Source organism: Rhinichthys klamathensis, unplaced genomic scaffold (assembly GCF_029890125.1).
Source record: "Rhinichthys klamathensis goyatoka isolate OS25496 unplaced genomic scaffold, OSU_Roscu_1.1 h1tg000216l_1, whole genome shotgun sequence".
Classification (NCBI taxonomy): domain Eukaryota; kingdom Metazoa; phylum Chordata; class Actinopteri; order Cypriniformes; family Leuciscidae; genus Rhinichthys; species Rhinichthys klamathensis.
In genome coordinates this window covers 1,356,654-1,428,742 of record NW_026606741.1, presented here as the reverse complement: position 1 = coordinate 1,428,742, position 72,089 = coordinate 1,356,654, and the positions used below count along the sequence as shown (strand labels likewise).

Sequence of the window (72,089 nt, the reverse complement as noted above, 5' to 3'; positions counted from 1 at the left end):
AAAAGAGGGGGGGGGGGGTGTTTTGAAACATTTTAATTCATAAAAATAAATCATGAGAACATGAACTTCATCACTGCATTTGCAGGAATTGTAAAATCTTTTTTTCTTATTAACTCGTGAAGTAGCCTAACGCAATATTTTTACTCTAAAAATAAATAAATAGATAAATCAGCCGCAATGTCATCTATTGTCTCAGAAGACTAGCGATGACAATGGGTGGTCCATTTCGGATTTTGTTCACACTGAGAGTTCACATTACAGCGCTTTACTTAGTTTAATAGGCTAGGCTACTTCTACAGCCTATATCAGCCTTTGCTGAACCACGGATTGATTGCAAAGTTAAACCGTCACAGTAGTAGTTTTACTGCTGCTGTTAATCTCCTCAGATGACACAGATGTCACAGGTCGGGGGGGAATTCGGATGACCAGCCACCCCTAACTTAGTCACCACCGTGAGGAGCCGACACCACGGGCACGCAACAGAGGGACACAGAAACAGAGGTAGTTTCAAAGGAGTAACAATCTTTATTGAACAATATAGCAATGAGCGCCAACTGAATAGACTTCAATGTCCTCTAGATATCCTTCAGCTACGGACAGACGTGGATCGAGCGTCACAGTGCCTCTCGGACGGCAATTTCGGGACTCTGTTCACCAGCGATGGTGCATACTTCTAGGCTCAGACAGTAAGTAAGGAGGTAAGAATTCTTCTCAGTACAGAGTACGTTCGTCCGTGCACAATAATGAGACAATGGTTTAACCCTCTAGGCGCCACGGTCGAGTTTACTCGACAAGATGAGGCACTGAATAAAACGGCCGATTTTGTCAAATTGGGTGTCAAATTTCGTTCGACCTCCCCTCCACTGGATGGCAGACATGTCATACTTCATCCCCGAATCAAAAAACGTCATGTTTCTATACAAAATGTTCGAGTTAGAGCGCATTGAATCAGTGAGATCAAAAGCGGAGCTAGTGTGCGAGTGAGCCATGTTATCAGATCCTCTCCGCGATCGCGGCGACAGTATTGTGGTGGAGACTTTGTCTAATGCCACTGGGTATGTTAGACGAGGTCGAAGTATTCATAGGACAGTTAGGAGACAACGTGGAGGCAGGGTGGGGAGTCGCAATGACAATGACAGTAGTCCGAGCTGTGCACACTCGGCGCGCGCGCGCGAGGCAGATCTGGCCGCGCTGCTCGTATCATCTCACTCATGATCTGTGCGAGTGAGCGTTTGAACTAAACAGGTCTTGTCTACTTGTGTTTGTATGTCATATGAATAATATATATGTGCCCCATACATGGAATCAGAGTGTCTACTGTATTTAGTAAATGGAAAATCTCTACAGCAAAAGGCAACCACTACATGCATTCGGTTTGTTTCTACCATTTATTAGTAATAATTTACACAGTTTGTTTACTACTTACTATATACCTGAGCATTCAGTATTGTGCAATATAACATACAGAAGGTGATGGACATTTTGGGGGGAAAGAAGTGCTGCTTTTTATCATTAAAACATGTGACTTTTCATGAAAATTCTATAATCCAAGATTGCCGCCACCATATGACGTCATAATATGCAAATTAGATGGAAAAATGTAATCCCTACATAAACTTTGGGTCATCCTTAATATTTCTCTAATTTACAGAAAGTCTCTATCTTTTATCACTTTTAAGATATAGCCTTTTGAAATTGAGATGTCAAAATCAAACGTTTTAGGAAAAAACCTCTGGCGCCTAAAGGGTTAAAAGCTTACTTCACCAGCGATGCTGCATGCTTCCAGACTCAGACAGTAAGTGGAACAGGTAAGGATTCTTCACAGTACAAAGTACTTTCTTCGGTGCACAATAATGAGACAGTGGTTTAAAAGCTTCCTTCACCAGCGATGCTGCATACTTCCAGACTCGGACAGTAAGTGGAACAGGTAAGGATCTTCACAGTACAAAGTACTTTCTTCGGTTCACAATAGTGAGACAGTGGTTTAAAAGCTTACTTCACCAGCGATGCTGCATACTTCCAGACTCAGACAGTAAGGAGAACAGGTAAGGATCTTCACAGTACAAAGTACTCTCTTCGGTTCACAATAGTGAGACAGTGGTTTAAAAGCTTACTTCACCAGCTATGCTGCATACTTCCAGACTCAGACATTAAGTAGAACAGGTAAGGATCTTCACAGTACAAAGTACTCTCTTCGGTTCACAATAGTGAGACAGTGGTTTAAAAGCTTACTTCACCAGCGATGCTGCATACTTCCAGACTCAGACAGTAAGTAGAACAGGTAAGGATCTTCACAGTAGGCTGCTTTTCAGCTCAGCTGTAGCACTCTAGGCTTCTGATGGAGAGCAGATATAGTAACAACTTTCCACAAACGTGTAAGCATGGGTTGGGGCCACTTCTCAGCAAAAGCACACCACACTCGTGTTCACTTCAATTCCACAGCCATAAATCAATGTGTATCAATAAGGCAAAAGCACTGCAATTCACTCACACGATAAGGCTGTTCAGAGGCCTCAATCCGTTTGTTACACTCACGTGGGGGATATTAAATCTTCCGTTCCTGCTCAACACACTCTGAAACACATAGCTTCTCCAACAGTCAGATCCACACTCACTGCATCCTCTTCAAGCTGTTTGAATGTTCATAAGATGAAAGCAATTCACTTATCTTTCTCTCTCTCTTCACAGTGCAGGTTCAATCGATAACTCAGTCCAGTAGATTTCCCACAGACGATCACCCTGATCCAGCAAACTTCAATGGGCGGCTTCCACACCCAGACAACTTTCCCGAGGAAGCTTGTGTCCAACACTGCTCTGAGACCAACAGCTTCAACCCACTTCGACGACACTGAGACAACCCACTTCAACGACCCTCTTTGAACGCCCTCCAAACTCTCTGAATGGCCCTTTTATGTTTGGCTTGTGAAGCAGGAAGCCTGTGTGAGCGCCGCTCCTCTCTCTCTCGCACCTGCAGGGTATTAGCGCTAATCAGTTCGGACCATGTTTCTGTCACACCCGGAACCGGAGTGGGATGTGTCGCACCCAAATCGTTCCCACAGGAAACTCATAGTTCATCAAGAGGGTTCCGCTCACCAAGCGTTTTTGTCACCCGTGACACAGACGCCTGACAAACTTTGCTGTTGTGATTAACGTACACGCACTACTTTTCCCTCAACACTAAACGTGCTGCTTTAGTAAGTTTACGTGAAAAGGTTTCAGCTTTTATTTTCCTTTTACGCCCCGAAGAAGAAATCACGGGTTCATCAAGTTTGTTGAAACTTGTCAGCTTTCAACGAAACTCTCAACGATAGCTGGCGCATCTTTTCGAAGTGATATCTGACATGAATACTGCGCGCTGAGTCGCTAAAACGGACTTATCGTGTTGTGTTCACCAACAAGGGTGCTACTGCTTGTCGGTTTATGCTGTAAAACATGAACTTGTGATGCCTCGACAGTGGACAATACCGGCTTTTATGACAAAATGTGTTTAGGGTTCAGTCAATCTTGTCAGGCGTCTATTTCAGCTGAGGAGATTACCGTTATAAAAGACACACCGGCAGACAGTATGGTGAGTAAACAAAAATGCACGCTTCGGCAGAAGGATGAGAATGTGGAGTGTCAAAATAAAGGTACCTAATATCGATATTTTACGCGTGGCATCGATGCATCGTATCGTTAGATGTTATATTGATGCATCGATCCATAACGATGTATTGTTACACCCCTACAAAACAATTGACAAAACTTATTGCAGAGAGAAAATAAACCTCTCTGAGCTAACGGGACAATGAGTTCACACAGTATATTCAATAGACCTATTTGTAACATCAACTCTTATAACTGTCTGCAAACCATAGCTCTTTTGTGATACACTTCTCATGACAAACACCTGACTGGTCAAATAGTTTACCTGTGATTACGGAGTGCTTTTGTGTTTCTGATTTCACGTTCCCAGGCGCTATTTTGCAGTTCCAGAAAACAATTCCGCCACAGACCAGGAAAAACCTAGTCTAAAGTCAGTGTTATTCAGATGCTATTTTAAGGGCACATGCTTGGCCATAATGTAGCGTGTGCACAATGCGCATACACTTTGCTTCTGTCATCTACACAGACGCAGCAGTTCCCATTTTTGCAAACCATAAATAATTACAAGGAAAAATATTACCACACAAGGAAAATCATTATGGTGTCCATGAAGATGTGAAAAAAAGGCATAAATCTAGCTTACACATTTTTCCAAATTATTATACGCCTGTTTAACCGAAGCTAATTTGGATGGGTTTCTCTCATCCCCATACAATGACACTCCTCTGTCTTTTGAGGCCCTGACGAGAACTTCGGTCTCCTCGGCTGTGAACCGCTCCTGGCGTGCGCCTGGCAAATCCGCCATTGTAATAGCAATCCGCCATGGAACAAGCGCGCTTGCTTTTAAAGGGAATGTGAGATGGTGCTCTGATTGGTTTTTTGCACGTTACGCCCAAACCACACCTATGAGTAATGTAGCTTCTTCAGACCAACACATTTTAGATTTGCATCGGGCGCAAGTCATCCGTCCACAAAGTTACTTGCGTTTCGCGTTTGATACTTGCGTTTTAGATTGTTAAAATAGGGCCCTAAATGTTTTTGTTCTTTACATTTTTTGTTTACACATTGTTTCATATTTTCAACTAAAAGAAAACCTTATGATGTAACGTAAGCTTGTTGTGTATATTACATTTCCCCATTAGTCAACGGGGAATTCCATAAATAAACTGTACAGAATCCCACTATTCGCCTACGCAATGATTACATTCAGGCAAACTTTAGCATACAAAGGAAGGATAAGGATAAACTTTATTTTGGGGGAAATTTCTCTTGGGAAAAGTGCTACAGTATTGCCCAACACACAATAATATACAAAATGCAAGGTATGTAAAGTACTTAACACAGTAAAGTGCTACTGCTAGTGTGCTATAGGTACATTGTTCCGGGTCACATTTTATCGAGGCCGGAACAAATGAAAGCTTCAGTCTATTATTTTTTACAAACTGGCATTCTCAGTCTCTTTCCCAATGGCAACGGCTGGTATTCGCTAAAAAGAGGATGTTCAGAGTCAATACCAATACTCGTCACTCTTCTCATCATTACCTCTTTGTATAGAGACTGTATGGGTTCATATGGTTTTATTCCTATGATTTTCATGGCTGTTTTGTGGATATGGGCCAATTTGCTTTTTAATTGAACAGACAAATTTCCAAACCAGACTATAATTCTCTTGGAAAAAAACTTTGTAACGAGTCATATTAGAAGTATATCATTATCAATGAAATGGGCTTAAAAACACAGCGATTTTCAAGTTCCTGCACAAGATAAAGTGTTCAAATGAATTCCAAAGTTAACATTTTATATGTTTATTTATGATTATGAACTTTTACATAACTAAAGCTTCAATACATTCAATATGATCTTTATTGGCCCTGTAATTGATAATTATGAGTCGTTACAGTTGCATTTGCAAAGAGGTGAGCAGTCTAGACTTGGTTTGCTACATTTGCAGGTGGACCAGTCTCCCTTACTGCAACATTTGATAAGTTCTCTGCAGGCTGTAGGGATTTCTGGAAGTGTCATCCAAACTGGTTCCCAAGACCCTGATTCCTTGGTCCATCCATAGACCTTTGGAGAAGGAATACCTTGCTGTGAGAGTGTGCTGGTCGCCCAGATTCCAGAGTATATTCGGTGGGTGGCAGTTTCTCCATTGTCCTACTCCCATGGCAGAAGAGTTCTTTCCTCTTCTGGACAATGGAGCTTGAAGGACTGGACTTGTCATACAAGATGACAGTCAGTCTCTCAAGCTTTTGCAACTGCCATGAAGCAGCATATAATTTTTGGAATGGATTTTTGGCAAGGGAAGCAAATACTTCAGTGGCTTCATCATAGGCTTGCCAGGCCCGCCAAACTGACTTCTTACCCTTCCCAGTGAAAGCAGATCTTGTATCACACCCTGAATAGGCATGGAACATCAACAGTGCTTGAGACTTTTCCTTACCCAGACTTTTACATATGCTATTGATATGGTAAAAATTTGTAATTTTTGCCCATGCCAAAAGCCACCCAGATGTCAGTCAAAGGTTCAATCACAAGTAAATCATGGAATAAACCTGCAAGAATCACAATGACATCAGTGTCCACAGTACGCACATGGACAGTTTTTGCTCCTTGCTCCAGGGCATGCTGTATATGAACCACAATCCGGGTGTCTGCCTCTTCATGATGGCAACTGCTCATTGTGCTGCTGGAACCAAAGGAAGATACAGCTTGCCCTCATGTGATATACAGAGATTTGTCTGGGGGCCAGTTGAACTCTTCAGTCTTAGATGTCAGAAAGGCAAAAAGCTCTTTCTTATTCATTTGATCATGTAGGAAGTCCATCCAATTGCCGGGCAGCTTTGTTTGGCCAGACACTTTCCTGCGTACACCTTGACCTCTCTTTTGACGCGTGGACTCCTTCAAACGGTCCGAGATGTATGTATCCCATATAATATCCAACCTCTGAGTATTCTGTAGCTGCCTCTGCAGGTAAGTGATGAACACATTACTTGCATATTCATTAAATGTGTTCACTGTATTAGTAGACAGACTGTGGACAATGACCGCTCCAATTAAGATTTTGCAGTCAAAGCATGAGGGTGGCTGTGATTGCCCAGGGTGCTCAAGGCATTGAAGTAAGTCAGACTTTGTGCCTGGCAGATGAAGTTTTCCAAAGTCAGAGAGGGAAGAAGGGAAGGACTGTACTGATTTGTCCAGGATTAAGAAATTCATATAAAGAAAATTGACATATGTGGTTTCAACAACCAGATGCATTTACACTTGTCCAGTTTCGTCTGGAACAAAATTTTCCTCTTCAATCTCTGTTATTTCGTCTTCTCCCTGAGCAACACTTATTATCTTACTTTTGTGTTCTTTCTTTTGCTCCCTTTGCTCCCTCTTTAGGTCCTTTCTTTTCTTTCGCTTTGTTTTGTGGTGTTACGACCCCTTGGCTCAAGGAGTAGCAACATGAATGGAGAGGCCATACAACATAATCAAATTTGCACAAATGTGTATTTAATCAAGAAAACAAACAGAACTACATTAAAGTATAACATAAAATATAAAGATACAAAAACAACAACATCAAGCCTTGGACTGGAGAGAGTGAGAAAGTCAGCATGACAACCAAACAGCAAGACCAAGCTCCTAGCCCCCAACAGCTATTCTCCAGCTTCTTATGAGCAGCATGGTTAATCACCATCAATTCTCCACACCTGTTTCACAGCAATTAACCTGAGGACACAAATAGTGTTACCCAGAGACACCTACTGGACAGAATAAAATACTACACCCCGTGATCCATCACACCTCCCTCCTAAAGACAGAGGCCCTTATACAAAGGTACTCTGTAACATAATACAGAAAAACACATACACCGAACAGATATAGCACAGGACAAGATTTAACCAGATTTAGAAATCAAACAAAATTATTGGTTCCACTTACCCTCTCTCCTTCACCACCTACCCCTTATTACTCCATCTCCTAATGCTCTCAGGCGCCTTGAGAGCACGAAGATGAGGTGAAAGATAAAGAGAAGAACCAACAAAAATGTAATAGAGCACTAGTTCAATGGAGCTCGTGACAAGGTATCCGCCATAATATTATCTACCCCTCTAATATGACGAATATCCAAGCTGTAAGACTGCAAGAATAAAGCCCAGCAAATAAGTCGTTGATTTGGACTATGCAAGGACTGTAAGAAAGTAAGCGGGTTGTGGTCTGTAAATACTACCAGCGAGACAGAACCTCCCCCCACATACACATCGAAATGTTGTAAAGCCCAAATTAATGCCAACAACTCCTTTTCAATGGTTGAATAATTTCTCTGACACAAATTAAACTTCTTAGAAAAGAAGCCAATTGGTCGATCTATGCCGTTGTCATCCTTCTGCAATAATGCAGATCCAGCACCCAACCCACTCGCATCCACTTTTAAATGGAAAGAACGGTCCCAACGAGGTGCTGTTAACACGGGAGCAGAACTCAGCAAAAGTTTGGCATTATCAAAAGCGTTTTGACAATTTGAGGACCATTCATATTTCTGTTTGCCTTTTAACAAATCCGTTAAAGGAGCAACCACTGTTGAGAAATTTTCACAGAATTTCCTATAGTACCCAATCATTCCAAGAAATCTCATTAGCTCTTTCTTCGTAGAAGGAACTGGGAAATTATCAATGGCCTTGACTTTTGCCCGAACAGGACACACTTTACCTTGTCCTACCACATTTCCCAAATAGACCACAGTGGCACGTGCAAATTCACATTTCGCTAAATTTATCGTCAACTTTGCTCTCTCAAGACGAATAAATAAAGCGCGCAATTTGCAAAGATGTTCCTCCCATGTCTGGCTATACACCACCACATCATCCAGATATACAGCACATCCCTCAAGCCCAGAGATTACCAGATTCATCAGGCGCTGGAATGTAGCTGGAGCATTTCGAAGACCAAAACTCATACGTTTATAAGAATATAATCCAGAAGACGTTGTGAAAGCACAAACTTCTTGAGCACGAGAAGTTAGGGGTACCTGATAATATCCCTGAAGTAAATCAATCTTCGTAACAAACTCAGCTGACCCCACCGAATCAATGCAGTCTTCAATTCGTGGAAGTAGAAAAAAGAGTCGGATTTAGTAACAGCATTCAATCTTCTATAATCGGTACAAAACCTAAATGTTCCATCCGGTTTCGTAACTAGAAGACAAGGAGAAGCCCAACTTGAACTAGATCGTTCCGCAAGATACTTAACCTCCGATTCCAAAAGTTTTTGTTTTTCGGGAGACACACGATAAAATCGCTGTCGAATAGGTTGGGAGTCACCGACATCAATATCATGCTGAATCATGTCAGTGCACGAAGGAGTATCAGAAAAAAGCACTTGAAACTCTGTTATCAGATGTATTAATTCCTTACCATTATCTTGAGATAAATGCCCAAGCATAATCTCCAATCTCTTTAACTGCTCAGAATTACGGAGTCTAGGTTGAACTTAAATATTCGTCAAAAATATCCTTCTCAACTCCAACTAACAAAGAACCACTTTCACCCCCTACAGCAAACGCAACAGATTTAATTTCAGCACCTCCGACAGCGACATTTGATCCAGTTGCACGGAACAAATAAGGCTTCAATAGATTTACATGGCACAGCTGGGACTTCTTCTTCCTATCCGGAGTGGAAATCATATAATTTTGTTCAGAAAGTTGTTCAAGCACAGTATAGGGTCCAGAAAATTTTGCAGCAAAAGTGGAACTAGTCATTGGAAGCATCACCAAAACCTGATCTCCAGAATTGAATTCCCTGTTTTCTGCCTTTTGATCAAACCAGGATTTCATTTTAGATTGTGCCTTACCTAGATTTTCACGGGCTACTGTACCGGCCCAATACAACCTATATCGGAACCCGTTTACGTAATCCAAAAGATTTACAGGCGGTTCAGTTTCCAATAAATCATCACGCAAAAGCGCGAGCGGTCCCCTTACTTTATGTCCAAATACTAGATCATTGGGGCTGAAACCCAAACTTTCTTGAGTGACCTCACGAGCAGCGAGCATCAACCAAGGTAGTCCCTCCTCCCAGTCTTTCATCAACTCAGTACAGTACGTTCTCAACAACTGTTTTAGTGTTTGATGAAAGCGCTCGAGGGCACCCTGACTCTCAGGATGGTAAGCACTGCTTTTTTGATGATCTACACGCAGCTGTTTTAATATTTGGGCAAACATACGAGATGTGAAATTTGTTCCCCTGTCAGACTGAATAACTAGAGGAATTCCAAATATGGAAATAAATTGAGTCAAAGCTTTCACTACAGACTTTGTAGTAATATTTTGCAACGGATACGCAGCAGGGTATCGCGTAGTTTGGCACATCACGGTCAATATATAGATGGAACCAGTTTTAGAAGGAGGTAATGGCCCCACACAATCAATAGTTAGATGCTCAAAGGGATTTTTCACCACAGGTATAGGATACAACGGAGCAGGAGAGATCACTTCGTTCGGCTTTCCGACCAACTGACAGACATGACAAGTTTTTATAAAAGCAGCCACGTCTCTCTTTAATCGAGGCCAAAAGAAATAACGCATCACGCTGTGATAGGTTTTCTTCACTCCAAAATGACCAGCTATGTCACCGTAAGCAGTTCTCAAAATTAACTCCCGTAATCCCTTCGGTATCACTATTTGAAACACCGGTTCACCCAGAATCTTATCATAACACGGCGTCCATTTACGAAGTAATAACCCGTTCTGTGTGAAATATCCACTAGCCAAACTTTTCATCTCATATTCTGTTTTAACAGATTCAAACAGTGTTTTTAGCTGCGCATCATTTTTCTGCTCTACAATCAAATCCTGCCGGGAAATCGACGGAACAAGCAAAGACAAATTCTTAGAAAGATCATTAGAAGATTCCTCTAGGCCTTCATACTCATCCATATCATTGTTCTTACTCATCGCTCGTGTTATGGCACAGGAAGAGAAAACATCAGGCAGTTCTTGCACACATTTGTCTGATTCTACCGAGCAGACCGGAGTGGTTTTAACAACGGGAAACACTTCCGTACCCCATATTTTACTGCCAGCCAAATTATTTCCCAAAATCAAATCCACCCCCTCGATAGGTAAAACTGACCTCAATGCAATTTCTACCTCTCCTTTCACAACCTCAGAATCTAGCTGAACTCGATGCAGAGGAGCCGAAAATATGTCTAATCCTATACCTTGAATTAGAACGCTTTTACCCGTATTTGTTTTAGAAGAAAACGGCAGTTTCGAATCCAATAAGAAAGATTCAGAAGATCCCGTGTCACGTAATATCTTAACAGGTACCTTCATCAAATCTTTCAAAGACACAGTCCCCATAGTTATGAACGGTTCATATCCTGCTTGCAAAAGATCCTTATTCCTTCCGTAAGTCTTTACTTCTCCTGCATCTGATTTTAAACTCATTCCGGTAGTAGACACGAGACCAACGGCTTTTGGAACCACGGACTTGAACTTATTTCTTAATATAGGGCACTCTTTTTTCCAATGACCCTTTTCCAAACAATACCTGCAACTCGAATCTGGATCCACTTTTCTAGCATGCTCTGATTTGTTTGGACTCATCCTCACTGTACTTGCGCTGTTATTTGGCTTTTTATACAAATAATCACCGGCACTTTTATGAATTAGTACATATTCGTCCGCAAGAATGGCAGCCTCAGCAGCCGTTGTCACCTTATGTTCATTTACATACATCGCGACACGCTCTGGGATAATGTTTTTAAACTGCTCCAAAACTATTAGATTAGAAAGCTCTTCAAATGTACTAACACACAATGATGTACGCCAACGATTAAAAAGACTTGCCAATTCCCTTGCCACCTCAACGTGTGTTTTACGCTCGTCTTTTTTCCATCCCCTAAAACGTCGCCGATACGCTTCAGGGACAAGTTCATATGCTTTTAACACAGCCTCTTTTACTACCTTATAGTACTTTCGATGTTCAGAAGAAAGTGAGATGAAGGCTTCTTGAGCTTTACCTTCCAAAACACTTTGTAGTAAGAGTGTACGTTCAGCATCGTTCCAACCCCGATCCTCAGCCAAGCTTTCGAACAGAGAAAAAAACACATCCGGATCCCGGTCATTGAATTTAGGCAAGAGTTTAATCATCTGTACTAAACCTGTCATTCGATTTCCACTCGCCCCCGCAAGTTCTTGCTCATTTAAGGAATCAACATTACCACCAGAAAGCTTTCCTTGTCCGATCAATCGTAACCGTTCTGCATCCTGTTCTAATTTAGCTTCTTCCATTTTTTGTTGCATTCTAACTGTTGGGTTTTCAATTTCTGTAATTCAAATTGTCTATCCAATTCACGTTCTTTATTTTGTATACTAAGGATTTCCAACTGTTGCTCGAATGTTAACCCGACAGGCGCTAACAACGCACGAGGCGTCGAAATACCTGCAGGTGTCAATTCTTCTTCAGGCTGTGTCTCGGAAGTTAAAATTAGTATCTCTCTTAATTTCTCCTCTACAGCCTCTCGGAGAGGTTGTACCTTAGTACTTTTTGTTAAAGCTAATTCAAGATCAAAATGTTCAGCTACTTTAAATAATTGCTCTTTTGAAAGACACCCTAATTTTCCCATCTTAGGAGCAATTAAAAAATCCTGTAACAATTCCATTTTTTTGCCTTATTTTGTTGTTACTAAAAGAACATTTGAACAAACAAATAGATAACTCACCAGATCCAACAGATCACACTTCAACTGTAGGAAGAAAAGCCACCCTGTATCTAACTAATACATAAACAACTAATTATACTCAACCCTAGTCTTCAGTACGCCCACATGCAGCTCAACTGCTAACCAGTCTACCCGCGTCCGACGCACCAAACACAACAAACTAAAATAAAAAAAAGCGTTAAGCGCTCTTCAGCCTAACACAGGGTTATATGGCTTATTGCAGTCTAAACCGCAACATCTAAACAATTTAGTGTGACTGTCGGTTGGTTTTATCTCTCTCTCTCCAGTCCAAAAACCACTAATCAAAATAAATAAACAAAACCAATCCTTTTATATGACACTCCCCAACTTATTTTACCCAAATGATCCAATCCAAATTTCTCAAACCAATTATTCTACTTAAAGAACTACCCAAATCGCAATTCTAATGAAAGAATTACCCAAATCGCAATTCTAATTAAAGAATTACCCAAACCATAATTCTAATTAAAGAATTAACCAAATCATAATTCTAATTAAAGAATTAACCAAATCATAATTCTAATTAAAGAATTAACCAAATCATAATTCTAATTAAAGAATTAACCAAACCATAATTCTAATTAAAGAATTAACCAAATCATAATTCTAATTAAAGAATTACCCAAACCTTAAGCCAATTTAGTCTGAATCTCGGACGAGCCCCCATATGTTACGACCCCTTGGCTCAAGGAGTAGCAACATGAATGGAGAGGCCATACAACATAATCAAATTTGCACAAATGTGTATTTAATCAAGAAAACAAACAGAACTACATTAAAGTATAACATAAAATATAAAGATACAAAAACAACAACATCAAGCCTTGGACTGGAGAGGGTGAGAAAGTCAGCATGACAACCAAACAGCAAGACCAAGCTCCTAGCCCCCAACAGCTATTCTCCAGCTTCTTATGAGCAGCATGGTTAATCACCATCAATTCTCCACACCTGTTTCACAGCAATTAACCTGAGGACACAAATAGTGTTACCCAGAGACACCTACTGGACAGAATAAAATACTACACCCCGTGATCCATCACATGTGGTCTCGGACTTAGTGCTGCATGATTAATCATATCGCAATCGTAATCGCGATGTCAAGCCTATGCGAATATATGACGCAAAATTCTGCAATTTTATTTGAAATAAACAAATTAGGGCTGTTAACACAATTAACGCAGCATCTGTTATTTTTTGTCATCCTTTGGCTAGTGTTACATGATCCCGCTCTTATTCATCCCAATGCTTTAAACCATTCATGCGAGACGAGTCAAAAGAGAGCGCGCTGCCTGTGAATGTCCTGACTGTGACTGTGCAGAAAGACGCGCACCAGTATCATGCGCATGCACAGACCGCGCGCCAGAATACAGTTCTCTTTTGCGCTTGAACGAACAACACACACAATTATGCCAAAATGTCGTTTGTCGAGTATCTTCATAACATAAGAGCTGTCTTATGATTGACGTAAAGAGTTGTGAGAGAATGAGGCGCGTGTGTGAGATGCGCATCTCTGTCAGCAACGGCTGGTCTTAAAGGGCCAGTAGCCAATAATGCTCTGTCAGTAAAGTTAATCAAAGAACAAAGGGAACAGAGAAAATTACTCGCTGCTCTTGACTCAAGAACTGGTTTAGCTTTAATAAGGATTAGTCTATATATAATTTATGCAGCGCAGACTGTTTGATAACTTTATTCAATTTCTGTATATGTGCTACCTGTTAGACAGGAAGGGCACAAGTAAATATGACATTTATTGTTTATGTGAGGATTGTTTGAAGTTCACTTAAATTAAAAGCTGTTATGTTTGTTGAAGCTCATGTAAGGACTGGGCAAAAAGGGTGAATCTGAATAACTAAATACATCTTGCGGTAACACTTTAGAATACGGTTCCTTCGTTAACGAATAACTACACAGGAACAAATGAGTAACACAATATTAACAATCTAGTAACTACTATTAACTAACAAGGAATTCTGATTAACGAATTAGTAAGTAATAGCGCACAGATGAAAGTGGTAGTTCACTATTAACTAATTGATAACTACTATTTTTTTATGCTTCCCAGAGAACTACTGAAGAAGATTAATAGTTAATGCAAAACTAATCAATAACTATTCAGGACAAATGACTAGTACTACATTAACATTAATAACTGCTTCTGTAAACAAATACACAAGGTTTATCAATATGTAATAGCATAGCAGACTTATGATTTGGGAAATAATTAGCCTATGCTCTCTCCTAGAGACCTATTTATCAACTGAATAATTTTAAAGAAATGGCTTTTTAAATGCAGTTGTCGGGACCTTACTTGTCCTGTAGTGATTCAATGCCAGTCCAGAGGAATGCCAGAAAATTGGCCAGAGTCACGGTGACGGCTGGAACATATTGAGTAACATTATCGATTATCGATATTGAGAACATATCGGCCATCCAAATATCATATACAGTGATTTTATTATTTAACCTATACCTCGCAAAAAAAAAAAAAGAAGATTTTATTAATGTCTCCTACCTCATACGTGTGTGCAAATATCTTGTGAAGGATTAGACGATTCTACACTTTAGGATTGGCTTTTCATGTAATAATCATGATAACTAACTAGTAATGACTTAAGTGTTACTACATACTTCTAAAGGAATGACTAATTATTTGGATTCGTATTCTAAAGTGGAGATCATGGTAACTAACTAGTAATTACTCAAGTGTTACTACATAGTTCTAAAGGAATTACTAATTATTTGGATCTGTATTCTAAAGTGAAGATCATGGTAACTAACTAGTAATTACTCAAGTGTTACTACATACTTCTATGGGAATTACTATCTAAAACTTCACCAAAAACCTCAAAAGCTTAAAAGAATGAGTAATTCCTTTAGAAGTATGTAGTAACACTTGAGTAATTACTAGTTAGTTACCATGATCTTCACTTTAGAATACGGATCCAAATAATTAGTCATTCCTTTAGAAGTATGTAGTAACACTTGAGTCATTACTAGTTAGTTACCATGATTCTTACAGTAGTTCTCTGGGAAGAATAAAAAAAAAGTAGTTATTGATTAGTTAATAGTGAACTACCACTTTCATCTGTGCGCTGTTACTTATTAATTTGTTAATCAGAATTTCTTGTTAGTTAATAGTAGTTACTAGATTGTTAATATTGTGTTACTCATTTGTTCCTGTGTAGTTATTCATTAACGAAGGAACCGTATTCTAAAGTGTTACCCATCTTGCTAAAGACCCAAAAAGACTGAATGCAACACACACACACACACACACACACTCTCTGTCTCAGGAATGGCCAGAGTCATAAAATGCTTGAGACATTCCTTGCCCTTCCCCCATCTCTGCAAGAGAGATAACAGAACTCTGACACATTACACGCATAAAACGAGCCATTACCAATTGTATACGATATATTCCTGTATGTCTGTGTGTTTCCCAGTCCATGGTAGTTTAGAAATGATCTCCTAGCGTATCAGTGAAACTCTTGAGAGTGTGTATTATGTATTAAGATGTATCCTCATATTCCAATTATGTGTAAATGTTGTGTTTGGTACCGTTTTAACTATCTCGTTCCAACTGATTTGGTCAGATACAGAAGATTACAGTAAAATGTATGTTTTCTATGTTTTTATCATCTTGTGGAATGATTCTGACAAATTCTGACTGGTCATAAAAGAGGCGGACACGGCCATAGTTCAACTTTGACAAGACAAAGAGAATTTGGCCGCCAAAAGTTCTGTTGAATGTCATTGGCCAGTTCGCACCTCAGAGGTGTGGACTCCAGTTCCCCTAAAGAGGACTGAACCTCCCTCTGGACGCGCTCTTGCAGTCTGACCGTCTCAGAGAAACATGTGATGCAAGCGATCTCCTCATGGAGATCTGATCCCACCATGGATCTTTTCTTTTGTTCGTCTAAAGTTCGTCTCTTCTTTAACTTACTCCCGAGTTCGTCTCCCAGGAAAGGAAATGGACTTTGCCGAACTATTTCCTCGGGTAACGTCACCTCAAAGACTTTAAGCCTTTCAAACACTCGCGCCGAATGCCAACGAACGCCACGTGATCCCCCATGGAACAAAGGGGCCACGCGCAAGCGGCCAACCATGCACGCGCCGGGACGGGCCGTGCAAAAACGCTGCGGCTGCGCTCCACACGACGCGCGCAAGCAGGACAGGACCTTCGTCAACATGCGGGCCGACCGGACCGCGCAAGGAGCCCGCGACACACACAGAACTCATATTCCTTGCAAGTATCATTCCCGTTACAGCTTCTAAGAAGCCTTACAATGGTGTTTTCGTGTTGTTTCAGAAGGGTTGATGTCGAGGTGAAATTGCACCAGCTCTGTCTCTCTCCCTCGCTCTCTCTCACCAACTCTCTCACCAACTTTCTCCCTTTCTCTCTCTCTCTCCAACTCATGTTTACATGGGTACCAATTGTCTAAACGCCCTGCGTCGTCTTAGTTTGTGTTTAATGTTTGTAAATACATGTATCATTGTAGTAAATGCTTAAGTAGTTCAGCTTCATTAAATACATTATATCCTTTTGATTGACTCATTGCCTGTTGCTCATAACCCAAGTCACTGATATGCTTCGATAACGTTACGTGCTCTTTACAGAAATACCTCAGACGGGTATGTGTAAACTTTATAGAGCAAGAAAGCTAATTCTTGTGGCCACAGAATTTGTTTTCACAACTCTATAAATTAATTGAGCTAATTAATTTTACCTGTCTTGTAAAACGTGGTCTGTATAATTAGTTACAATTCATTTGTGATTAATTGTGGGGATACACCTGTGCAGGTAAAATGACAAAGCCTCCCTTAATGGGAGATTTATTAACATGTAAGACTGGGCTGATCCAAATCTGTATGAATAATTATTAGTTATTAATTATTAATTATGACATGCAAATTCCCCACTGATCAGACCCAAGCAGATTCCTTACACTCAATAAAATAAAAAAAAGTTAAAAAAAATGGATAGCTTTCAATTGTAATGATGGAATCACTGTAATGTTGGATGACTATAATTAATGTTTAAAATGGGTGGGGGGGGGGGGGAAATAAGCCTATAATTCGGCTTATTGCTCATTATAGGTGTTATCAATCATTTAGTTGTTGTTGCTAGTTTGAGTTGAGAAAAACACATTTCAGAATTATCACTAATCTGTGTGTGCATTTTACTTTAGAACCAAGCAAATTGACTCATGAAACCATTGTTTATTATATCGCAATCGCAATATTGACCTCAGTAATCGCAATATGACATTTTCCCCAAATCGTGCAGCCCTACTCGGCCTATTTCTTCACTGATTTATGTTCCCGCGGAGGCTCCACGCTAGCCTGGCTCCGCCCCCCTACGTACTTCCGCTGAATTTTCATTTTCCTTCAGTTACTCCGTCTGCATGTCGGACGGGACGCATAAAAAAATATTGCATAATTATCGCGAGACTTTCGATAATGATATCAGGCAACGTGATATCGCGATAACGATATTGATTTGATATATATCGTGCACCCCTACTGAGCTCCTAGGCTGAAATCATTCAGGAGGTCCTAAAGAGGCTTCATGTAAAATTTGGTGCTTTTATCACCTCGGTAACGGTATTATTTAATATGTGCGCTACCCCACTATAAGTCAAACAGCCAGCGATCATCATGCATTTAAAATAATCTAAACAATTAGTAAAATCAGCCTTGTTTTAATTCTTTTTTTTTTGTTGAAAATAATGAGAATCAAGTTGTCAACTTTTTTTGACTTATAAAGTTAAATATATAGCAGATTTTAACTAGCAACACAAATTAACCACATCTGCAGTTTATTGACAGATGACACACAATAAACACACACCTTCAGATTTACTGTCTTTCAGCTTAAGGATGTATGAGAAAAGACACATTAATTACCATCCTCCCTAACAATAATTGCAATGCATCTAATACATGGATATAAATATACATTTTAACATCAAAATGAAAGCTACACACATTTACTAGACTAAACGACATTTCCACACACTCAATCCAAAAAAAAACATATGTGGAGAATTTTATTAACAGGGAAAACCGTGCGGATGCTGCAAAACAAACGCTTGCGTTAATAAAACTAAAAAAATAAATCGAACTGTTGGCAGAAAAGCACATACATAAACTTGTTCTGGTTTTTGTACACTTCCATAATTAACATAAACCTTTAAACTTAACATAATACAGCCTATTTTCACTCTTTAACTCAGAGACCTACCTGACTGACTCTCTCCAGTCACGGGCTGTTCTGTCTGAGCGCGCGCGCGCCCGGTCCATTACAAATGACGTCACTCACAGAACGAACTCAAAATATTATTCATAAACAAAAATATATATTTTCCTTCTGTCGTGGACAACAAAATAAAGATGATATACAAATTATTATTTTGCAAAAAAAAAAAACCTAAACATTTAAAGGCATACTATGCAGGAATTCTGTTTTTGTCAAACAGCGACCCCTAGAGTCGCTGTGGAGTACCTGTATGTAACGTTACTGTCGTAAATAGCACTCACACAGAGATGTCTCTGCACTCACGGCCTGATCCCCTCCCCCTGTATAACGGTACCTGTTCAGTAGGATGGAAGCTGTAACCAGAGGAAATAAGGTGTGGCCCCTTTAAGAGCTGCGCGCTCTGTTTAACTGTCGGCAGTCTGTATTATGTGCGCCTCGAACACCACATGTATACGGGTTATCATTCTTATCCTATTTTTGTTTATCAAGTAACGCTGTGGACAGTAGAATGTGTGACAGATAGTTACACGAGTTCGATTGGGGAATAAAGTGCAAGTTGTGAGATGCCAATTGCCTCCGTGATTAACTTCATAACTTCATCTGTGAGCTATCCCTATTTTTCCTCCTGACACAACGCGTTACAAAGCTTCGGACATCAAACAGGCACAGATAGCCTCCGAAGATGTGTACTAGTCCATCAACAAGAACGCCAGGTCAAGCATCACTGTTGCATCCATTGCTGCTTGTTAGCTCTCGTCAGTGAGTGAAAGCCTGACCGAGTGAGACTTTTGTCCGGTTCCGCACGCGGCCAGTTTCTCGTTTTCTTTTCCTTGACTCTTCCGACCTCGTTTTCTTCGCCGACCCTGCCATGATTCACTTTTGAAATGCGTGCTAGTGTCTTCCATAGAGGCTGCTTTATAGATTGTTGATGTGTGTGACGTCGTGCTTTACTACCAGGATGATTCGCCCTACTATGAGTTTGTTTACCACCGAAATTACTTTGAAGCTGTTATATTAAGGTACAATTATTACATAGTGTGCCTTTAATTAATTGTTTCAGAATCGGAACAGTAAAAAAAAAAAAAACTCAACACTAAAAATACATTATTTGCACACACTTGCAACTTACTACAGCAGTTTAATGGCATTTCATGCCTTCTTAAAACAACCAACTCTATTTTTCAGTATGTTTATTTTACAGCTTTTATTATTTTCTAACGACAGCAAATTACTTTTGTACAATCAGAGAATAATATAGTTAACATTGGTTAAGTATAAATTACATGAATATTGTCTTATTCAAGCAGATTTTGCAAAGCAGTTATCCAGTGAGAAAAAAATAAAATAATTATTGACACTAAATAAGGTCAGTCAAGTCACATTCATATATATAGTGCTTTTAAAAAATAGATTGTTTCAAAGCAGCTTTACAGTGATAATAGAAAATTACAGTAACAGATTGTATTGGCTTTACAGCAGCTCTAGAATAAAGTTATTGTCCAGCTATAGTTTTCTCAGTGGTTCTAAAGTCTTGAGTTTTGAGAACCAAATAAATGTATTTCACAAATATGGTAACATACACATAAATAATAAGAATGAATAAACAGTATAAATGTAAGGCTTTTAAAAAACATACCAAACTACACTGTAAAAAAAAAGGGAAGAAATTTCAGTCTTAAATTTAAGTACAATCAACAAGTCATTTCAACTTAAATTACATTAAACTGACTTAAATAAGTTGCGTGTTGTATAACTTAAAAAATAAAGTAACTTATTTTGATGAGTTGAAGTCATGTAAAAACATGTTGTCGACTTACAGATCATGTAGTTTTTTGTTAATACAAAAAAAGTTAGTAGAGCCACCAAAAATAAAATTTACACAATAACCCAAAGTGAAATAATGTGAAGTGGCATTTTGGGGAAACGGAAGCAACAGTAAATACACAATACTAACATGAACTAATGAAACATATGGAGTCTGACAGAAGTCTCAATAGCTTTCATGCTAGTCTTTCAAAATAAAAGCCTCGCATCATAAAATCATAGAATTATGTTTGTTGTTGTTTCTTTGAATGCAAACTCCACGACCCACTCTTTTCGAAGCAACTCCATATTTTGTTCATCTCACACTATTTACTTGAATGTATTTGACATGAAAATGAAATGTTTCTCATTGTGACGACTTCGACATATCTTAATGTGAGTTAGAAGGCTTTTTTTATATATAAAACTCACACTGAGTGCAGTCGTACGGCTTTTTTAAAAATATTTTTTTTTTTTTTTTGTGGCATTTCAAAGCAACACTAGTTTATTAGTTAATTAACTAACAACACATTTACTTTATGTGAATCTAACAAAACATTTGCTCACTGTGACACAGAACAATGCTTTTTAATATGAGTCACTAGATTACTTGATTGGGTGAAACTCTTCCCACACTGAGTACAGTAGTACGGCTTCTCTCCAGTATGAACTCGCTCGTGTATTTTCAGGTTTCCAGACCGAGTGAAACTCTTGTCACAATATGAGCACTTGTACGGTTTTTCTCCAGTATGAATTTGTTGATGCAGTTTCAGATCACCAGATGCAGTAAAGCTCTTCCCACAGTCAAAGCACATATAATCTCTCACTTCATTATGTGTTTTCTGGTGCCATTTAAAACAGTTTGGTCGTGAAAAACTCTTTCCACAGAGAGAACACACATAAGGCTTCTCACCTGAATGAACTTTCAGATGTTGATTTAGTTGTGATGATGAAATAAAATCTTTACCACACTGATCACAGTTAAATGGTTTTTCTCCAGAGTGAATGCGCAGATGAACACTGAGAGTTGATGAATGAGAAAAACTCTTCTCACACTGAGTACAGTCGTACGGCTTCTCTCCAGTATGAACTCGCTCGTGTGATTTCAGGTGTGTAGACTGAGTGAAACTCTTGTCACAATATGAGCACGTGTAAAGTTTTTCTCCAGTATGAATTCTTTGGTGCTGTTTCAGATATTCAGATGTAGTAAAGCTTTTCCCACAGTCAAAGCACACATGATCTCTCACTTCATTGTGTGTTTTCTGGTGCAGTTTAAAACTGTCCAGCCATGAAAAACTCTTTCCACAGAGAGAACACACATAAGGCTTCTCATCTGAATGAACATTTAGGTGAACTTTTAGTTGTGATGATGAAATAAAATCTTTACCACACTGATCACAGTTAAATGGTTTTTCTCCAGAGTGAATGCGCAGATGAACACTGAGAGTTGATGCTTGAGTAAAACTCTCTCCACACTGAGTGCATGTATACGGTTTCTCTCCAGTGTGAATTCTCATGTGTTTGTTAAGGTTTCCTTTATGTGTGAAACTCTTTCCACACTGAGTGCATGTGTACGGTTTCTCTCCAGTGTGAATTCTCATGTGTGTGTTAAGGTTTCCTTTATGTGTGAAACTCTTTCCACACTGAGTGCAGGTGTGCGTCTTTTTTGCTTTTCTTCTTTGAATTGTAAAGTTACGATGTTCCTCCTTCACTTCATTCAGTTCTTGTCTTTGCTCTTTCACTCTCACCTGGTCTAAAATACACAGAAATACAGTTTGAATCAGTTCAAGTGAACCCTTATTTAATAGCAGAAAGCAACAGAGATCAGGTCTTTCACTTTTTGTTCAGTCATTCACTTGTTAATATAGTAAAAATATGTTTGACAAATGCTATATACAAGGTTATGATCGTTTGGATATATTACTCTAATTTATCATCCATATACTGCTTAATAATTCACATCTACCAAAGCATCAACAATGAAGAATCAAGAATGGACACCAACCTATTTGTTCCTCAGTATCTTCATGTTTTATTCTGGATGGTTCTGGATCACTCATGTCTTCAATCTCCTCTTTAATAAACTCCATCTTTAACAGTCACACAGATTTCAGCTGCTACTCCTGAAGTTTGTCCTTCTCTTGTAGGATGATGGGAATATTCCCAGTATTTATTGGTGAATTGTTGTGGGAGGGGCTTCACTGCAGGTGTGAACTGTGATCACTGTGTTTTTATCCAATCTGCATTTAAAAAGTACAGGGCCATCATGTTAAACTGAGCAGCTGAAAAACCTCTTTGTCTCCAAAAGTTCCCTGTTTTCAGCTCATTCATTATGGTGATGTCTGAGATCTTCAGTAAATTGGCACATTAAATCGTTTTATTGGTGTCAACAGGCTGAAACAAACTACAGCATCATCACCTTTAACTTCAGTTCTTGTCTTTGCTCTTTCACCTCCATCGAGTCTGAAATATGAAACATTAAGTTGTTAGAATGAGTTCAAGGAGGATAAATGTGAATTCAAGCAAACCCTGATTTAATAACAGAAAACAAGTGAGATCTGCTTATCAATGTACCAAAGGTTAGTTTTGTCATCCTCTTGTTAATAGTCAATATGTGAACGACAACTGCTGTACAAGATTATGATATAAGTGCATTTCTATTCCTAGATTATTTGCTTATTTACCAGCAAAAATTCATAAAATCAGCCATGATTTTTTTTAACGTTGAAAATGATGTTTTGTGTATAGAAGGTAACTATAGAATTAAACAAGAGAATCTGGATATTCAGATAATAGGCTAAATGTTTTGTCTATAAACTTTCATACAAATCAAAATTACACACAGTGAATTTAGTCAAAAAAAGGTCTTGTAAATATATAGCAGATTTCACCCAGCAACACACATGAACCACATCTGCAGTTTATTGACAGAAGACAGACAATACACACACACACTTTCTGATTCACTGTCTTTCAGCTGAAGGATTCATGAGAAAATACATGAATTACCGTCCTCCCAAACAATAACTGCAATCTAATACACAGGTCACATATATGGCTAAAAACATACATTAACATCAAAATAAAAACTAAACCCATTTAAACGACATTTCCACAGACTCAATCCACCAAAATGATATGTGGAGATTTTTTTTTTTTACGCGCGTTAATTAAAGTCCAAAAATACATCAAATTGTTGGCAGAAAAACACAAACATAATCTTATTCCGGTTTTATGTCACTTCCATAATATAAACTCAAAACTTCACTTGTAACGAGGCTTCAGCAAAGGGAGGATCCATTTGCAGCTTTATTGTAATTTTCGATCGTACAATCAGGGTCATTATCCAGCAAACACAACATAGAGACAAAGAAACTCGTAATCTGAAAACAGGCATAAAGTCAGGCAGCAAACTTACATAAATCAGTCCACAGTAGAAAACAGTCCAGGACAGACAGCAAACAATCACGAAGAGAATAAACAGTCCAAGAGTAATCCACGGGAAGACAAAACCACAGGAAGAAACGCTCAGAGATGTTCACCAGAGCAACACAAAACTTCTTCTTCTTCTTCTATTCCTTTCCGGCAGACTAGGCACTGTTAGTGCATTGCTGCCTCCCACTGGTGATAGAGACAGATTACATTAATGCTCCCCTAGTCTTTATTTTCCAATATATGCCTGCTGTCTTCAGAAAATGAAATAATTCCAGTGCTCTCTCTGTTTGATTAGGACCATCTCCCATCAGAGATTTAACAGAGATTATATCAACTCCCAGAACGTTTAGTCCAATGAACAACAGTCTCCTTTCCTCAGCATATCTCGGGCAGAACATGATGACATGTTTGACAGATTCTTGAACTCCACAGACTTGACACTTGCCGTCCTTGTGTTTTCCCACCAGAAAAAGCCCACTTGCCAATCCACAATGACCCAGTCTTAATCTGGCCAATTTAATCTGATCCATCCGAGGAAGGGAAATTATATTCCCAGGGTTGACTAATGGTTTTACATCATATAACTTCCTCCCGCTAGCGTTTTTACTCCACTCATACTGCCATTGCTGTGACAGTCTTTCATTAATGATGCTATGGCACTCCAGTCTGCCAAATGGCACCTCCACCTCCACATTTTCCTTAACTAAACTTGCCCTAGCAGCCTCATCAGCAGCCTCATTCCCCACAACCCCCACGTGTGCTGGAACCCACAAGAAACCCACACTACATCTAGTGATGGCCAAATGAAGCGTTTCGAAGCATTATTGCTTTCTGATACAATTGTGTCGAAAATGGTTCATTACTCGAAGCTTCATTCAGATAGAAATTGCAGCACCATCTCCTGGTGAAGTAAATGTAATGCAACAAAGCTGACAACCATAAAATACCAGTAGGCTTATGTTAACGCCCCGTTTATGACGTGTTTACCGAGGCGATCAAAGCTGAAACAGTGTAGTGCTGTGAAACTCATGTAGGTGAAGTTTACAGATACTGATGAATTTCATGTGTTCACCTTGATAATAAAACATTAAGCATAATGTGTGTGTGTAATTATTTCTTTAGACAAAGACAGAAGATCAGACCAGCTTAAAAAAAGTTGGAAACCATCACAGAAATTCTAATGGTTTCTATTAAAATGATAATAGAATAAAATATAAAAGAATAAATAAAAGTATAAAATAAAAGAATGTCTTTTTTGTAGTGTGTTTGGGACATATTCCATTAGGATTTAATGCCCCTACCAATATAACCCAACACATATCAGTAGAGACCCACAGAGACCACTATAATTCCCATTACAACCAATAAAATTCCTATGAAAACCAATAAAATTCCATAATGTAAACCATTAAATCCAATAGAATTTCTGTAATGTTTTCTATAGTTTTTTTTAGCAGGGCAGCAACATGTGTGAAAGCTTTATCTTGTTTAGCTGTAGGAAGCAGAACTCTATAACTTAACTGGTGGGACTGATATTTTTGTATGTTGAAAAGGAGGTGCTTGTGTAACTGGTTGTACTTGTGTAATGTAGCAGAGGGGTTTTGAAGTTTCTGTCTTTGATGCATGTTTTTATGTAACAATGTTCATATGTTCTCTAATTAATAATACAAAATAAAATCCTATCTCCTCAACAATAACGCCAATCCAAACACGGACAACTACAACCCACGGTGTTGCCATGGTTTGGCTTCACTTTTATAAGAAATACAGCCGCCAGGTTTCAAATCTGTCAACACTGGATCGGGCTGTCAAAGCAGTCAGATGGTTCACTACAGGAGTGAACCAGTGTGTTTGCTTCAGACGTCATTTTCACGTGACTAGTGACGTAATGATACAAGCTCCGAAGCAGTGGTTCATTGCAAGGACCGATCGAGTTTGAAGCAAGCTTCGGAGCGTCGGTGTCAGACCTAACATCACTAACTACATCCCCGCCTCTCTAATCTATGAACCCTTATTAAAATCTCCCCGACTAAATCCAACCTAGCCCCTCTTCTCTCACCCCCTATCCCCATCAAGCCAGATAGTGAATCAGAGCAAATTATGGCTTTCTCCACCCCACCTTCTTCCACCCACCACAAAGCCGCTATGATTGCTACCAGTTCAGCTGTGAAGATTGACAGACCATCAGGCAATCTATAACTCTGTCTAACATTAAAATGAGGAACATAAAAACCAAAACCCACTTTCTTACTCTCAGGGTCTCTAGATCCATCTGTATAAATATCTATGTAGCTATTCCATACTTTCCTAAGATGTTCTTGTACATAATGATCAACATTTCCTACACTTCCTTCCTTTATTACATTTTTAATAGATATGTCTACATCAGCCTCAGGCAGTAACCAAGGAGGGATAGGTGGCCAGTAGACAGAAGGCACCATTTCCTTTTCATTAAGCTTAAGCTCCTCTGCGTATGTCTTAACAGAATATAGAACACTATACCTATTTAGTCTACTCTCACCCTTACTAAACTCCCAACACTCTGCTAACAAAGAAACTGAAGGAAGAGTTGATCCAAAGCTTTTAATTTTTACGAGATAATTCAATGCCGCAACACAAAACTTCCCACTGAGGAACTTCTTCTTCTTCTTCTTCTTTTCGTTTTATGACCGTTCACTCCTTTGGAGTATTACCGCCACCTACTGTTTACCTTGCGCACTTGAGTAATGGATCTGATAAAAAAAAAAAAAAAAAAAAAAAAACTTTACCATTCCAGAGTTTCAGAGCCCGAGCTTCAGCTGACGCTGCGTGTTCAGCTCCTCCAGCTTCCACACGAGCTCCTCAACCTCCAGGATGACCAGAGTTGCTCTTCCTCCTCAGGCTCTAGATCCTGTGATCTAGCCCTGTAAGCTCTAAAAAAGTTATCACGTCCTTAAACCTCTGTCTATCACTCAAACCCTTACCTAATAGATCCATGATACTCACTGGCCTGTTCTTTATATTACTAAAAAGACCCCTACGCTGTTCTTCATATTTACTACACTTAAAAAACACATGTTCTACTGTTTCAATAACACCACATTCATCACACATACCATTTCCATGCTTTCCCATTAATGCCAGTGTTGATTTTAACCCTGTATGACCCAGCCTTAGTCTAGAAATCATTACCTCTTCCTTTCTATGTCTTCCATAGCACGATTCTTTGTACTGATTTTACAATACTATAATACCACCTACCTGTACTGCTACTTTCCCATCTTTGTTGCCATATTCTTATTATTTCTCTATTAATTATTGATCGAACTTCATTTCTTCCTAAAGGTATCTTAATATCTACCAAGTTTTTCCTTAACGCTTCTTTTGCTAATTTATCTGCTGTTTCATTTCCTAATATCCCAATATGTGCCGGCACCCAACAAAAGTATACAATTATACCCTCTATGTTCAGCCTATATAATAATGTATACATTTCTACTATCAGGTCTTCTCTATCAGTTTTGGTTGACCTTATACTTTTAAGTGCTGATGCAGAATCTGAGCAAATTACAGTCGCCATCCTATTCGGCTTAGTCTGCTCTAACCACTGCAATCCTACTATTATAGCTGTTAGTTCTGCTGAATATACAGACATTTTGTCACTCAACCTTAAACTTATTTTCGTCTCAAATTTTGGAATATATACTCCTACTCCCACTTTTTGTTCGACTGGGTCTTTAGATCCATCTTTATAGATCTGTATACAAGAATAAAAATGTTCTCTCATAAAACCATTGATTTCATAGCTATTAGTATATCTTCCTTCTGCTTTCTCCCGATCCTCCAGCAGTCTCATTTCAACATTAGGTTCAGGAATATTCCACACTGATACCCCTTTTAATGGCATATTGGGACAAATAACTACATTTTCCAGCCCACATTCCTGTTTATACTTCCATCCAAAACTATTCCCATTATTCTTCTTATATTCCCAACAATCATTTAAAATTGCTCGTGTGCAATGACTCTTATTACAACCCTGCAAATTAACCCAGTACATCATTGTAAGCTTTTCCCTTCTTAAATCTAGTGGCAGCTCCCCCATTTCAACCCTGATGGCATCTAGAGGGGTTGATCTTATTGCTCCACAACAGATTCTAAGTGCCCTAGCCTATATGTTGTCCAACTTCTTTAGCTCTGATTTTGCTGCAGCACCATACACTGCACACCCATAATCTATACTTGACCGTATTAAGGCTTGATATACATGTAGTAGTGCGCTTTTCCTTGCTCCCCACTCATATTTGGCTATTGAAGTCATGCAATTTATTACTCTTTTGCACTTGTTCTCAATTTTCTTAATATGTCTATTCCATGTTAATTTTCCATCAAATATTAGTCCAAGGTATTTAAATTCTGTCACTCTTTCTAATAATTGACCATATAATTTCAAAGTCAATTGTTCCATTTTCCTTTTCTTAGTAAAAACCATATATTGGGTCTTTAATGTTGAAAACTTTAGTCCCCATTCCACTGGTCACCTTTCAACTTCGTTTATTGATTCTTGTATTCCTTTGACTACATTCCCTAAGTTCCTACCTCTTTTCCACACTGCACCATCATCTGCATATAGTGCCTTCCCAATACTAGGTTTAACTCTTTCATAAATATCATTAATCATTATGTTAAATAAAATTGGACTGATTACACTTCCTTGAGGAGTCCCATTCAGAATATCATGCATTGTTGAAATTTCTTCCCCTATTCTAACCTGAAATGTACGCTTAAACAAGAAATCCAATATCCAGTTGTACATTCTCCCCCCTACTCCGATTTTATCTAGCTTAATTAATAGTCCCTCCCTCCATAAAGTGTCATATGCCTTTTCAATATCAAAGAAAACAGCAACAAGAAATTCTTTCATTCTTAAAGCTTTTTTAACCTCACTTTCAAATAATAACAAAGCATCCATTGTAGATCCATCTTTTCCTCCTAAACCCACTTTGAGCTGATGATAAAATCTCATTTTTCTTCAAAAAATAATTTAATCTTCTTACTATCATTTTTTCCATCACCTTACATAATGTAGATGTAAGAGCAATTGGCCTATAACTACTTGATTTTGTTGCGTCTTTACCTGGTTTTGCTACTGGTATCACTATTGCATTTTTCCACTCTTTGGGTAAGGTGCCTTCATTCCATATCTGGTTATATACATCCAGTATTACTTTAATGGCTACGTCCGGTGAGTTTTTTAACATACTATAGCTTATCATGTCTCTCCCTGGTGTTGTATCCTTTGAATTACTAATAGCAATTTTTAGCTCAAAGAGATTAAAATCATCATCCATGTTACTATCAACTTCTTGTTTTTTCCTACAAATATTCTCATACTTTTTATTTAACTCTTGTCTTCTTTTTAAAAACCCTGAGGAACTTCTTCTTCATCTGTGTTTTTTATTGGCAGTTTGCAAACAAAGTGCATTACCGCCATCTTCTGGATTGAGGTACAACTCACTGGGTTGTCATTTATGTTACTAAACAATAAATAAATACAATTAAAATTAAATAAAATTAAATTAAATAATAAAACCTAAATCCTATCTGCAAGCTGAGTTTCTTTCATAAAGATCACAACATCCTTAATTATAGATTGCGTGACAGGCAAACTCAATAGGTTTTTAAACTCAATCCATTTTCCGTTGCCTTCTCTAGTTCTTTCCTTTTTTTCAGAGTACTTTCTACTCATCAAGAGTATATGTTTTACATTTCCCACTTCTCCACAATAAATGCATAATCCAGTCCGGTGTTTTCCTATTAACTTTCGGCAGCTGTTTAATCTTGTTCTATTCTCAACCTTGTAAGCATAGTTTCCTCCTGTCGTCTTATAGCTGTTCTTTTTAACCATCACTTCTTTCTGGATGCTTTATAAATGTCTTCCTTTCTCTTTGATCCCATGTATCCTGACACTTTTTATTTATAGTATCTTTAATAATAACTTTAATTTCTAATTTGCTAAGTGGAACTTGTATAATTATATTCTCTGCTTTCAGGGCTTCTTTTGCTAATGTATCCACCTTTTCATTTCCCTCAATACCCACATGCGCTGGAATCTAGTAAACTGTACATACATTTTTTGTTGAGTTAATCTAAAAATGAATGCTTACATACAGATTTTCCACTCTGAATACTTGATAGCGAGGACATGGAATCTGATCAGATTACTATCATATGCGGTTTAACTTCCTCTGACCCATTGCAGTGCTAAAATAATGGCCATTATTTTAACTGAGAAGACTGAGAGGTGACCTGAAGTTATTTTTTGGATGTTAATGTTGTATTTTGCGATGAATAAAGTTGCACCCGTCTTGCCAGTTATTGGATCTGGATCCATCTGTGTATATCTGTATTGAGTCACGACATCATACCTGGTTTCTACTGTTGGATATTTTGATATATGCCTCTAGATTTTACAATGTCTTTTGTTTCATATTTACTATAAGAAAACAGAAGAACCATGGGTGGATGGCAGTCTTACTTATTGTTTTGCATCATGCAATATTGTTTATTCCCATCTCTTTTGCCTCTTTTCCCCCATTCCATCCAAAGCTATGTTAGTACGGCCATACTCCCAACACTCTTCAAGTACCTTTGTTGTAGAGTGTGTCATTTCATGTCCCTGCAGATTTGTCCAGTTTGACATTGCCAATTTGAGCCCCTGATCTTTAATGGCATCTCTCCTACTTCTACTTGCAATGAGGCTACAGGTGATGTTCTGAAAGCTCCACAACACAAACGCCTTAGCCTGCACCCTATCCAAACCTGTCAGTGTGGTTTTGGCTGCAGAATTATATATTATGCATCCATAGTCAAAAAATTTGCGAATTAAGGCAATATACATTATTTTCATAGATGAACCTGATGCACCCGAACCTGATAAACACTTATTTTACCTCTCTTACATTTATCTACTATTTTTTTGAACATGGACTTTAAAACTAAGTTTAACCATATTCCTAAATATCTTATCACACTCTCTTGCTTGAGTGACTGTACACAGTTTTATATCTAGTCTAGGATTTACCTGTTTTTTTGTTTTTTTTTGTGAAACATATTTAGTTTTTTCCACAGATAAACAAAAGCCCCATTCATATGATCCACTTTCCGACCTGATCTATTGCTTTTTGCAATAGATCTATTTGTCCACATTCCTCACCGACGACGTTTTGTCGGGCCATCCGTCCCTTTGCAGATGTGCGTCGTCATTAAACCGTGGAGACGCAGCCTAAAGCCTCAGAGAATCCGATCTGCCTGTTTACATGACAGTCGCATTGGCACATATCTGATTTATATCTCATTTATTTCCACATATGAATGAGGCCTTAAACCAATCTCGAAATCTCCGAATGCAAGCGTTTTTTCCCTGTTTACACGGTCATAGAACACATCCAAACTGTGTCGCATATCACAGCATAAATCACAGCAAAATGAGCAAAAAATCGGAATTGGGTCACATTTCACTGACAGTGTAAACAACTGCACTTTTCATGTTAACACAAACAATGATAAAAGTGAGGAGATAAGAGTCTGACATTGCATTAGCTGTGTCCCAATGTGAAGGATGCATCCTCCGAAGGCCGTATTTGAAGGCCGGTTGCGTCACGACGAAGGCTACCCTGATTCAAAAGCAACGCCAAATGCACCCTTCGTTTTCCCTTGAAAGAAAGGATACTAGTGCTGCGTTTCAGTCCAAAATTGTCATGCCCTTCACTCGCTAACTTCCCTCCATCTCGTTCACTCAGATGTACATCATTGCTTACGTTGCACAAATGCCCACTACTGGCGGAAACTGCAATGGGCTGAACTGGAACGTCCTAAACCCTCGAGCCCTCGATGTTTTTTTTTTCCTTTAAAGGAACACTCCGACTTTTTGGGACTATAGCCTATTCACATTATCCCCCAGAGTTAGATAAGTCCATACATACCTTTTTCATCTCTGTGCGTGCTGTAACTCTATCTGACGCACCCACCGCTAGCCTAGCTTAGCACAAAGACTGGATGTAAATGGTTGCAGCTAGCATACGAATCCAAATAAGTGACAAAATAGCGCAAACATTTTCCTATTTACATGTTGTGATTTGTATAGTCACAGAGTGTACAAAAAACAAAGTCACATGAGACACAGACATATTTTAACCGTATAAATACTGGGAACTATATTCTCTGAAGGCGACTATATTCTCTGAAGGCGAAGCACTGCTACTTGGGCGGAGTGATAACCGCAGCACCTGAGACACGCTCTCTGCTCCTCACCACAGCGCGTCTCAGGTGCTGCGGTTATCACTCCGCCCAAGTAGCAGTGCTTCGCCTATAAACTTTGAAAAAATAAACTTTGCTCAGACAAATTACACGATATTCTCGGCACTGTAGTCCAATATAAATTTAGTCATGTGCTTGTAATAATAATTACTCATTATTATAATGGTAACACTTTACAATAACAGTACATGAATAATCATGTACTAATACCTGAATTAATAATTACTTTACTATGAACTAATGATGACTTAAGACATACTAATGAAGAACTAACCTTAACTACGAAGTGAGTCATATGAATTACTGCATGAAAATACCATCTTAACTACACGTTAGTACATGCTTGTTAACCCTTTGGGGGTAAACTAAATCAAACATACTCTAGATTAGAAGAAAGATGTATTAAAAGGGCACAATGTAAAATTGTTCATAAATTTGCCACCAGCAACTGTCACCAACATCATTGAATGACACTAGATGTCTTGCAATATTTACATTTAACCTTACTCACTGAACACACAATGCAACGCATTCATCATTAAAACAATTTAATCTCATTACGTTTTAAGTTATTCCACTGCTGCCTTCAAGAGTGAAATACCTACACTAATATATCCATTAAACAGATGCAATTTTCAAAATTAAAATCAGTGTTAGCACATGATGATGGTTATTTCTGTGGTTATTTTGAGGATTGGTTTACTGTCTTTATATCAAAATACAGTCGGATGTTAGTCTTGTTTTCTTGCCCCCTCAAAATGTGTTCACTTTCCTCCTACCGTTCAGTTCCTTCTCCATCCAAATTCAGGCACAGCACAGCACCTCTGCTCTTCCACTTCTTTACAAACCACCGAAAAGCACCAAGTTTTATCTGATTTAGAAGAGCTGAATATGTATAGAACATGTGTGATTGATAACTTTTTAAATATGTACTCTTGAAGGGCCAAGACAAGAAATGACATAATGATACATTAACAAGTCATGAATTCATGTTACTTTATAAGTAATTAATGATGAGTTAGTGATGATGTGCCCCCTCAAGTAAAGTCATGACATAATGATGCATTAACAAGCCATTAGTTGATGTTAGTGTATGGTTAGTTAATAATGGATTAATGATGATGTGCCTCCTCAAGTAAAGTCATGACACAATGATGTACTTACAAATCATGAACTAAAATATGAATAAATATATACAATAAGACTGCCATCCTTATTCCTTTAAAACTATGGTACAAAAAAAAAGAAAGATAAAAATTGTGTTACAAGTTCTTTCATTTTTATTTATACAATTAAACATATATGGACTTAAAAGAAAGTCCAAACATACCTGAAAGTCACACATAAGACACGATCACATGTACAATAGGCTATAAGCTAATGCTAATTGAAGCATATACATTTAAACAACAAAAAATAGTTAATTAATCCTAACCTCCTGAAACCTCCCAAATACAACATACATGCAAACATGTCTTTAATTATTCATTCTGTTTACCAAAGAAGTCAACATTTATGAGATTAAAATGCCAGCATTACCATAAGAACACAACCAACGTGCCGAACGAGCACCGAGTGCGCCACTAATGAGTGTCCCACCAGAAACAAACCCTACACACTGTAGTTCCGGGAAGAAAAGTAGCTATTACTAAACATAGGCCTAAATAAACTATAAAAATCAGAAAACGGGTTAGATCAAATTAAATTTACTAGTGCTAGTTATTAGTCTATTTTCCACGTTTGATTAGACGGATATGTGTAATTAATGGCTAAAAAATCATGTGCCATTCCAATTAATTGTCAGAATGCTTGCCACAGATAGCAGATTATGATATTACAGTTTAAATTATGGCAGTGTTAAATTATATGTTTAATTCAAATTTAGATTACTTAGATTACTTTATTCTTACAGAGAGTGATTGATTTAGTTTACCCCTAAACGTTAATTAATGCATTAACTATCAAACATGTACTAACATGTTTAAGGCTGCTGTTATTCATGCCTGAATCAGTATGACTCCTGTTGTAGTTAAGGATTGCTCTTCATTGGTTCATGATTAGTTCATATATTCACTAATCATGAGTTAATGTTGAAGTAACTATTAATTCAGGTATTAGTACATGATTATTCATGTACTATTATTGTAAAGTGTTACCATTATAATTATACCTAAACACTAAATATTAAACGGACATATAGGAATTTCGCATTTGTTTACAAAAGATCCTCACGCTGTCCACTGTGTCCACTGCAAGGGGGTAATCCATCAGCCGGAAGTTGAAGCCTCGCGGGAGCCGCCATTGTAGCAGACCATTAGCATCCCATTGACTCCCATTCATTTTGGCGTCACTTTGACAGCGAATAACTTTTCATCTGAGGCGTCCAAAGACTTCATTTGTCCATTATTAATTTCTAAAGAAACACGGCAATGTATAAAATGTTCCATTACTTTGTATCTTACGTTATAGCCCCGTAGAAGCCGTTTTTTTAAAAATAGGCTAAAGATTGCGTCATAACCACGGGACTTTCTGTCGCACAAAAGAGACATTACCGTATAGACAGGAAGAGAAGCTTGCAGGCAATCTTTAACTGTCTATGAGGCAATCAGGAGGACATGGAGGCACAAAGTCAAGGTAGAAGCCCACAAATAGGGAGTCTATAAAAGCAATGGGACAAAATATTTCAACAACGTTTTTGAGGAATTAGGTGATTCATTTAGACCATAGGTTCTCAAAGTGCGGCCCGCGGACCAATGGCGGCCCGCCGAAACATTTCTGGCGGCCCGCGATAACATCTGTAAAACTGTTAAAACTATTGCTTTGAAAAAATGAATATCTCCGTTTAGTGGTGTTTAGCGGCATCCATAGGCATAAGCGGTAATTACATGGTCCGACCGACCGATCGCACTTGACCTCACTCCCAAGGCCACCAGGAACAGTGGTTGTCTACAGGAATAGGAATCGTGGCCAACCGAAACCAGCACCACAAATCCCATTGCAATTTAAAAGGGTATGTTGACCAAGTAATCAATATTCAATGTGACTTAATAATAATCTTAACAATGTCAAGCTTATTAATAGCCGCGTTTCCATTACCTTTCAAAATGTTCGCGGGCGCGAACACTTGCATTTTCCTATCAACAGTGGAAACAACTTAAACTACTCTATCATTTCTGGTCATACAGAAAATAATAATGCATTATTCGCAACTACTTTTATTTGTGTAAACTCATAACAAGAAAACGTGCTTTTGTAAAATAAAATAAAACAATCAGTAGCCTAGGCTACTACGCGCTTTCATGATCTCCGTGAACTGGAGCGCGAGAACTGAAACAAAATATAGCCTATGTAGGCTAAAGCTTAAAATGTGCACTTTTAAACAAACAAACTCAAATCGAAAGCAAATACCTGATTATGTAATCCGTATGAAAGGTGGATATCTCTCTAAAAGCGCATCTGCTTAACAGTGGAAATGGAGATATGTTTTTTAGCCGACACTTAGAAAACAATAGTTTATTAATAAACAATTAAAATGCCTCGCTGTTTTTTCAGACGCATTTATTATCATTAGCCTATAACTCACCTATAAATCAGGCTAGATCAGACACGTACAGGCTATATGGCTCTTCTCAGTCATCACTGCGGGAAAAATATAAATTCCAGGTTCTAATTTGGCCTTAGAAAACCAGTAAAATCGACATGTTTTCCATATTAATTTGTGAATATTTAAAATGTTTAATAAAGGGGCAAAAAGTAATTTAAACAAAAATCTGAAAAAGTCTGTCGATATTTACTTTTTTTGCGCAGCAGTTGGTGAAGCCAGTTCAAATTAAAATTTTGTTCAACTTTGCGTTTTAAAAAGACAACAACCATTCATTTTTCGTTTTTCAGTTACGGGTTAAAAAAGATAGATAATAATATGCAAATCTGCAATAATGGAAACGCGACTGACAAGCAATGATAGAAATGAATGATGATGACTTGTTTGGTAAGCTTCTATTTTAAAAGTTTCTTTCTCTCCCCCCAAAAATTTTCACAAGTTTTGCCAGGTTTAGCCTCAGTTATGAATTAAAATGTGTTTATTGCAACTAATGTAAACTGTAGAGATGCAACCTGGTCATTAAAATAATTTCAAATGGGAATTTCTTTTCAGTTTTTTTTTTCTTCGTTTTCTCCCCCGCTACTTTGGCGGCCCTCAGTTCAATGTTGGGTTCCTAAATTGGCCCTCACCTATCAAAACTTTGAGAACCCCTGATTTAGACGTTATAAAATACTGGACATGCTGAGGCAATATTATGGTCTGTTTTGGCGTTTATTTTATTGAGCTATTCATTTTTATTATTGGATTTTTTGAGGGACAATGTGCCATTTTTTATCTTTATAGTTATGATATGGTTTCTTTCCACTGTGAATTATGTGATTCGTAAGGTTCCCTTTTTGCACAAAACTCTTTTCACACCGAGAAAGTGAAGTGGTTTCTTTCTTCATTTAGTTCTTCCCTTTCCACCTTTACTTCCATCAAGTCTAAAAAGGAACATATTAAATCATCTAAATTAAATCAAATACAAAAGCAAAAAGTAACATGTAATCTTTGATATGATATAATATGATGAAAAATGTTTCTCAGTAGTCAGTAATAATAAAGAATCAAGAATGTTTGTTCTTCAGTATTTCGTTTCATTTTGCCCGTTTCTGGATAACTAACGTCCTCATTCTCCACTTTAACAAACTCCATAGTATGTATTAACATTTATTTAGTATGTCACAGCGATTACAATTGTTGTTGATCTGGAGTTTCTCCTGCTCGTTCTTCTCTTGTATGTCAGAATATTCCCAGCATATTTTATTTGAATCTCCGTGCGCGATTTAACCAGCTCCAAAACACGTACAGCTCATTGTCCTGTTTTAACAGGGTTACACACTTGACAATAAATAGTAGTCAAGTGTTAATAAACAGACTAGAATAACCACAAACTCTTGTAAATGAAATAGAAACTTTTAGTAGTTTACTCAAATAAAATAATAAAATTCAAATAGCAATTGAAAATAAAAGTTAACCCTTTAAAGTTTTACAATAAAAGGATCTTTCCTCCTTTCAACTCAAAATTCACAAATACAACACTGTATTAATATTCCCTGTGGAAAATAATATATCACTCTGGGGTTTTCTCAATATAACAGGCAATAAGATGGACAGTAAATACACAAACTGCCCCAAATATCACCAAGGAGACAATGTTGATTACTACTCAAGTCCAACGAATCTTTGTTGTCTCAACACAAAGGTTACTATTCACATTTAAACGTCCCACAAAAGTAATCAAAACACCCGGGTGTTAGCGTTCAAAATTGCAACAAATAAAATAAATACCCCGTTGCAGGCCTGATACGATGCTGGGGTTCGTTGAGGCACAAAACAGATTGCCGCTTCGCTCAATGAGCAAACAAAATAAAATGCTGTCTTACCAATGTTAGTTCGAGCCGGCTTTCATATGACGCACTTTCAACAAAAGAGATTTGGTCCATGATGAACTGACGGCAGATCGGCGAACTCGTCCAGCGTTGCCAGAGGAACCACTGAGAATTCCTGGTATCTCAGGGCGCTATCTGTGGGATGTCTTCTAGGTTTGGCAAGAGAAGCGGCACACAGTAGTTTTTCACCAACGCGACCTCGCTAGTCTCTCACATGCATAGCACGGTTTCTTGAGAATACGTGCGCTACTCGGTCATTCGACTATCAAAGGGGAAATTTCTATCCCCTCACGTTCAAACAACCTTATACCAACATTAAATCAGTTCTCTTATGGACAACCGTCATAGGATGGTGTTTTTATACTCACTCTAACACTCAGACACGTTCTAACTTTTCGACCTCACTTCTTCCTACCGGATCTTCCTTTTTTTTCCCATCTCTCCTCCCTCCCCGCCAGCCTTTAACCAATCACAACTCTTAACAATGGCAAGTACTTTTAACATAACACGTAATCATACATTTTTCTTTCTTTTCAATCAATAAGTTTTATAAGTTGATTATATTTAATTATAAATATAGTATTAGAATCACAATAATCTCCACAAAAAAGGGAGATCAGGGTCAGGGGATCTCTGGATAATCCGTAATTCGTTTGTAATTATAAAACGAAAATACCGTTTTTCTGTTTTTTGTTTCAAAACGAGAAACCAAATAACCGTTTTTGGTGTCAAAATCAAAAAACGAAAAACCAATTAAAAAACGGTTCGTTTTTCGTTTTTGGCGATCATTTTTATCGTTATTCCTTTTTGAACAAACAATGAAGAGAGTCTTTGAACTTCCGTCTAGTCGTTTTTCGTTTATAAACAAAAAACGGAAGTCACGTGGTCTATTCCTTATTTGGAAGCGAAAGTAACCGGTAACACTTTCAAAATAAAAGTAACTATAGTTAGCGAGGTGATTGTAGACTAAAACTGAACTAATATAACATTTTTTAGTACAACTAAAGTAGCACTGGTTGTGAAAAAAACACTTTGGTTAACTGAAATAAAAATTAAAACTAATAAAATAATAACTCTTAATAAAATTAAACATTTGTAAGACCATTGGTGACCTCTGTAACTTCAGATTAAGACAAGTGAACTTATTTTATATGTAGCTTAGGATAGCAGGTAGCCTATTTATTTATAAGTTTCTATTATTTAATTCACATTTTAGTTTTGTAACATATTTATGACAACAAGCAACAAAGGTTTGACCTTTTGACCTTTTCACCTGCCTTCCAGCTCCTATTTCTATGGCACTATATCTGCTAAACACTCTCAGCTTCCACCATCTACTGTTACCCCTTCTGTGTCAAAACAAAACTCTTCCAAAACAAATCTATAAAGTTGTATACTTTTTATTTTCCTTTGCATTTTTCTCCAGTGTAATATACTTATTATGTTAGTTAAGTAGATTAAATATTTGTTATGCAGCTTGTAGTTCTCATTAGTTATGTAGACCTACTTGTGTGTGAAACCTAGCATTACTCAGTCAAAAATGATCTCTAGCTCTGGGACTTTCAGATCTTTTAATGCTTTTTTGGGTTTAATTCTGTTTGATGAACCACCAGGGAAAGGCAGTGCTCTGTACTCTTGGTACTTGTGTAAAGTAAAATAAAAGTGAAGTTAAATCATTTAGTTTTTCTCCCTGGTACTCATGTCAGGGCCTCCCAGATTTCCCCAATACCTGGAGGATGTGAGCCTGTGCACTGTGTGCAGGGTTTAAGGACTGATGATAGTAGCAAGACTGGCCCCGCCCCCAGTCACCTACCATCACTCTCTCTTCAAATAAATGCTGGACTGGCAGGACAAAGCAGTACACCACTCCTTCCTCCGGCACCATAAAAGGGCCTTGTTGTCACTTTCAGATATTTACATCATGTTTTATGGTAAGCCACATCTTTGAATTGTGGCACTACTTTTGTGGAATTGGATATTGAAATAAGTGTATACTAAGACTAATTGTGACTTTGGTGCTACAAGTGCGGCACCCAGTGTCACTAGTAATGCTTCTGTTGGAAATAGTGGGACACAAGTGCCACTAAATGGAGTGTAATGGAAACTGTTAAAAAGAGTGACCAGGCCACAAATTAGTGGTTGATTTTCCTTTATCACCAGCCCAACAAACAATACTACTATTATGTTTATGGTTAAAATTGAACATTCACCCAAACTATTTTTTTTTTTTTTTTAGTTGTCACAGGTAGAACTATTCTTTATGCTTTTCATTAAGTTATTTATTTAAATGTATTGTTGTTATTCTAGTTCTCATGGCTGTGCTGTGTTTATTTAATTTGCTTGACTGTTTCTTCTTTTGATTCTCCCTCAGTTGTTTTCTTATGTTAGCTGTTTATTATGTTATTTGGCTGGTTGTCTGGTTTCACACACAAGTAGGTCTATATAACTAATGAGAAATACAAGCTGCATAAAAAATATTTAATCTACTTAACTAACATAATAAGTAGGCTATATTACACTGGAGAAAAATGCAAAGGAAAATAAAAAGTATACAACTTTATAGATTTGTTTTGGAAGAGTTTTGTTTTGACACAGAAGGGGTAACAGTAGATGGTGGAAGCTGAGAGTGTTTAGCAGATATAGTGCCATAGAAAGAGGAGCTGGGAGGCAGGTGAAGTTCTGCACACCCTTCAAACTCAGTGATTAGCCTCTGTTGGTAGCGGTGCTTGCCTTCTCTTTGATATAAACACAAGTCAAAAGGTCAAACCCTTGTTGCCTGTTGTCCCACAGAAAGAGTCGGTGCACAGAAGGGGTTAGAAAGACCTCTGCTGGTTGAGCTTCCACATAGCAATAAGGGCTATAAATATGTTACAAAACTAAAATGTGAATTAAATAATAGAAACTTATAAATAAATAGGCTACCTGCTATCCTAAGCTACATATAAAATGAGTTCACATAGTCTTAATCTGAAGTTACAGGTCACCAATGGTCTTACAAATGTTTAATTCTCCCTAACAGCCAGAGTTATTATTTTATTATTTTAAATTTTTATTTCAGTTAACTAAAGTGTTTTTTTCACACCCAGTGCTACTTTAGTTGTACTAAAAAACGTTATATTAGTTCAGTTTTAGTCTACAATCACATCGCTAACTATAGTTAGCCAACTTTTATTTTGAAAGTGTTTCTGGTTACTTTCGCTTCCAAAAAAGGAATAGACCACGTGACTTCCGTTTTTGGTTTATAAACGAAAAACGAATAGACTGAAGTTTAAAGACTCTCTTCATTCTTTGTTCAAAAAGGAATAACGATAAAATGATCACCAAAAAACGAAAAACGGGCCGTTTTTAATTGGTTTTTCGTTTTTTGATTCTGACACCAAAAACGGTTATTTGGTTTTTCGTTTTGAAACAAAAAACAGAAAAAACGGTATTTTCGTTTTATAATTACAAACGAATTACGGATTATCCAGAGATCCCCTGACCGATCAGCAGGTCAGCACATAGTTGTTTCCCCTGTACTCCTCTGGATGGAAACAAACTGTTGCTGGTTTTGTGGTTCTGTTTATAGAAACTACATCCTGTTATATCGCGCGATCAAACGTAAATTCGAGAGATATCGTGTGTCCTCGTGACTTCAGCTGTCAGTCATGGCCGCAGCCGTTCCGCAACAAATCCGTATCTGGTAGGTATTGAAGGACGGCGGAGCACGGATCCGACACGCAGCGGAGCCGATCCGCAGCCGTTCTGCAGTTGGTGGAAATCCGGGGTCTCACTCAGACACGTTCTAACTTTTCAACCTCACTTCTTCCTACCGGATCTTCCTTTTTTTTCCCATCTCTCCTCCCTCCCCGCCAGCCTTTAACCAATCACAACTCTTAACAATGGCAAGTACTTTTAACATAACACTTAATCATACATTTTTCTTTCTTTTCAATCAAAATAATATTAGGCCTATACATACAATTAGGGGAAAACAATAAATAAAATATTAGAAAATAATATTACCAATCTAATTGAATAACTTTAACCGGGCTTCATATTTCTATGTCTTCTTTTTCGTCTCTCTCTTTTGCTTTTTCTCTTTTAGTCCCGCCCCCTCAAAAACCCGGTAGGTTCCCAAACTGCTCTCTGATTGGATAATAAACAAAACTGACACCTGGCCACCCAATACAAAAGAAAATGACCAGGGAGGTTCAAGGTCTACTCACAAAAGAGGATATTTCAACACCTCACAATTTATTAACACATATTAATACAAAAACAAAAAAGAAAAGATGTTACCAGGGACAATTGAACTGGCCAATATTTCAGGATATAGCTACTATATTTCTGTTAGCAGAACACAAAAGAAACAATATATAAATTTAGCAGAGTGCTACATCAATAATATTCTTGTTCTCCAACTTATAAAACACAAATCTTGTGGCATTTCACAGCAACACTAGTTTATTAGTTAACTAACTACACATTATATGTGAATCTAACAAAACATTTGCTCACTGTGACACAGAACAATGCTTTCTAATATGCCTAACTAGACTACATGAGTGGGTGAAACTCTTCCCACACTGAGTACAGTCGTACGGCTTCTCTCCAGTATGAACTCGCTCGTGTGATTTCAGGTTTCCAGCCTGAGTGAAACTCTTGTCACAATATGAGCACTTGTAAGGTTTTTCTCCAGTATGAATTCTTTGATGCTGTTTCAGATCACGAGATGTAGTAAAGCTCTTCCCACAGTCAAAGCACATATAATCTCTCACTTCATTGTGTGTTTTCTGGTGCTGTTTAAAATTGTCCAGCCATGAAAAACTCTTTCCACAGAGAGAACACACATAAGGCTTCTCACCTGAATGAACTTTTAGGTGATCTTTTAGTTTTGATGATGAAATAAAATCTTTACCACACTGATCACAGTTAAATGGCCTTTCTCCAGAGTGAATGCGCAGATGAACACTGAGAGTTGATGCTTGAGAAAAACTCTTTCCACACTGAGTGCATGTATACGGTTTCTCTCCAGTGTGAATTCTCATGTGTATTTTAAGGTCTCCTTTATATGTGAAACTCTTTCCACACTGAGTGCAGGTGTGCGTCTTTTTGGCTTTTCTTCTTTGAATTGTAAAGTTACGATGTTCCTCCTCCACTTCATTCAGTTCTTGTCTTTGCTCTTTCACTCTCACCTGGTCTAAAATACACAGAAATACAGTTAAAATCTGTTCAAGTGAACCCTTATTAAATAGCAGAGAGCAACATAGATAAGATCTTTCACTTGTTATGCTGTCATTCACTTGTTTACATATGCTATAAAGGTTATGATCATTTAGATGCATTTCTCCATCATCCATATACTGCTTATTAATTCACATCTACCAAAGCATCAACAATGAAGAATCAAGAATGGACACCAACCTATTTGTTCCTCAGTATCTTCATGTTTTATTCTGGATGGTTCTGGATCACTCATGTCTTCAATCTCCTCTTTAATAAACTCCATCTTTAACAGTCACACAGATTTCAGCTGCTACTCCTGGAGTTTGTCCTTCTCTTGTAGGATGATGGGAATATTCCCAGTATGTATTGGTCAATTGTTGTGGGAGGGGCTTCACTGCAGGTGTGAACTGTGATCACTGTGTTTTTATCCAATCTGCATTTAAAAAGTACAGGAACATCATGTTTAACTGAGCAGCTGAAAAACCTCTTTGTCTCCAAAAGTTCCCTGTTTTCAGCTCATTCATTATGGTGATGTCTGAGATCTTCTGCAAATCGGCACATTAAATCGTTTTATTGGTGTCAACAGGCTGAAACAAACTACAGCATCATCACCTTTAACTTCAGTTCTTGTCTTTGCTCTTTCACTTCCATCGAGTCAGAAACATTAAAACATTAAGTTGTTAGAATGAGTTCTGGAGGATAAATGTGAATTTTCAAGTGAACCCTGATTTCATAAGTGAGATCTGTTTATCAAATATCATATTTTTATTGTACCAAAGGTTAGTTTTGTCATCCTCTTGTTAATAGTCAAAATGTGAATGACAACTGCTGTACAAGATTATGATCTAAGAGCATTTATGTCATATATTCCTAAATTAATTGCTTATTTCTCACAGCTCTTATGATTGGTATCTAACAATATATATATATTCTGTCCTCAGTGTGTGACTGTCAGAGTTGGGTAAGTTACTCAAAAAAAGTAATCCATTACAAATTACCAATTACTACTTTAAAATTGTAATTTGATTACATTACTGATTACTACATGTAAAAAGTAATCTGATTACTAATTACTTTACTTTCAAGTTACTTTGAAAACCTATTAAAACTACACAAAAATACACTACAAAGTGAAACTCAGTTCTTTCCGTAATTTAATATTGACTGAAAAATATTACAGAAATATGAAAACAGCAACTTAACTAAATGATCCAATGCATTTCTAGAAAATTCTTAGCATAAACCTGACTAACAATGCAACTCTAGTATTTTTAAATGTGTCTACAGTATTTAAAGTCTACAGTATCTACATTCCTTGCGGGGTGTAACATGCACTGTATGTGTGTGCTACTGTAGCTTAACTGTGTTTGATAACAGTTGATAACAGTTAAACAGTATTTATAAAAAAACAAAAAACATTGCATATTTGAATGCTGAAATGCAGTTGTTTTTCAACTACAAAGTCAAAGTTTCTTCTACACTACAGGGTACAAATTCATTTATTTTACTTGTCAGTAAAATAGCGGTTGTATCTCATCAAAAGAAGTTTCTCAAATCGCTTGCTGGAAAGTCTGTTTCTCTTTGGGGTTAGCACAAGACTCCCTAAACTGAAAAGTCTTTCCACAGGAGCACTCGATGGTGTTGCAGTGTTGTACTTGAGTGAGATGACTTTAATGTTTGGGAATTTGTTGAGAATGTCCAGCTCTGATCCTGAAGACTTCAAGTACTCCATTACTTCTGTCTCTGAAGAATAACACATCCTCCTCTTCAAACACAAAAAAATCATTGTCATTAGAGTTAGAAGGTTTCTGCGCGACAGGATTTACAATGTTGTCCTCAGAGTGTTGAGCTTGACATTCGGCAGTCAGCAGTGACTTCACATGGTTTCTTCTCTCCTCATCTTTAATCCAGCGTATCTTGAACCGGGGTAAAGTGGCAGCCGCCAAAAGAGCATTTTTACTGTCCAAGACAGAGCTGAATCGCACTTGTATGGCCTGTAAGAAAAAAAACCCCCTTATTTTAATCCGTATTTACAAATACAATTAGATTTGATATAATTCCTTCTTTGTAGTTTCAACAACTGAATTAACTTTAAGCCAAGTCAAATATTTAATGACTAATACACTTACATACATTAGGTTACACCATTAGGTTACACCAGGGTGTGATTTTCCCCCTTCCAATTATTGATCAAACAAAAATGCAGAAATATGTTATTCTTTGCTTTTTATAATAAGCTGCACCTGGGTAACATCTAACATGTATTCTTAATTAAAAAAAAATAAATACCACGAACCGTATGGAAAAAAAAACCATTCCAAATATACACTATCACATATTATTTATAGGCTTTAATCTGTGCTAGTTTTGGGCGGAGACAGAACGCGGAGGTTTAACGAGTCATCGAAACAATAATTATGATCACGCAATAATCTGACAGCGAGCAATAAATTCCAGAATAGAGAGGGGATTTCCCCCCACAAATCACATTCTGTGTGGCACTACCAAAAGGTTTAGAATGAGTAAAATAAACAACAACTTAAATGTAGCTACAGAATCCACTTTTTAGATAAGAGACTTACCTTTACAATCGCATCTGGCAGACTAGAAGTCATCGCTGAAAGCCCACTCTGAAGTGCCAAGGTTTTGGAGATGAGAACTTCTAGGGTTGGTAAGATGGTGCCATAATAGCAGTGATCTTCACCTTGTAAAATATCCAAGGCACTGGCGAGGGGCTTCAATATTGCGCAATATTCCTTCAGGAAATGATATTCCTTTTCTGTGATGCATTTTATTCCCATTTGATTGCAAAGGGTATTTAAATCTGTAAGTGCGATCTGAGATATTAGTGATAGTGCATCATGGAATGAATTCCATCTCGTTGCGGTGGGGACAACGAGTTTTCTTTTAATTACATCCTCAACCAGCTCCGCGGCCACTGTTGAGCGGCTGGCTTTAGTCCACAAACCTGAGCACTTGCCGATGACACTTCTGTATATAGTTTTGGATTCACTTTTGGTTGTTAGCCATTTTTCTACATCATTACGCGACACCAAATTAAGCGTGTGGGAAGCACAGCTCAGGTGAGGGGGAAGAGTAAATTGTCCATCTGACTCAGAGGAGAGAGCCTGTCCGACATCTGTGAATGTCACTTCATCATCATCCAATTCGTCTTCAGAATCAGATTCTGTATCTTCAGCTGGCTTATACATTCTGAAGGCTTTAAGGAAATTTGACCCATTGTCTGTTACGGTCGCTGTGATTTTAAATGACAGTCCAAATGCTGAATGCACCTGCTCTATTTCACTTGCAATCACATCATATGTATGCCTTCCTTTGATTCTTTTACAGGCTAAGGCAGCTTTTTCACGTCTGAAATTCACAGGATTAATCCAATGGGCGGTCATTCCAAGGAAGCTTTTATTATTACAAGTCCAAATGTCTGCAGTTGTGGAGACATACTCCAAACGCTCGAATGTTTTTTAAAGTTCATACTCCATATCCGCATAGGATTTATCTAGATACTTTGCAAATGTCTTTCGGTCCTGCAAGGGTACAGACCTGTCCGTCACGGGTATCATCGTGAGCAAGTCTCTAAATGACTGTGATTCCACAGTCGACAAGGGCAGCATTTCCTCCACCACATACGCTGCTACAGCTTTCTTCACCTGTCCAGAAGTTACCTTCCCTCTCGATCCTGAACAAAAATCCAATTTAGCTTGCTTAGACGAGGTTGCACCGCTCTCGTCTCGGGCCTGGTGGGTAACGTTATCCTCCTTGGCGACAAGTTTTGTCGTAGAATGTATTCTGTTCAAGTGCTTCAACAAATTGCTGGTTGAGTTAATTGCGGTAGAAAGTTCTTTAGAAATTACGCATAGTTTGCATTTAACAGTTATATTTTTGTTTTTACGCTCAATGAAATCAAAATAATGTTTATATTTCCACTTGAAGAAACAACCACCACGCTCGTCTGCGTCCATTTTAGCAGCACGCGTTCTCTGGTAATTCATTAAAGCGCATGCTCATTAACTGACGCAGCCGCGCCAAACGTGATTAGAAGTGCATTTTACTTAATATTTTTACTTAACAATACATTTGTAACGTAAGTAACTTTTTATTGACATTAGTAACTGTAATCAAATTACATAAATTTTAAATGTAATGAGTTACATTACTGCGTTATCACGAAATGTAATTACACTACAGTTACTTTGTAACGCGTTATACCCAACTCTGGTGACTGTACACAAATCGACAGATAGCTAACAGGCTTCAAGAGAAAGTCAGAGGCTGGAGTAAAGTTCAAGGCTCTTTACTGTTGTTTCTAATTCTCATGAATGAATTTTTGTAAAACTGAAATGATACAGAAAGATAGCACCAATCACTGAATGCTATTCAAACACATCATACATTAACATAAAATAATATACATTTAAGCTACAAAGTTGTAACATACATTCAGCTGATATGCTTATAGCTGTAAATAACTTGTAAATATAGTATGTGCAGCTCAACAGCTAAACTAACAAACTATTGGCTATTGTATTAGCTGAAAGGCTATACAATAGCAGTTTCACATGTTAAGAAATAAATATTCAAGTAACATCACAGAACGTCTTACATGACACTTGTGTATCAATGTAATTCGCCTTTGGCTAAGCCACACCCTAGAATGTAGATTGACCAATCACAGCGCAGCCAAGAACGAGCTCCCACAGAGGTCCGACACTTTTTCACAGCGCTCCATTGACTTTAACACAGGCGTCTCATATTTTTGGTCTCGGCAGGCTATTATTACCGTCGTAGTTTTATCAGAAATATGGTTAAACGTTGTGCCTGGGGCATTTGTAACACAGATACGCGTTTCCCAGAGAGGTTGGAGGGGGGTGTCCGTTTTTCCCTTCCCAAACCGAAGTCAAATCCTGACAAGTGTCGTCTAGCACACGCTGCTAATAAATACAACGTTATACTCGCGTAGTCCATTTGCTTTGTAATAACGATTATAGAAGTGAATAGAGACCTACCCAGCTTTGCATGAACAGTTTTGCTCCATGATATTGTTAGTCCCAGCCTCCGTCTCGATTAGTAGGATATGCGGTGGTTCATTTTTTGACTGTGACCGGTATGCTTTTGCCTCTATTTGGATGCCTTGTTGTTCCTTGCGTTTCACCTGTATGTCATGAATATAGCCTTCGAACGTATATTGCAGCCCCTTTTGCCTACTTCAGTTCTATCGGACACTTTATTTGCTGCTTTATAAAAGTTTGATAAAATTTCAGCAGGAAGAGCTGTCACAGCATAAGCCATGTTGATACCAGAGCCCAGATGAAGTTTGTTTGTCGGACGTAGCAACAGTAACTAAGGGGGGCGGGGCTTAGCCAAAGGCGAATTAACTATAAATTCAAATACAAATTACAAGCGATGCTTTCCCAAGGCACAGAGTGGGAACAGGATAAGGTGACTGGAGCTGACCGCATGGAATTTAACTACTAAAGTTTCCTGATCAGACTGCATCATGTGATAAAATCAACCAATGAAAGCAATGTAAGAATTATATATGAACACAATGAATTACTCCCAGATGACCACTAGGGGAGAAAGTAAACTAAATGCAAAGTTCTTACAGAACATAACACTCCCCGCCTGGTATTAATGAAATACCACTATCTGATTAACCTTATTGTGTCTGAATAAAAAGTGGAGAACTAAATCGGTTCCCTTTCGAAGGGAACTCAACAATACATCATCAACGCTATGGGGAACGCCTCAGGCGTGACAGGTGTCTGAAATCAAGTATCAACTCACAGCAATCATGTTGACCGGCGACAGCCCGTGCATCATCAGCTCGGATGATGAGCGCGCAACCTGGATGTAAAAAAAGGGTGCCTTGAGACCGTGACAACATCCTTTCGTCTTCAGGGACTGTTTGTCTGTTTTTGAGTAGTCAACAAAAATTAAGCGTGCAGAGAAGGGGAGTAATACTTTCCGCAAGTGTGCCGACCCGTGTCCCAGATATTTGACACCGGAGGATTCACACGATCTGTGCATTTTCTGCCTGGGTGAAGAGCACGCGCGGGAAGTTCTCGAGGGAGCTTCCTGCGCAAACTGTGAGCGTTTTTCTCTGAAAACGCTCCGTTCTCGTCTGTCCCACTTCTCGAGGGAAGTGGGCGCGGCATCTGAACCCCGCGGTTTCGGTCCCGCACCTCGATCAGGGGGCTGGCCTGTCCCCTGACGCGGTCGCAGAGCTGCGCCGCACCACGGATTTGGCTCTCCGGGCCACCAAATAGTCCGCCGTTTCCATCGGTCGTGCGATGGCGGCTATGGTGGCCACGGAGAGGCATCTGTGGCTCAACCAGGCTGACATCGGGGAGAAAGAAAAAACCTTTCTCCTCGATTCGCCGGTTTCGCCTTCCGAACTTTTCGGACCTTCCGTCGAGACGGTAGTCGATAAGTTCAGGGAGGCGAGGGCGCGCTCTGCGGCGTTTAAGAGCTGCATACCGCTGAGGTCCTCGGCCCAGCCCAGGCAGGCGGGAGGGCCTGGTCCGTCGTGGTCTGAGGATCACAGACAGACCCAGAAGGCCAGTGTCGCTTCCCGTGCACCCCCTCCTCCTAGCAGGGGGAGCAGGGCGCGCAGGAGGTGTAACTCCCGTGGGAGACAGGATCTTAGGGAGGTGATCCAGAGGAAACGTTCTCACACTGAACGTTAGACATCACCTCCCTGGATCTTGTCTCCTAACCACCATCGCTCCCAGGCTCCTCCTACATCAGGCCTGGGGCGGGGCCCATGATGAGTTCAAGAATTCTCTGATGGCCCGCTTCAGCTTGGTTGATAGGAGCGCCTTCCCTTGGCTTGTGAAACAGTAGAACTCAGGTTTCTGAGTTCCTGAGTCCTGGTGTGCTTCATTCCACACGCTGCAGGTTTTATGTTGAGTGAAAATGTTTTTTCTGCGCAAATAACATTTTTCTCTTCTTTTTCAGAACTCGTCTCCTGTAAAAAGAAACAGAGCCGCATGGTTGATGAGCCGCATGGCTCAAGATTCTTTTGAACTTTTATTATTGTGTAATTGAAAGTGTCCTAACCAGTTGTATTACTGTATGGTTTGGTAATCTCACCCTGAAAGAGAAGAAGGCTTTGAACAAAGTGGTTCGCTCAGCCAGCAGGACCATTGGCTGTACTTTGCCGCTCCTGGAGGTCACATATAAAGCTAGACTCTTGAATCGAGCTTTAAAACTTGTAAACGATGCTTCAGGCCATCCTGCAGGGGCCTTCTTTGAGATGGAGAAGGTATCGCTCTGTTAAATGTTGTACTGATCGCCATTTAAACAGTTTCTTCCCCCAAGCTGTGATCACTTTAAACAAAGCACTTTAAATTAGGTATTTTAAATTTATGTATGGATTTTATTGTACAGCGTTTTATTATTATTGAGTTTTTTATGTGGCACTTGCTTGTCTGTTTTTATGTTATGTCCTCTTATGTGTTGACATCGCACTTTGAGCTTCTTGCTCTTTTTTTTTCCAATGCGGGTTACACTGCAAATGGCTAATAAAAGTGAAATGAAATGAAATGAAATATGGCTCGTCTCCTGAAATGGCTACTCCTTCAGGGAGGGACAAAAACGGAGGCCCTGTGAACCAAGTTGTGCTAGCTAATTCGGCCGCAGGTACAGAACGTGTAGCATGATCTGCCGGATTCTGTGTGGTGCAGACGTAGTGCCACTGCTCAGGTTTGGTGGACTTCCTGATTCGCTGGACTCTGTTGGAAACGAACACATAAAACCTCCTGGTCTGATTGTATATGTACCCCAAGACGACCTTGCTGTCTGTGTAAAACCGCAATGTGTCCACACTGATGTACAACTCACTCTCTATCAACTCTGCCATTTCTACTGCCAACACAGCTGCTCCCAGTTCCAACCTTGGGATAGTGTGGGCAGATGAGGGCACCAGTTTTGCCTTTCCCAAGACAAATCCCACGTGACACTCTCCATCATCGTTGATCACCTTGAGGTAAGCTACAGCGGCGATGGCCTTCACCGAGGCTTCTGAGAAGATGTGGAGCTCTTTCTTTTGAGTGGTGATAAGAGTGGTAGGTGTGTAAGCTCTTGGAATCTTGAGCTCGCTCAAGTCTTGCAAGGAGTCTTTCCAAATTCTCCATTCAGTTTCCTTCTCAGATGAAAGAGGCTTATCCCAGTCGAGGGCTTCAATGCTAGTGAGCTCTCGTAACAGGAACTTCCCTTGTATAATGATTGGCGCCACAAATCCGAGAGGGTCAAACAGACTGTTCACGGTGGCTAGAACACCTCTACGGGTAAAAGGCTTCTCGGTAGACGCTACTCTGAAGGTGAAGACGTCATGTTTAAGATCCCAGCTGAGCCCTAAGCTGCGTTGAATGAGGGCTGAATTGTCATTGAAGTCCATGTTCTGTAAACCCTTTGTGTGGTCTTCAGGTGGGAAGGCATCCAAAGCGTCAGAGTGGTTCGACGCTATCTTGTGGAGGCGTAAGTTTGAGCCAGCAAGCATCTCCCATGCCTTTTTCAGCAGATCTATGGCTTCAGCAGCTGATGGTAGAGACTTGAGGCCGTCGTCGACATAGAAATCGCTGTTGTTCAGATCTGGGCCTTTAAGTAGCACATCGTTGAGAGAAATCCCATGATGCTGAGCACTGGAATCAAACACGACTCTAATCTGATTTGGCTTCTGAGGGTGGTACACACCGAAGATGGGTAAGTACCATCGTTCCTCTCCCTCTTGCAGCGGTGGAGCTAGCTCTGCCTGATCATGATCGAAAATCTTTTGCATGCAGTTCACAAAGTGAGTTTTCATCTCAGGTTTTCTTTCAAGTGTGCGGCACAAAGAGGCAAGGCGATTAAGAGCGTGCTCTCGATTGTTTGGCAGCTGTCGCCGTGGTGATCGAAATGGAAGAGGTGCCACCCAGCTGTTGGACTCATCCATAAACATTTCTTTATCCATAAGCTCCAGGATAAGCTTATCTTCGATGGAGAGACCCACTTTGTCATCATCCTTGGTTCTCTCAAAGATCGTGCTGCCGAGGTTGCAGTCATGAAGGACTGGGGTGTGGTGTGTAAGGCCGTGAAGAAATGTGCAGTGTAGTCCTTCGTTGCCAAACCTCTCCTTGACTTGAATGAGATTGGGACATGGAATAAGGAGAGATGGATGTCCATTTTCAAGCACGCTAGTCCGAAAAGAAGTCACAGACTCTGTCTTGTGGGCTGAGCCCAAGCAGACGTCACCTATAACAACCCAGCCAAGGTCTAGTCTTTGAGCGTAGGGTGCTCTGGGTGGCCCATTGCGTTGTTCTCTGACTTTGTGAACCTGGAGGATGTCGCGTCCCAGAAGGAGGAGTATCTGGGCCTCTAGATCTAGGTGTGGTATCTTGTGAGCTATAGACTTCAGGTGTGTGTGGTGCTGTGCGGCTGCTGGAGTTGGAATCTCAGAGCGGTCATTTGGCATGTGATTGCATTCAATGATTGTGGGGAGCATCACGCTTGTTGTTTCATCCAGTGACTCCACCATGAACCCTGTGGCTCTTCTCCCAAACGCTTCAGTGACCCCTGAACATGTGCGCAGAGTATATGGCGAGTTTAACCCTTCAATTTGAAAGAGGTCAAAGAATTCAGACCTGGCCAGGGACCTGTTGCTCTGGTCATCCAGAATGACATACATTTTCACAGCTTTGTCAGGGCGTGCTTTAGGATAAACCTTCACTAGGCAAATCTTGGAACAGGATCTAGGTTTCCTACCGTCATCACAAACCTCTGTGCACCTAGAGGTGACTGCCTGCTGAAGTGTTTCTCTTTCACCCTCCAGGGTGCAGTGCTGCAATATGTCTGTCGCTCTCACATTCTGTGCACCTCACAGTTCTTTGCCAGGTGAATGGTAGAAGAGCAACATCTGAAACAGATACCATTTTCTTTAAGAAAAGCCTTGCGCTCTTCTAATGACTTGCTTCGAAAACCTCTACACTTTTTTAGAGGATGAGGTTTATTGTGGATAGGGCATTGTTTGTCTATTTCACCTCGCCTGCTGCTTGAACTGTCCGCCTGAGAAGCTGTTTGTAGCGATGCGATTACAGTCTTGTGAGCAGAGACATAGCTTTTCCCATATGCTGGTCTCTTTTCCACTCGTTCATGCTTTGATGGACCTGTAGTAAACCTGTGGGAACTATTCAATGGGGTTATAGGGGCTGTTGAGTGAGTGAAGCTTGGGTCGTTTCTTCTGCGTGCTTCACTGCATATGAAATCTGTGAAGTATGCAAATGGAGGAAAACATACGTTGTGTTGCTCCTTGTATTGTGAGCCTTGAGCTAACCACCTCTCTTGCAGACCAATTGGCAACTTCTCAACGATAGGGTTGACACCCCTGGCGGTGTCCAAGTATGAGAGCCCTGGCAGGTAACCCTCAGATTTTGCAGACACTAACTCCCTTAGAAGTTATCCCAGCTCCCTGAGCTTTACAGGGTGTTTATGACTGATTTTAGGAAAGTTCTCTATCCTCTCAAAGAGAGCTCTTTCAATAACCTCGGGGGAGCCATAGCACTCCTCTAGGCGATCCCAAGCCATTCTTAAACCTATATCAGGGCTGGCAACATGCACAGAACGAATCCGTATGACGTGCTCTGAAGACTGATTTCCTAACCATTTTGTTAAGAGGTCAAGCTCCTCACCAGCACTTAAGTTCAGTCCTCCAATAGCGTTGCAGAATGAAGACTTCCATGCCCAGTAATTTTCTGGAAGATCATTAAATTTGATCAGGCCAGAATTCACCAGCTCTCGACGTACCAAGTACCTCGTAATATCACTCATACCTGCCTTGTCGTCCGCATACCCAATATGTGGCTGTAATGAGGCTTTACTGACAGAGCAAGGGTGAGGATGAGTAGAGAGGAGGTGATCAAGGGAGTGGTGATGAATTGCTGGCGTTGGCCTTTCAGGCTGCTGCATTTTATGGCTGTCGTCCCTTGTGGGGAGTTGATGAACCACGGACGTCGCTCTTTCTGGCTGTTGTGCTGCAGCCTGAATTGCACCCTCATTCTTGGGTACGAAATGAGAAGCACTGCTGGGACCAGGGAGACGCTCATTTCTGTCTGATTGGACATCGGGTTTGATGAGCGGCAACAGTGATGGCGTGTATGGTTCAAGTACTGGGGGTTTCTCATCACTGAGACGTAGCTGGGAGTGGTGTTCGACGTATTCACGGGTGCGCTGAATGGTGACTTGAACTGAGTCGTGGAGACTCCTACTGCCCTGTGTACCTTCAATCTCTGCTGCCTCAAGAACTTCAGCTTCAGCCAAGGCTACTGCAATCTCCCTCTCATGCTCCAAATATCAGGGACAAAATTATAATTATGCAACCGTCTAGTACAGTATCGCATCAGGGAGTGCATTGTAGTCTCACTGAGGAACAATTTGATTCATTTGTTGCTATAGGAGAGGAAGAATTCATCTAAATCGACAACTTGTATGTTAGACCCTAGAGGGGGAGGGGGGTGGTGATGGCGCAGTGGATAAGACACATGCCTTTGGTGTGAGAGACCCGGGTTTGAATCCACTGTGAGACACCAGTGTGTCCCTGAGCAAGACACTTAACCCCTAGTTGCTCCAGAGGCGTGCGACCTCTGACATATATAGCAATTGTAAGTCGCTTGAGATAAAAGCGTCAGCTAAATGACTAAATGTAAATGTAAAATGTAAGAATTTTGCAAACTCGTTAAATCATCTAAATCGACAACTTGTATGTACGGTTAGGCATCGAGAACCGGTTCCAACATGGAACTGTTTAAAACATAACAATGCCATTGGAATCATTTAGAAAATTGTTTTCGATTCCGATCATCGGTTCCAAACGCGCAAGTTTTGGTCCATAGTGGCCACCGGGTTTCTGGAAGTGCTCGCCGCGCCCGCTTGTTCTGTTGCAGCCATGGAGCACTTGAATAAATATACATATACGCAGTGTTGGGAAAGTTCACTTTCTACATGAACTAGTTCAAAGTTCAGTTCACAAATTTAAAAATGAATTAGTTCAGTTCATAGTTCATACTTCACAATTTTGAACGAAGTTCACAGTTCCAAAAATGAACTAGTTCATAGTTCTTTTTTCCATATTGTAACGATCACCAGCTGGAGTGCCCCTGAGAGTCACCAGAGGGCACTCCACATCAGACTGATCACTTCACAAAACTACAATTCCCATATTCATACCTGGGACTGATTGCACACTCACCTGCATCTCATTCAGACACTCCATATAAACCACACTCAAACAGAAGACCACTGTGAAGTATTGCCTTGCCACGGCCTGTAATCACTGAGCATTTTTCCCTATCTTGCTGATCTGTTTGCTGACTCTGGATTGTTATCGCACTACTGCCTGTTTGCTGCCTGTCTTGACTTGGATTGCCCTGGATTATTGTTTCTTGCTGCCTGCCCTGATCTTCTGCCTGTTACCTGACTACTCTCTGTGCTTGCTCTCTGAATTCCCTGGTTTGCTGTTTCCTGACCCCTGCCTGTTTGACGTTCCTTCAATAAAGCTGCAAATGGATCCCCTTGTGTCTGCTACATCGTAACAGAATACTTCGCCACTTCAGATCCAGCAGCCGAGCAAGAGGCTGTTGTTCACGTCACGCCTGCCGAGCAAGAGGCTGTTGCTCACGTCACGTCTGCCGATCCAGAGGCTGTCCACGTCACGTCTGCACAGCCAGAGACGCTTCAAGTCACTTCTGCCGAGCCAGTGTCAACGGACAAGATGGCCGTCGTCACAGAGTCTGTTCCTGTTGCTGAGCCAGAGTCTGTTCCTGTTACTGAGCCGGTGTCTGTTCCTGTACCGGAGCCAGTGTCTGTTCCTGTGTCTGTTACTGAGCAGGTATCAGTTCCTAGTCCTGAGCCAGGGTCTGTTCCTGTGTCTGTTACTGAGCAGGTATCAGTTCCTAGTCCTGAGCCAGGGTCTGTTCCAGAGCAACTGATGACTGTTCCTGGGTGGATGCCTGCTCCAGTTCCGTGGCAGCCCGAAGGGAGGTCTCCGCCCTGGCCACCTGAAGGATTGTCACCGCCGTGGCCGCCCGAGGGTTCTTCATCGCCGTGGCCGCCTGAGGGTTCTTCACCGCCGTGGCCGCCCGAGGGTTCTTCACCGCCGTGGCCGCCCGATGGGTCTTCACCGCCGTGGCCGCCCGAGGGTTCTTCACCGCCGTGGCCGCCCGATGGGTCTTCACCGCCGTGGCCGCCCGATGGGTCTTCACCGCCATGGCCGCCCGAGGGTTCTTCACCGCCGTGCCCGCCCGAGGGTTCTTCACCGCCGTGCCCGCCCGAGGGTTCTTCACCGCCGTGGCCGCCCGAGGGTTCTTCACCGCCGTGGCCGCCCGAGGGTTCTTCACCGCCGTGGCCGCCCGAGGGTTCTTCACCGCCGTGCCCGCCCGAGGGTTCTTCACCGCCGTGGCCGCCCGAGGGTTCTTCACCGCCGTGGCCGCCCGAGGGTTCTTCACCGCCGGTGGCTATGTAACGATCACCAGCTGGAGTGCCCCTGAGAGTCACCAGAGGGCACTCCACATCAGACTGATCACTTCACAAAGCTACAATTCCCATAATGCTTCATACCTGGGACTGATTGCACACTCACCTGCATCTCATTCAGACACTCCATATAAACCACACTCAAACAGAAGACCATTGCGAAGTATTGCATTGCCACGGCCTGTAATCACGGAGCATTTTTCCCTATCTTGCTGATCTGTTTGCTGACTCTGGATTGTTATCGCACTACTGCCTGTTTGCTGCCTGTCTTGACTTGCCCTGGATTATTGTTTCTTGCTGCCTGCCCTGTTCTTCTGCCTGTTACCTGACTACTCTCTGTGCTTGCTTTCTGAATTCCCTGTTTTGCTGTTTCCTGACCCCTGCCTGTTTGACGTTCCTTCAATAAAGCTGAAAATGGATCCCCCTTGTGTCTGCTACATCGTAACACATATGTTGCTGCGAGCTATTATTATTTTTTATTATATTGCGACAGCCCATATACAGCCACAGACAGCAATTATTTTATCGGCGGGCAAAGTTTGCACAGAAATGTACGATTTTTCCCTTACCGAACTTGTCATAAAACTTGTTTAAATTATCATACGATGCCTCCTCGATGCTTTGTCGACTACATGCTGCTTTTTGTTTTGATGACGCATGATTTCAACTGATTGGGTCCTTGTGTCAAACATCCTGCAGACCAGAGCGCTCTTTGAAAGCCACACAGGGAAAAATATTGCTAAATTGCTCACCGAGGCAATGAATGAATGAGGCTTGAATGACAAAGTGGCAGCAATTGTAACAGATAATGCAGCTAACATGCTACGAGCAGTTGGACTGACAGAGACATTGCACACTGGCTGTTTTGCACATGTCCTAAAATTGGCATCACAGCTGCTCTCAAGATGCCTGCAGTATCAAGGCTTCTAGGCAGACTGAGGCGGATCTCTGCATTTTTCCACCGGAGCACCATAGTAAAAAAACAGAAACTGCTGGACCTGCCACAGCACAAGTTAGTGACCGATGTACCAATCCTGTGATGGTGAAGGAGATGAAATCTGCTGTGCATCAGGATCTCCAGAAAAGGTATTTATTATCATTATGAAATGTATTATATTTATTTTAAGGTACACGGGCTTAAAGGAACAACTTAGCTTCTGCCCTGGACCCACGCTTTAAGGCCCTACCTTTTTTGACTGATGATGAGCGTGAGGAAGTCTTCACCCAACTCACTGATAACACTAAGACACTGGCAACTGAAAAAAAGCTCAGTAAGCACTGCATAGTGTGAATAAAAACATTATGTATTTTTTTTATTAATGATACACTGCAATTATGAATTTAAACCTAACTATATTATTATATACACTATTTTATTTATTTATTGTTTATTTGAATAGGGACAGATACAAAAAAACATAGATTATTACATAAAGAACAATCCGATGCCTGTATCACAGTGTTATAGCCAAGGCTAATTCGCAACACCTGTCCCTAGAAGGGCTTTTAACAGTTAGGATAATAAAGGAATAAAAAAATGACAGTGAATACAATAAAATGTCCAGAAACCAGTTAGCACCAATAAAATTAGTAAATAAACACATTCACTCGAACTTACACAGATGCACACCTCACATACACACGGATATTCATTTCATATGGCATGATCACACTGCTGCTGCTGTATGAACCAGGCTTTTGTTAGTTTTTTAATGGTGGATAGTTTAGTTAAAATCTTTATATTTTTAGGAAGCCAGTTCCACAGATTGGCTCCTTTCACTGAAAAAACATTTTGGGCAAAAGAAGTTTTAAAAAATGGAACTTTACAGTCTCCACGAGTAGCAAATGGTGTTTTTGAAAAGGGTGATAACTATTTACAATGCAATTAATTTGCTTTCTCAACAGAGTGGACCAATAAATGCAGAGGCCAATGAAGCAGAACCAGCTGAGGACTCTGGACCCCCATCCAAGAAGAAAAGAGACTCTTGTGCATTGGCAGATCTCCTTGGGCAGACATATACTCCAGAAGCAGACTCCATAAAAACAAGAGATGATGCAGTAGATGAGGTGATGAAGTACAAAGAGGTAAAACCAGTACCATTCAGCACTAATCCACTCAGCTGGTGGAAGGAACATGAGGTGGAATTCCCTCTTTTGTCATGCCAAGCTAAGCGATACCTCTGTATTCCTGGTAGTAGTGTACCAGCTGAGAGAGTCTTCTCAACATTGTCACAGCCCAGAGAAGTGCATTGACGCCTGAGCATGTAGACCAGCTGCTTTTTTTTAACAAAAACCTGCATGTCCACTAGTTTGATAACAAATGCTTCAGAGTTAACATGTTATATATATTGTACTAAAATGTTATGAGTTTTATGATGGAAATGTCTGTAATGTATCCTACATATAGGCACAGTAAATAAGCCAAAGGTTCTCTGATCAGCTGTTCAGTTTTATTTATTGTGTTGACAAAATAGCACTTTGTAATGTTATAATATCTATGGTTGCACTTTGTTTTATGAGTATGCACAGTTTGTGCATCTGTTTACATTTCTTTTATAACTTGAATGTATAGGAAGAAAGAAATATACTTTCTACTACTTAAGGCCCGTACACACCGGGACGAATATCGGCGCGCGTTATTCGTCAGCGTTTTTCAACGCGTTTTTTGTGTTCACACCCAAGCGATTTTCGCTGACGATGAGCCGAGTGAACATGCAAATTCATTCCCTGACACTAGATGGCGCGTAATGCAAAACAGAAATACCCCGGTACACAAGGTGGCGCTGCGCAACTTTTACGCTTCTGATACTCGCTTTCACCTCCGATGAAGAGAGCAAGTTTTTACGCGCATGTTTACGCGCTTTTCTAAATCAGACAAAGAAAACATGGAAATTTCAAGCACCAGTAGCTCCAGCTCAAGCTCCAGTGATGAGGAACTTATTATTCTGATGAATGAGGAAAGCCGCCGGAAAAGACGCCGATATTGGATACATCCCATAGCTACGAGAAGAGAAGAACATGGGGAGTTTTATCGACTGGTACAAGAGCTGAAAATGTATCATGAGCGTTTTCGGGGGTATTTTAGAATGTCCGTCAGTGAGTTCGAAAATTTACTTCAACAACTGGCTCCCTCGCTGACAAAAGAACAGACACACTACCGTAAACCGATCGATCCAGAACAGCGTTTGGCCGTGTGTTTACGGTGAGTTCGTTTACATTGTTATTCACTTCAATGAATGTAAAAACTTAAGTGAAACGTTGTTAAAAACTAGTATTTGTCTATTCCTATTTCAGTTTTCTGAGCACTGGGGACTCGTACCGCACTATTGCGTCCAGCTTTCGACTTGGTGTGTCAACTGTGGCTTCGATAGTGAGTGAAACCTGTGATGCATTGTGGCATTGCCTCAGAGATGAACATTTGCCAGTGCCTACTGAAGAGATGTGGAGGAATACAGCCAGGAGGTTCCATGAACGATGGAATTTCCCTAACTGCTTGGGAGCCATGGATGGGAAACACGTATACATCCAGGCCCCTGCAAACTCTGGTTCTCTGTACTTTAATTATAAAGGTACGTTCTCCGTTGTATTGCTGGCCTTAGTTGATGCAGATTACCGCTTCCTGGTGGTTGATGTGGGGAGCTATGGCAGCAACAGTGATGGAGGCATCTTTGCTAATTCTGTGTTGGGAAAGGCACTCAGAGATGGAACACTGAATGTCCCCCCAACAAATGAACTTCCAGGTGCTCCTGAGCTGGGAAAAGTTAACCATGTCATTGTGGCGGATGAAGCTTTTCCCCTGAAACCATATCTCCTCCGGCCATACCCTGGACGCCGCCTCCACACAGACAAGAGAATTTTCAATTATCGTTTGTCTCGGGCACGGCGCATCTCTGAAAATGTGTTTGGCATACTCAGTCAACGCTTCCGGGTTTTCCGAAGAACTTTGCAGGTTCAACCAAGTGTTGTTGACCAAGTTGTCAAAGCTGCTTGTGTTTTGTGCAATTATTTGCGCCCGAAAGGAAACGGTCAGAATCATGCCGCAGAGGATGACCAAGACTGTGAGCAAACACTACAAGGCTTTGAACATTGTAGGGGGCAGCGGGCATCTGTGGAGGCACAGAATGTCAGAGAACTGTACAAGGAGTACTTCAACTCGCCCGCAGGAGAGGTTGCTTGGCAGTATGACCATGTGAACCATGGTCTGGGGAACAGATAAAATCAAACTGTACATTTTGAGCCATGTTGATTACATTTCCCACTGTGAAAACCGCTATTGTGTGTGTCAATTTCTGTGAACTTGAATACACTATAAAATCTTTTTGCAAAATGTAAAGTATTTGGTCACTTATTTACAGCTAAACTTAAGTTGTGATTTTGAAAATGTGTATCTGTAATAAACATTTTTATAAGCATTTTCTTTAAAATCTTCTTTCCCAACATGGTTATGTTCCTGTAGATTGATAACGTGCCTATAAATGCAGTGACTCTGTAATTAGGCACATAGCTATTTTTAACAAAAGGTCAAGATGTACAAATGTTAAATCCCAAAATATGTTACATTAATTTCAAGTAAGTCACGTACACACAATGTCTTTTGAAAAAAATAAACATTTATTTTTTTCAATGAACTACAAGTTGCAATAATCAAAGTAAAAAAGGTAGTCAGAAAAGTTAGTGCAAATAAGTCACAATGACTAGTGCAAGTGAACAATAGTGCACATACACATTCAACCATTTCTTGAATGTAAGTAAAATACAAAGGCATATATATCTATATAAAAAAAACAGTAGAGCAAATAAGTCACAATGACTGCAGTAGTGCACATACACATTCATCTAATTCTTGAATGTTAATAAAATACAATGACATTTCTATATTAAAAAACAGCAGTGCAATGAAGTCAATAACAATAGTGCAAATGCAAAAATGCATATAATAAACTTCTTTTAGGGTAGCCAAGTTGTAGAGCAGCCATAGTTTGTTGGGGTCTGCGGGGTGACCTGACGATAGGACACCGGTGACTGCTGAGTGAAAAAAGCAGAAGAGGCCTGGCCAAACTCAGCATCATGCAACAGCTGATGTATTTTTAATTTGACCGAAGACTGTACGACTGGAGACAATCTCCTTAGTGCTGGTATCAAGCCAAGAGCAAACAAGTAATTATCATCATTTTGTTGCTCTCTTCTTTGCTCTCTGCGCTCCTCTTTCTCTCTTCTGCGTTCCTCTTTCTCACTTTCCCTGGCTTCTTTGGATAAGAGGTACCGGCCAAGGAAGTCTGGTGTCTCTGGCCGTTTTCTTTTTTTTTCAGTACACCTTGTCACAGTTGGGCCGGAGGATGATGATCCTGGAGACGTGCTTGCTGGTGCTTCTTCACTGTCGCTCACTTCTTTTCTGACCACCACTTGGCCAACCTCTTCATCCATATTTTCATGAGGAATATTGCTGTGAACACTGTAAAGACAAATTCAGTTTACATCAGAAACAATAACTCACACTGTGGCCCATGCCACACTTCATAGCCATCATGACAAAATACTCAAGAGCTCAATGTTTAATTACTAATTTAGTTTCGATTCATGCTAATTTTAATGTACCATATGTCTGGCAACACAATTTCAGCAGAGGTTAGCTATACACAGAACACAAACTAATATATTGAACTAGAGTTGTGATCGCATGGTGAACAGGGAACATGCAATGATATCATGTTAATGTTTAATGTCATTGTCAATGCATTATAGTATAGAGGGTTTTCAAGACGCGTCATCAATCCGGAAGTCGGACATTTTGGAGGCACTGAACATAAACAATGCCACTGAACTCAACGGACTCGCAAATTTAGCAGACTATTTCTGCTGAAAAATTGTCTTGTTTTTTTTAGTGTAACAATGTGTTCAGTAGTACATAAACAGTGCAATCCATGCTGTTGTTTACATCCGAGTGCCTCCATAATGGCCGCGCATCCGGAACGTGACGTTGGTGAAAACCCTCTATAGCTCACACAGCTATGTATTGTAATGTACTAATGATAATACCTTCGAAATTCAGTTGATGTTGCGAGGAACTCCATGACCTTCATAAATTTCCACGGCTTCTTGTTTTTGGCAGCCTGTCCACTTCGGCAATCATCTTCGCGCTTTTTTCTTGTATATGTATCGCGCAGGCTTTTCCATTTCTGTTTTACCTCCTCCACTACAGCACACAAATGGCGATCGTCAAACATTTGTGGGAAAAAGTTACAAGCATATGTACATGAAAGACAATTAAGTGAAATTAAACTCACCATCAAGGCTCATTTGATCTGCAATACCACTCCATAGCAGGTCTCTTTTGTCGATATTTTTGTAGTCGCTGTCGCGTTTATCATATAGCTCTTTATGCTCCGAAACCAACGAGACCAGCAGCTCAACATTCATCTTGCCTTGCATCTTCTTCTTCTTCTTCTTTGGCTGCTTAACGGCGGATGCGGACTAACTTTTGCTTTGCATCTTCTTCTTCTTCCGGCAGTATAGACGGTGGCGTATATCTTCTTCGCCGTTACGTTTGTAACCGTTTTGTGTTTGAGCGCCCCCAAGTTGTGTTTTACTGTAACTTCAGAAGCACCAGACACGTGAGCAAAAGCGCCAGTCTCATTGGTCGGAAAGTTTTTGACGCGGCGCGTCAAACTAAAAAAACGAACCCGAGGCGTTTTTTTTAAAATGACGCTTTTACGCGTGGCGTTTTACGCGTCGGTGTGAACACTCACATTGGCGCCCTTTGTTTAGTCACGAGGCGTTAAACGTCGGCGAATAACGCGCGCGAAATTCGTCCCGGTGTGAACAGGCCTTTACAGTTACTGTCATAATGTGGGTCTTGTGTCCTGTCATGTTTAGTGGTTCCCTGTCTTGTCATTAGTTTTCCCAGGTGTTCTGATTTTCCCACGCCCCCTTGTTATCCTGTTAGCTCGTTTGTTCTTGATTATTTAAGCCCTGTGTTTCTGCCCTGTCTTTGTGAGGAGTATATGTTTCAGGATTAACGTGAGTGTTGGTCGTTCCTGTTCCAAGTTCCGAGTCTCTGTTTAAGTGTGTTTGTTTAAATAAAGCGTGTAAACTGCGTTTGGATCCAGCCTCCTATCTGCCTTCACCGCATCGCGTTACAGAACAACTCACCACAATATGGATCCAGCAGTTGTCAGCAACCAGGCCCTCATAAGTTTCCTTGCCTCGATATTTCAGGAAGGCCAGTCCATCGAGAGGTACGTGAGGGACTTTATGTCGTGCTGTCGTCTGGGGGCTTTAGACGACCTTGAGCTCATGGAACTGTTTTGGAGCGGGTTGGACGAGGACATTGCCGAGTTGATGCCAGATGACTGTACCAGCTGGACCCTAGAGGGGTATGTCAACCTGGCCCTCTTCAGGAGCGGTTCATCATTTACTGTGGGCGTGGAGGAGAAGAAGCGGCGAGAGACCGCGCTTTACTTCAGCTCAGCCGAACCCGCGCTCCTCAAGCCCGCGCTTCACGTCTGCTCAGCCGAACCCGCGCTGCACATCTGCTCCGCCAAACCCACTCTTCGTGTCGGACCCCTCGAGCCCGTATTCCGCACTGGTCCTGTTGATTTTGCTAATCCAGAGACCGCGGCGGAGGTTTCGCCAGCCGAACCGGAGTTTGAACGCGTGCCAGCCGGCGCGAACGAGTCAAGTGAGTCAAGCGCCGCCGAGTCAAGTGCCGCCGAGTCAAGTGAGTCAAGTGCCGCCGAGTCAAGTGAGTCAAGTGCCGCCGAGTCAAGTGAGTCAAGTGCCGCCGAGTCAAGTGAGTCAAGTGCCGCCGAGTCAAGTGAGTCAAGTGCCGCCGAGTCAAGTGAGTCAAGTGCCGCCGAGTCAAGTGAGTCAAGTGCCGCCGAGTCAAGTGAGTCAAGTGCCGCCGAGTCAAGTGAGTCAAGTGCCGCCGAGTCAAGTGAGTCAAGTGCCGCCGAGTCAAGTGAGTCAAGTGCCAAGTCATGTTCCAAGTCAAGTGAGTCATGTTCCAAGTCAAGTGAGTCATGTTCCAAGTCAAGTGAGTCATGTTCCAAGTCAAGTGAGTCCAGTACCAAGTCAAGTGAATCCAGTTCCAAGTCAAGTGAATCCAGCCCAGTGAAGCGCCGTCGCAGAAGGAAGAGAGGGAGGACTCGTTTGGCTCGCCGGGCTCCGGTGGGCGTTCCCGGACTCCTCGCCCTGCCGGCCCCGCCTCTGCGCCTCGCCCTGCCGGCCCCGCCTCTGCGCCTCGCCCTGCCGGCCCCGCCTCTGCGCCTCGCCCTGCCTGCGCCCTTCAAGCTCCGGGTGGGCGTTCCTGAACCCGTGGATTTCCCCAAGTATTTTTTGGGGGGGGGCCAAGGGTCCGGTGAGGAGACCATGAGGGCTGCGCCGCCATGGTCGTCTGCAGGGGCTTCACCTCCATGGCCGCCATCACGTCCTGCTCCGCCCTGGCCTTCGCCTCGTCCTGCTCCGCCCTGGCCTTCGCCTCGTCCTGCTCCGCCCTGGCCTTCGCCTCGTCCTGCTCCGCCCTGGTCACCGGCTCAGTCTGGTCCGCCCACGCTCTGCGGCCCAGGCCCGCCTTGCCTAGGTCCAGGTCCCGTTCCCCTGCATGGGCCTGGCCCCCCATCCCTCCCCCAAGACCGCCCTCCTGGACTTTTGTTTGTTTTATTGGGCTTCAGGAGCCGCCCTTAAGGGGGGGGTTATGTCATAATGTGGGTCTTGTGTCCTGTCATGTTTAGTGGTTCCCTGTCTTGTCATTAGTTTTCCCAGGTGTTCTGATTTTCCCACGCCCCCTTGTTATCCTGTTAGCTCGTTTGTTCTTGATTATTTAAGCCCTGTGTTTCTGCCCTGTCTTTGTGAGGAGTATATGTTTCAGGATTAACGTGAGTGTTGGTCGTTCCTGTTCCAAGTTCCGAGTCTCTGTTTAAGTGTGTTTGTTTAAATAAAGCGTGTAAACTGCGTTTGGATCCAGCCTCCTATCTGCCTTCACCGCATCGCGTTACAGTTACATGCACTTTATAGGTGTTAATAAAGCACCTGTTTGTTTACAGTTGTGGTTTGTATTCAACACATGTACAATATTGTACAGTTTGTTCTGCTAAATAAACCATGACAGAAAACATGCTGGGGTCAATTTGTTCTTAAACATTGGTAATACTGCACACATTATTCAAAAATATACTCAGGTACTTAATTACTTGTGTATTTACTTAGTATTGAATCGATATCGAAGCTAATAAATCAATATCGTATCGAAATCGAATCGAATTGTGGAATTCCTAACAATACCCAGCCCTACTTGTTATGCTGCTTGATATTGTAAACTGGTGTTTCTTATATTATGTATTGTCATAATTTTAAACAGTGGTTTGTTGCGCAAATAGTTTTACCGTTTATTGCACTTTGTTATTCTTCTAGTCAATTCACAGAAAATAGCTTACTTCCGCATTGAAAAATAAGGTGGATAGGGGTACATGTCTTTAATAGCAGTCAACAGTGAAGAATTAAAACAAACTGAAGCTTTGTTAATGTTTCTCAGTTGTTAACAATGAAGAATCAAGAATGGACACCAACCTATTTGTTCCTCAGTATCTTCACGTTTTATTCTGGATGGTTCAGGATCACTCACTCCATCTTTACTCTAGTACGGCACACAGATACACCTGGAGTGTCTCCTGCGTGTTCAGATGCACTTCTAGCCTTGATGATGAGAATATTCCCAGCATTTATTGCTGAATTATTTTGAAAGGGCTGTGATCACTCTGAAACAAGAGAAGAAACATAAATTACTGATTTAAAAAAACAATCCCACAAAAATTATGATCTTTCTTCATTATAACTCATTCTGAGATTCCTCAGATATCAACCACAATTTGAAGAAACTGTAACCAAGTAATGTAAAAAACAACAACAAAAATGTCAGCATAATATATAAATTAATGTATAAATAACAACCGATCTTCATGTTTGTCTACAACAAATTTAACTGACTGATGAATAAAATGCTCTTATGCTCTAAGAACAATATAATGAAAATGAATAAAACTAAAATAAAGCAGTTCTTTATTTAATCTACAGTCGAATAAATATTTAAAAATAACAGTGTATTATTCCTAACGAAAAATAGCATGGAATAACAGGAAACATGTTAAAATTAGGGTTAAATATATTTAAATATATGTTATTTTATAATCTACTTAATTAGAAAAGCAGAACATAAATTGATGACCAAAGTGATTAATAAGGTAAATCCTTCATGTATTGAAAATAAACTTTGCTCAGACAAATTACACGATATTCTCGGCACTGTAGTGCAATAAAAATGTAGTCATGTGCTTGTAATAATTACTCATTATTATAATTATACCTAAACACTAAATATTAAACGGACATATTCGCATTTGTTTACAAAAGATCCTCACGCTGTTCACTGCCATGTTGCTGCCGCAAACGTGTTCAGAACTGTAGTAAACATCTACCGTACGGCGCATGCGAGTGTCGCATTGAGCAGCAAACACTCCGATTCTTCCTCCAGGAGGCGCTGAATGACTCCGAAAACCGAAACCTTAAAGGGTTAGTTCACCCAAAAATGAAAATTAAGTCATTAATTACTCACCCCCATGCTGTACCAACCCCGTAAGACCTTCGTTCATCTTCGGAACACAAATAAAGATATTTTTGATTAAATCTGAGAGCTGGATCACTGCTACATAGGGTTCTAAGGGACTGACACTTGACGGCCCAGAAAGTCATTAAAGAAAATGTTTAAATGTTTCATGTGCCTACAGTGGCTCCACTATAAGTTTATCAAGCGACGAGAATACTTTTTGTGCGGAAAAAAAAACTAAAATAACGACTTTATTCGACTATTCCATTGCTTCCTTGTGGGCCTGAGACGAGAGTTCAAGAGATTTCCAGGACGCATGCGCGAGAAGTGACACTCTTCTTCTACTACTATGTACAGCACGCGCCTTCCTCTGCTTGTAAGACGCGCGCTGTGTAGTAGAAGAAGAAGGCCAGTTCTCGCGCATGCGTCCTGGAAATCTCTTGAACTCTCGTCTCAGGCCCACAAGGAAGCAATGGAATAGTCGAATAAAGTCGTTATTTTAGTTTTTTTTTCCGCACAAAAAGTATTCTCGTCGCTTGATAAACTTATAGTGGAGCCACTGTAAACTTTGGCTCTTAACTTTTGAGGACAATTAACGTAATCAATAATACAGAACTTACAACTAGCTCTTAACTATCTCTATGTCTTCTTTTTCGTCTCTCTCTTTTGTGTTTTCTCTTTTAGTCCCGCCCCCTCAAAAACCCTATAGGTTCCCAAACTGCTCTCTGATTGGATAATAAACAAAACTGACACCTGGCCACCCAATACAAAAGAAAATGACCAGGGAGGTTCAAGGGCTACTCACAACAGAGGATATTTCAACACCTCACAATTTATTAACACATATTAATACAAAGACAAAAAAGAAAAGGTGTTACCAGGGACAATTGAACTGGCCCATATTTCAGGATACAGCTACTATATTTCTGTTAGCAGAACACAAAAGAAACAATATATAAATTTAGCAGGGTGCTACATCAATAATATTCTTCTTCTCCAACTTATAAAACACAAATCTTGTGGCATTTCACAACACTAGTTTATTAGGTAACTAACTACAAATTTACTTTATGCAGGGGTGGTAAAGGTACTCAAAAGTTATACTCGAGTAAAAGTATATATACCTAAATAAAAAATAAACAGTAAAAGTAGAAAGTCCTCCATTCAAACATCACTTAAGTAAAAGTACACAAGTATCCGATTTAAAACGTACTTAAGTACCGAAAGTAAAAAAGTAAATATTTAAATTAACTGTAAATATCAATAATTAAGCAGATCAATTGTTTTGGGAGTGATATGCAATGTTTTATTTGAACAAATGATAAGATTAGATACTGCAATTAAGAATTTGTTAGCTAGCTGTTTACACGGCACGTTTCAATATGAAATCACTTGGCTAACAATAGTAACATTAAAGCAACACTAAAGAACTTTTACTCTGTGGTCGCCCTACAGGTTAGAAGCGGCATTGTCCGTTACCGCTGTCGTAAATAATTTAGCCTACCACAGTAGCCTACTGTCGCACGGCTTTAGAGTGAATGATGTCCAATTGTAACGCTTGCCGTAAAGCAAGTCAAATTTGTAGTTTTCTTATGTCTAATTCGAACTACAGAAACGCGACCCGATTTGGCAAACTTATATAGTGTGGTTCTAGCAGATATAGGACCACAAAGCGAAGGCAGAAGTGCCTTTCAGCCTGTTACGACTTGATGAACCGCTGAAACGATTTTGGAAACATTATTTTAAGGTAAAAAATCTTCTTTAGTGTTGCTTTAATGTCAACTCACCTCAATATGTTTTCTCAGATTTGAGGGTGAAGTTTTGAATGGTGAAATTGAATTCACCCGTGGCAGGCAAAGAAGACATTTCAGCCGATATTAATCTCCTTTGACTTCAGTGAATTCGAACATATCATTGATATATGGCCATGGGTGATCCCTGTCGGAAATCTTGGGATCATTGCTGGCAGCGAGAGCTGCACCTTCACCGGTTTCTGCGGTCAATGGCGAACTGACTACTATGTGAGCTTATGCTGGCAAAGAGCTTGCGCATTTTTTTTTTTTCAAAAGAAAAACAAGTTTTTCATTGGTTTGGAAAGCCAGTGTAATAAATACTTGGAGCGGGCATGGGGAAATGTATCGGAGTAAAAAGTAAACTTTGTCTTTAAAATTGTAGTGGAGTAAAAGTGAAAGTAGATGCAAATAAAACATACTCAAGTAAAGTACAGGTCCCCGAAAAAAATACTTAAGTAAAGTAACAAATTATTTTTACTTCATTACTTGCCACCACTGACTTTATGTGAATCTAACAAATCATTTGCTCACTGTGACACAGAACAATGCTTTCTAATATGAGTCAATAGACTACTTGAGTGGGTGAAACTCTTCTCACACTGAGTACAGTCGTACGGCTTCTCTCCAGTGTGAAGTCGCCCGTGTGATTTCAGGGATCCAGCCTGAGTGAAACTCTTGTCACAATATGAGCACTTGTAAGGTTTTTCTCCAGTATGAATTCTTTGATGCAGTTTCAGATTCACAGATGTAGTAAAGCTCTTCCCACAGTCAAAGCACATATAATCTCTCACTTCATTATGTGTTTTCTGGTGCAGTTTAAAACTGGCCAGCCATGAAAAACTCTTTCCACAGAGAGAACACACATAAGGCTTCTCATCTGAATGAACTTTCAGGTGTGATTTTAGATTTGATGATGAAATAAAATCTTTACCACACTGATCACAGTTAAATGGTTTTTCTCCAGAGTGAATGAGCAGATGAACACTGAGAGCTGACGCTTGAGTAAAACTCTTTCCACACTGAGTGCATGTATACGGTTTCTCTCCAGTGTGAATCATCATGTGTTTGTTAAGGGCTCCTTTCAGTGAGAAACTCTTTCCACACTGAGTGCATGTGTACGGTTTCTCTCCAGTGTGAATTCTCATGTGTTTGTTAAGGTTTCCTTTCTGTGTGAAACTCTTTCCACACTGAGTGCAGGTGTGTGTCTTTTGGGCTTTTGTTCTTTGAATTGTAAAGTTATGATGTTCCTCCTCCACTTCATTCAGTTCTTGTCTTTGCTCTTTCACTCTCACCTGGTCTAAAATACACAGAAATACAGTAAGAATCAGTTCAAGTGAACCCTTATTTACTAGCAGAGAGCAACAGAGATCAGATCTTTCACTTTTTGTTCTGTCATTCATTGTTAATATAGTACAAATATTTTTGACAACTGCTATATACAAGGTTATGATCATTTGGATGTACATCATTTATCATCCATATATAGCTACTGTTTATTAGTTCACATCTCTATCAAAGCATCAACAATGAAGAATCAAGAATGGACACCAACCTGTTTGTTCCTCAGTATCTTCATGTTTTATTCTGGATGGTTCTGGATCACTCATGTCTTCAATCTCCTCTTTAATAAACTCCATCTTGAACAGTCACACAGATTTCAGCTGCTACTCCTGGAGTTTGTCCTTCTCTTGTAGGATGATGGGAATATTCCCAGTATTTATTGGTGAATTGTTGTGGGAGGGGCTTCACTGCAGGTGTGAACTGTGATCACTGTGTTTTTATCCAATCTGCATTTAAAAAGTACAGGGCCATCATGTTTAACTGAGCAGAAAAACCTCTTTGTCTCCAAAAGTTCCCTGTTTTCAGCTCATTCATTATGGTGATCTCTGAGATCTTCAGTAAATTGGCACATTAAATTGTTTTATTGGTGTCAACAGGCTGAAACAAACTACAGCATCATCACCTTTAACTTCAGTTCTTGTCATTGCTCTTTCACTTCCATCGAGCCTGAAACATTAAAACATATTAAGTTGTTAGAATGAGTTCTGGAGGATAAATGTGAATTTTAAATTTTCAATATCAACCAAAATTTGAAGAAACTGTAACCAAGTAATGTAAAAAAAAAATAAAATAAAAAAATCAGCACAATATAGAAATGAATGTTTAAATAACAACCGATCTTTTTGTCTTTGTCTGTTTGTCTACAACAAATTTAACTGATGAATAAAATGATCTTATGCTCTGGGAACAATATAAAGAAAATGAATAAAACTAAAAACTGAAATAATGCAGTTCTGACAGCATCTTTATTGAATCTACAGTCGAAGAAATATGTAAGGGATAATGTATAGCGAGGCGGTTGTTATAGCGAATGCCACCCCGACAGAGTATGAGCCCGACGCGAAGCGGATGGGTCTTGAATCAGCCTGAAGGGTTTGTGTTCGCTATAACAACCGCCTCGCTATACATTATCCCGCTTATTACATGGCTACCTACCAAATAAATCAATAATTTAACAAAATATTTAACAAACACAAAATATTGATTTAAAAAGGAGTTTATCGATTTAAAACGATTGCATTGCTTCCACTAAAGAAAATAGTCCGTTCCGTCTCTGAATTGCGTCCAAGGCAACGCTCTGTTTTTCAGCAACAGTGTGTCTGATATCATAAATAACAGACCGCATTCTACATTGGAATTCTACCAAGCCATGTAATAATTAAAAATAACATAGTGTATTATTCCTAACGAAAAATAGCATGTATAGAAAAGCAGAACATAAATTGTTGACCAAAGTGATTAATAAGGTAAATCCTTCATGTATGTATCGAAAATAAACTTTGCTCAGACAAATTACACGATATTCTCGGCACTGTACTGCAATAAAAATGTAGTCATGTGCTTGTAATAATAATTACATATTATTATAATTATACCTAAACACAAAATATTAAACGGACAACAATGAATTTTCGCATTTGTTTACAAAAGATACTCACGCTGTCCACTGCCATGTTGCTGCCGCAAACATGTTCAAAACTGTAGTAAACATCTACCGTACGGCACATGCGAGTGTCGCATTGAGCAGCAAACACTAGGGATGGCTGACGCGAAACAGTTGTTCCGAAGCTTTGCGAGATCCCGAAGCGCAGATGATTCGAAACACTGATCCGAAGCGTGATTCAAAACACCCACGTCACGTGACTACGGCTAAATGAAGCTTCTGAGTGTTTCATCAGGTGGAGTGCTCCGCCGAGTCAGGGTTTGATTGACAGGTCGGTCGGGAAAGATCACACTATCACACACAGTATAAAAGTGAAGTCAACGCATTTTCACATCGTGGGTTTTTGTGAAAGGAGTTTGGTTTTTTAGGTAGCGAATT

At 40.0% G+C, this 72,089-nt stretch overlaps 2 protein-coding genes across 2 annotated transcripts; one reads left to right on the top strand and one right to left on the bottom strand.

Annotated features, from left to right (window-relative positions):
* Positions 1-20,897: 20,897 nt before the first annotated feature.
* Positions 20,898-70,512, bottom strand: LOC130097314 (gastrula zinc finger protein XlCGF52.1-like). Its single transcript, XM_056264112.1, has 2 exons — positions 70,260-70,512; positions 20,898-22,133 (listed from the first exon to the last, which is right to left on the bottom strand). The coding sequence occupies exons 1-2, from the start codon at positions 70,342-70,344 to the stop codon at positions 20,944-20,946; spliced, it is 1,275 nt and encodes a 424-aa protein (XP_056120087.1). The 5' UTR covers positions 70,345-70,512; the 3' UTR covers positions 20,898-20,943.
* LOC130097329 (E3 SUMO-protein ligase ZBED1-like) lies at positions 57,498-58,646 on the top strand. Its single transcript, XM_056264128.1, has 2 exons — positions 57,498-57,588; positions 58,223-58,646. The coding sequence occupies exons 1-2, from the start codon at positions 57,517-57,519 to the stop codon at positions 58,568-58,570; spliced, it is 420 nt and encodes a 139-aa protein (XP_056120103.1). The 5' UTR covers positions 57,498-57,516; the 3' UTR covers positions 58,571-58,646.
* Positions 70,513-72,089: the final 1,577 nt, after the last annotated feature.

Excerpts from the sequence above, each read along its gene's own strand:
- LOC130097329 (XM_056264128.1), top strand. The coding sequence starts at position 57,517 with ATGATGAGCGTGAGGAAGTCTTCACCCAACTCACTGATAACACTAAGA. Across the intron at positions 57,589-58,222 it reads GGCAACTGAAAAAAAGCTCA|AGTGGACCAATAAATGCAGA; the intron begins GTAAGCACTGCA and ends CTTTCTCAACAG.
- LOC130097314 (XM_056264112.1), bottom strand. The coding sequence starts at position 70,344 with ATGGAGTTTATTAAAGAGGAGATTGAAGACATGAGTGATCCAGAACCA. Across the intron at positions 22,134-70,259 it reads AGATACTGAGGAACAAACAG|ACCAGGTGAGAGTGAAAGAG; the intron begins GTTGGTGTCCAT and ends TGTGTATTTTAG.